At 42.1% G+C, this 72,089-nt stretch overlaps 1 protein-coding gene across 1 annotated transcript; it reads left to right on the top strand.

Moving 5' to 3' along the window:
• Nucleotides 1-37,229: 37,229 nt before the first annotated feature.
• Nucleotides 37,230-65,043, top strand: EGLN3 (egl-9 family hypoxia inducible factor 3). Its single transcript, XM_036384926.2, has 5 exons — nt 37,230-37,837; nt 57,482-57,601; nt 59,449-59,585; nt 60,275-60,348; nt 61,444-65,043. Exons 1-5 carry the CDS (start codon nt 37,481-37,483, stop codon nt 61,479-61,481), a joined length of 726 nt encoding a protein of 241 aa, XP_036240819.1. The 5' UTR covers nt 37,230-37,480; the 3' UTR covers nt 61,482-65,043.
• Nucleotides 65,044-72,089: the final 7,046 nt, after the last annotated feature.

Genomic DNA, 72,089 nt, shown 5'->3' with positions numbered 1-72,089 from the left:
TTTTTTTCCCCTTGCCCTTCTTTTTCTTGTCAGGCCAGGTTCGTTAATTTCCATTAACATTTCCTTCAACTGATTTCCCCCCTTTTTTTAACTGAAGATACACCACAGTTTTCTCACATGACTATTTCCTTTTCCAGGCTCTGGGCTCCCTTTCTTCCGTACTGAAAGTCTATTTTGTTCTCCTCTTTCTCTCTCTCTCTCTTCCCCTTGCTCTCTCATTTACTACTTTTTCATCTTTTGATTAACATTCTAGCACTTACCTTTCATGACCTTGCTCTAACCTCCCTCCAGTGCTCTTCTCCCTGATTCCTCCATTCTTTCTTTCATCTCTGTTTTCTTCAGAGCAGCATGTTCTTTTTCTCTTACCTTTGCATCTAGGAAAAAAATGTTACAGGCAGATGCCAATTGGCTTAGTGGCTACTCACTCTTTCCCACTTGCCTTAAGGTTCCACACCATGACAGACACAGGGAGCTGGGCACTCTACCAGGAGAATCAGAGATGGGAGTAGCTCATCCCATGTGGGGATCTCCTAGTTAAACAGCAAAGAAATTTTACCCTTGCTTCAATACATTGTTTTGGTCAAGAACTTAGCTTTTCATAAACTATTTACTGTGAAGTAAACTGAATTCTGTGTCCAGCATTACTCAGCCAGAACGGGAATGCAGAATCTTGTAATAAACTTCCTTCCTCAGAAACTGCCTCAAAAGGGCTTTTAGTAAGAGCAGTATGGTAAATTTTGGAAGTTTAGTTCTAAGTGAATGAACTTGTTCCTGAGAGACAGGGAGAGGAGGAAAATACTTATTTTCTCACGTCTCATGAAGGCACTGAAGGGAGGTAAATATCTCATGATAACCACACCCCTTGTCATACTCTATTAGTCACATCACACGCTTCCTGAGCACAACACTTCTCTATATTGCCCTGACATTTAGCACGTCTCACCAGCACAGTGACTCGTTGTCATCCTCGGGGCGAGCACCCGTTAAATGCAGTTCAGGGAGCCTTTACAGGAGTCTCTCATTGCCTACAATGTACTCTATGCTAGGCTTCATAGAGGCTGTATTTGCTCCTGCCAGAGAGAAAGTGCAGTTGGATGTGATTAGTATGTTTTGATCTTAAAGTTGTGCTATATGAGTAAAAAAGGAGCTGGAAACCTTTCTGCCTTTTACTACAAACCTTGAGGATTGCATGCTGTGGTTCTGCCAGGTGGCACTTGGAGCGAGTCTGCAGGGTAGCATGAAGGTGGCCTTGTCCTAACTGCTGCTCCTCACGTGCTGTGGGCCCATAGGACAGTGGTCCTGCCAGACTGCAGGAAAAGAACTTCCCAAGCTGTGCATTTGGGGATTCTAGGGCAATAGGGTTGCTGTTGGCTGGAGGATAATTCCAGTTATGGGCATCCTTGTCTGCAAAAGATGATGGCAGCCTATACAACTTTGCAGTAACTTTGTTAACCAGGAGCTACTTCAGCTCATTCACCCTGTCTCTTCTCCTTCAAAGCCGTTGTAGGTAGGGGAAGCAAAGAGAATTAGACACTGAAATCCCTTTGGTTTGTTCTGTGAGTTAGCGGGATTCAGTAACCACGATGCCCAGCTGCTTCTTTGTCCTTGAGATTTGTATGTCTGGTATGACAGCACTATATCGTGATCTTGTTGCATCAGGATAAAAAAAAATATGACAGAAAGTAGTTTCAGTATGAGAGCCTGGCCTGGAACATCAAATAAGCGAGTTTTTGTTAATTTTTATGTAATGCCATGTTATGGATGAAGATGCACAGAGAAACTGGGCTAGGTTAGGTGCTCAGGGCACTATGACTTTAGTCCTTCCTTCATATAAATGTGGCTAAAGTACTGAAATCTTCCTCAAAAATTTCTCTTACTCTTTGATGGGCTTGAGTTAAAAATAGTAAGTTAGAAAGGGCAATTGCTGCCTATGAGAAACACAACCAAATGCAGTTATGGTTCAAGACCTGAACAAAAACATTATGTCCATGCATAAGCCAAATACCTTTTCCTGCAATATAGGATGCTTCCTTTTGTGTGTCAGGCTCTGACCACTGAGTCACTTCCTGTGGGTTTGCATTGTGCAGATTAGCAGGTGCAATCCTAAGCACGTATAGAAACTTCCTTTCTTACTCTCTCTCAAGGGTTGTCCTTGGCTTCCTCTGAAGTTCAAACTTCTCTATTTCCTTACCCACACTACATTTCTCTTCACCTCTGTCTCTGCCCTGCCTGTCCTTGCTATCTGCCCAGGCTTTCTTCCTGGCAGCTTTCTTCCATTTCTTTCTTTGGCCAGTAGTCATAGAGAAAATAGCCAAGCTAGTCTGTGGACTAGTAAAGCTAACTCTTCACAAGGAAGTGTTTATTCTGTGTTTTTAGAAATACAATCTGCCTGCAAAATCTGGAATTCCTCTGGAACTGCATTTGGTGCATAGGTATTTGCAAAGGAAAGAATATGAGTGGGAGAATTTTTCTTGAAGATGATACAGTCACTGAACTAGAATGGTTCAGGATTCCTACTTTTCCCAAATCTTGTGCTACAGCTATGGACTTCATGTCTTTGTACCAGAGTAACTATTTCAGCTGAAACATGGAGGTTTTAATCAAAACAACTATGCAAGTAAAAGTGGCTGTGATTTTACATGTCTTGCCCCACTTTTGTTTTGTTCTGCTGCCTGCATGGGAGTAGCTATGTTGGGGTGTTGTTTTGACTATACTAGAATCGGTTTTTAATTTAACATTTGTGTGTACATGACCTCTCTGTCTCATGTCTACTTACCTTATGAATCAGTAAGGATGTCCCTTGTGAGGACACATGTTATTTTAAGGGCTGAATGTCTAATAATCTGCCAGAAAACTATGAGAACATGGTGATGCATTTGTTGAATGAGAGCATGACAAATAGAAGGCAGGAACCTATTTTGAAGAATGATGCTGGGATTTTACTAATATTCTAGAACTACGGTGTTTAAAAGTACAATAGCAGAACAAATGGTCTTGGACTTTGCCAATATAATGAGCATAGGGTAGAAGCTGAAAACAGTTGTGCCTGTGTTCTTCACATTTTCTAGAGCTTGCCTCTGGCTAGGGTTGGGTGAGGGATGAGAAAGAAGGAAGGACCTAGACTCAGAAGTGTGCCGAATGTTTGTTTGTTTTTTTCAGAGGAAAAGGAGAAGTGATTGAGATGATGGTGCTTCACACCCCAGAGGGAGTTTCGCTTCACAGATAAGCACCCTGAGTCATGAGCTGAATACGTGCCAGAAGGTTTCAATGGTAGAAGTAAATCCTATCAAAGTTTGCTGTTGTGGTTGGACTGCTGACTCAAAGCACTCACTACGTGAGCTACCCGGGAGAGATGGGGCTGGCACTAAGTCACGCAGTGGCTCACGTGGAAATTGGGAGGCAGAAATTGTTCTGCACATGAACGAGAAACAATCTGGGTATGTGAAAATGTAAGCTGTTTGTTTCAATGAAGAAGGTGGGTTTGGCTTTACTCCATGTAGTTATTTGAAGGCTATTGAGAAATGCAAATCATGATTTATTTTTACTGTGCTATGTGATGAGACTCATACTTCAGAGGCAGAGAGACAAGTTTCTGGAATCTGTCCAGAAATTAGCCAAAACGATAAAATAAAAGAATCACACAACTTATTCACTTTGTTTAATATGATTATGAAAACTTGGGGAAAAAAAACAAAAGGTAATCGTGATTCACAAAGGGCAAAAGAAGGTAATTGTCCCAGGGGCTTGCTGCAGAAGGGACCAATTTTGGTCTAGTGGCCTAAGAACATTGGCTATCTGGGGGCTCTAGCCTTTTTCATTAATTCAATTTGTCTCTTTAGGGGTTTTCTGTTTCTCCTGCTTTGTGTTAACTTATTTAGGTAAAACATGCTCAATGTACATATGTTTTACTCTTAGCTGCCAGACACCTCACATAGTCTTTTGTATTCTGTCTGTGAAAAGGGTTGGCACAATTTTTGAGAGACAGCATGGAAGGATTTTACAGATTACTTTAAGCTATATCCTGGTCCTGGAAATGCTTTTAAATTATCCTAAACCATTTATTCTTATGAATAAGAGTTGTTACAAAGAGTTATACTTAGCTAATAAGTTAAAATATTTCCTTACTTAGTAGAAGATGCTGACAATCCTATTTATAGGATCATTCTGCTGTTTAATTATATTTTTCTTCCTTTTTACTCCACAGAACCTGAACAGTTGAGAATAAACTTGAGACAAACTGGTTTGAAGACAGAATTTATAAAATCTCACAAAATCTGTGTCTGTTGTATGATCTATTCTACTCATTAAAGTGGGTCAGCTTTAAATAGAAATATTTTAACCTTACTGCTCTCTCACAATGCCTTCCATATTGACACACCTGCCTTTTTGCAATTTCAAAGACTTTAAGCACTAATGCTAATGACACTCCTTCTTGGAATGTGTTAGACAGAAATATTCTTGACTGAGTGTGGCAGGAAATTGAAATGGTGTGATGCCAGAAACTGAAGAAGACTCGTGTTTGAACAGCACTGGGAAATGGAGGGACTTTGCTTGCAAAAGTTCCCTTTGGGATTTTCTCTCCTACTTTCTCTCAGCAAGGGCAGATGCAGGTCTAAGTTTCAGCCCAACACTGACTGTGAGAACAAATCACTTTTTTCAGAGTACAAACACAACAGGAGCTATCAGACCACCCCTGAACCGGTCTAGGATCCTTCACAGCACAGGTACAAGGTTGGCTGCCTCTGGGACCTTGCCATTACTTGCTTATCTGTGGATATGCCCATGTTTTCCAAGAAGAATAAAGAAATATTCCATACTTAATATTGGCATCAAACAGCTGGTAAAAGTCTGTAGGTGTGCCAAAAATAAGCACTGCAGCTTTATATGAAGCTGCACTTGTGATCCTGTTTTCCTAAAGTCTTTTCTAGAAAAAACTTCCCTAGTGGAGGAGTGGAGTGGCAAAAGAGAGCTTGAAGAAGTTGCCCATGCAAGAATTATGATCAGTATTGCTGGCCTTCTTCCAAAACTGTGAGTTCTTAATGTGAATTCGAAAGTGCCACTAATAATCAAGTCAAGGGAGAGAAGGTGGAGGCTCAAACAGCTTATTGGTATGTGACCCTTAATCATGTCCTGGGCACCTAGATTCTCATTAGGGCTGAGCTAGGAATGCTTAATAGCAAGATCATTTACTCTTGACTATTCCCCACGACCTCCTTTATTCTCTGAGAAAGGCAGTAATGAGCAGCTCAGACGCTGTGTGGGGCAGCAGGACCACTCAGTCCAGGCTGTAGGTACATTCAGTTCACCAGTGAGCTGGCAGCTGGCTGGCACACCCCCCCAAATATGCTGGATTTCTTTATCAAATCAGCAATAAGTGTTCGTGTTTGTTCTGGTCTGTGTGCAGGAGCTCACGTATGCCTGCATACCTCATAACTGCCTGAGCAATTACATCCCGTACTTCCCTTTTCTGTGTTGCTCTATTAAGAGTTACAACATTACATAGCTATACAGAGATTAAGCCTATCAAAATACATACCAATATACTGCATTTCCTTTCCCACTTATGCTGGATTGCCAAAGCAATAATTTCTTCCCTATTCTTTTTTCTTTGCTCTTCTTCTTTTTTATTCAACTTTATAGCATCTTCGTCTATGCCTTTTCCCTGCCTGCTTGCGTTCTGGCACTTGACTTTGAACTCTTCTCTGTCTTATTGTAGTTAATGGTGGAGAGTTAAAAAGTCTTTTAATAAAACAGAAACAGAAGAAAGGGGTGGACAGAGGTAAGAGTAAGTACTACCTGATAAGCCTCATAGGTGTGTTGGGGTTAATACTGAAATGGCCAAAAGTCAGTCCTCATGGTTACTGTCATGGGGCCTTAGCAAACTAGGCTAGAAATATTGCTTTTACTGGTTCTAATGACATCCTGTTTTTAAACACAGGCTAGAATTTGTTTAGCTCTATCTCATCCTTGCATTACTGCTGCATGTTTATTGTGCTCCTCTTAAAATCAGTTGACTTCTCATTTCTGTTCTTGTCCACCTTTGTTCTTGCACCAAAAGAGGTCTTCTTTCAGTAGTTTTCCTTGTTAACCATATGACTTCTCAAATTTACTCTGTGGGAATTTTCTGTAACCCTATAATTATCTCTATTTATGTAATGGAAGTTTTTTGCATGTCCTATTTAGCTTTTGCTAACTGCTCTTTGTGCTTGCCTCTCCCTGCTAACAATGGACTTTGGATTTATTTTTTTTTTCTGTATGATTAGAACGTTTTTAACTCTTGCATAGTTGGACTGAACTAGTTAACAAGTACTGAATGTGGTATTTTAAACAACAATTCTTTGCAAGGCGCCTCTACAAGAGTACAATTTGAGAGCATTAGCTAAGACTGACCTTGAAATTATAGGCAAGACTGAAATCTCAGGCTAATTTTAAATGATGTGAAATGATACTGTGCAAAACTTTTTTTCTCCTTTATATCCATGCCAAGTGGAGAATTTGTTGAATCTTTGCCCAAATCATACCAAACTTATTTGCAATAAAAGCAGCTGTTGTTACTGCAGCACTGGGTGCAGCTTCAGTATTTCTGAGATGACTGTACAGTGGTGCATATTTTACCCTACCAACTGATCTGAGGTGTTTTCAACACCAAACAGGTGAGCTGGGAGGGGGAAGATTAAAAGGGGTGTTATATTCTTGCTGAAGTGCAGTGCTGGAGTGTGTAGAAACCAAAGAGGTGAAATACTCTAGAAAGATGAGCATTTAGGCAGGGTCATAATAATAAAAGTAATCAGATCTACATGGCCCTAAACATGATTAAATATGCTGCGTAACATGTTCTGGGTTATTGTGATTAATTAACATTCAAAGGATCTGACAGAAATACAGCTGATGTGAACAAGCAGGCAGTTGACATGGGGGACACTCAGTGTGGTATTTTCTCCTTTCAGATTTGACCACTAAGAATAATTAATCTAGGTGTGAAAAACCCAGATTGTGCATTCATACCTAGCTCCAGCCAACAGGGAACTTCCAGCGTGGGAACTGAATTTAGGGATTTAGGCTGTACTAGTCACCAGGAGATGTGGCCACACTAGCTCTTATTGCTTTCTCTTTTGGACTGTCTGCCCTGTCTACCCTACCCTAAAGATTTCTGTTACCTTGAGGGAGAGTTTTCACTTTGGATAGCCAGGTCTTGGGGAGATTTCACAGGTAGGAACGGCAGGGATAGGACTCAGCGTAGTGCTCTGTCAGTGACACTCAAAAACACATTAAATCAGTGCAGTTGACTGGAGCAAGTCTTATCAAAGGAGTGTTTAATGAGCACAGTATTTTATCAACATGTTAGGAGGAATGTTTGTAAAAAAGATATATTTCTCTAAAGTATAGAAAGTTTTCGAAGCTCATTCTGAAGCTGCATGGAAAACATTTTGGAAGGTTTTCTGCATTCTTGAGCCACTTTCAGTACCTTTTTGAGAAAACATATTTTCAAACTCAGTTCTACTGCTTTCTGTAGACCAGACTACAAATTGAACATGCTTGTTTTTAAGATCTTCAAATTAGAATGGTGCATGAAAACCAGTCACAGGCAGTGAACATTCCTCCTCCAAGTTGAGTGTTTCTAATCAAAATGAAATGACACCAGCAAAGAGAAGAAATTAATCGAGCTCTCTTTTCATACAGATTGGGATTCTTCCTCTTGTATTTTTATTATATTTTTTTTCCCTTACAAGTACCTGATAGGTACAAGAGGAAGTTAACTTTTTTCCCCCTGCACAACTATGATAGAAGACACTTTAAAGTTGGTTTTGTTTGTAATGACGACAAATATTTTTCCTACATTAAAAAGGCAATCCATGCTGATTCTGAAATATAAGTCATCTTCTACTTCCAGTGAAGCATTAGGTAATTCAAATATGTGTAGAGGTATTGGGTTAGCTGAAAAAATAGGTTTCCTATGGCAACCTGCTGAATAGTTCTTAATTATATCAATAGTCAAAGATTCCTTAAAAAATCCCCAAAAACCCAAAAAGAAACAACCCAAAACTTTAACATTTGCAAATGAATGATCAGAGTTCTGAAGTTTGATTAAGATTGAATTGCCTTGAGTTGCAGCAGAACATTAGAGAATATGCTGTGTATTATATTTTAAAAAATGCATTCATGATTTTCCTGCTATGTTGCTTTCATTTGAAATAAGAGCATAATCCTGTGTCCCTACTTCTCATTTGGGCTAACATCCTTCTTTTTGCTTGCAAATAGAAAGCCTTCAGATATATTCTGTTGAATACAATGCTGTGAGACTGCAAATGTGATTAGGTTCAGTAATGGTATTGCTGCTACTTATTACTGTGACAACAGAGCTACAGTGCTCTCTGAATGGTAGTAAATATCCTTATTTTGAGTTTTTAGAATCTTAACACCCTTGGGCTCTTTACTATATCAGTATAGAGTATCAGGAGTCCAAGTGAATGCTTTTTCTATCTGAATCTTTTCCCAGTTGTGTGTCATGGTAATAAGATGTCATTGTGCAATGATATGGAGCCTTTCATCCCAGTAAGTTGTGAACAAAATCTTCAAGGTATAAAGTCTGCCACTGAGGTTCAGTGTGTGTGGACAGGAAGGTTCAGGAGCCTCCCTAACTCTAGAGCTAAACAGTACCATGGTCACTTACTCAGACTCTGTTTCAGGATGGAAGGAGCTGCTCATGCTGCTTCTTGAAAAAGACAATTATCAGTGACTAATGATCCTCCTTTTGATTTATGAAACATGTAAGATCTAAAGATTGACCTTCATATACATGGAAGTCACTAAGAAAGGGCAAAATCTTATACTCTTAGCTTTTTTTTATGGTATGCATATAGTTCAACATCTCTCTGGCACAAGGTGGAGTTTTAAAATTTAGTAGCATATCTTACTGAGAAGATGTGAATTTCTTAAGTTTTTCCTACCTTTATGTGCTATTGCAGTCACATCTTTTGAGTATGGAAATAATTTACCTCAAAATAGGGAACAGGTTACTCCTGACTGTCTCTGGTGTCTGCTCACTAATGCAACAGCACTCTACTAATGCAACAAGCTTCATTTACAGACAAGAAACCATATATTTGATTTTTGAAACCGGAGAAAATACTTTTAGTTCAACTGGTGAGCCCATTTATGCCAAAGTATTGGTTAACCTCAGTGAACAGTATTTAATCCAGGGGTGTATTTTTTTTTTGTGTTAAGCCATTAAGACTTATTTCTGTTTCTTATCATACTGCTTCTCTTGTTTTAACATGGAGGGTACCAATTTACTTTTTCTAAGTATGAAATGTAAGACAATATTACACCTGAGATCTTTAAAAAGAAGAGCACTTCACCGTCTTCTGTTCAGCCAAAGCAGGATCCAACAACAAACCAGTTCAGCCAAACCAGTCCAACAACACTGGTACATTGCTGTAGTTTTGTTTGGAATTCAAAGTAAACAGAAACACCTCACATCAATTTCATAAAGCCACGGGCAGTCTTTTTACATTAAAGTCTTTTTGCATTAAAGACTCCAAAGTTTAGCATTTGTAAACTTGATAACAAACATGGCAAAATTAACTACACGTAATGTAAAATGTTCTCTAAACCCACATTCCTCTCTATTTAACTGTATACGGTGGCAAATAAAGACATATGAAGACTCCTGAATTCAGAGATGTTTTACCAAAATGCTGGTTAGTACAGTGTCCCTCCAGATGTGAAGTGCATTAAGAGGAGCAGATTACAGAAGGACAGGTGTTAAATGCAAATTTTCACCTGCTTGATGTGGTTTCCCACTGCTCCACTTACAGCATTCTAGAATATAAAATGTTTGATCAAGGCCTTGCTCAAATGTGATTTCCGCTGAAGTCAGGATTTTTTGCTTGAACAAGGACTACAGGATTTAGTACACAGGATTTTATAGAAATTATTTATTTTAGTGGGAAGTTTAGTAGTAAGTGCAATAGGAGAAAAAGGGGAAATAACTTGGGATAAGGGATTTGTAAGAAAGTTCCTGTGTTTGCATAAAAAATCTCATGCTTTTTAATGTTTTGGGTTGTTCTTTTTTTTTTTTTTCTCTGTTGTAACACCTGTGTTGTAAAAATCAAAAACAATGTTGCATTTTAAAGCTAGCTCCTTTAAATTTTTTCTTCTTCCTCTATTACTCGCATTTCTTTTCCGGTTTTTATTATCTTGCCCCAGTGGGGATATTCTTTTAACTTTGTTATATTATAATAGGTAGTGTGTGTACATGAAAAACCCACTGACCTTTTTCTGACTTGTGAGTCACAGGATTAATAGCTGTGCATATGACCTTTTGAAAATAGGAAAAAAATTCCCTTAACCTGGTTTGCAGGTGAACAAAAGGTAAAATTCCTATTCTGTATTTTCTCCACATTTATTGCAATAGATTGCTTCTTTTTTATAACTGTCTCAGATTTTCAAGTTGTATATTTTGATTACTAATCTATAGAGTTATCCAGATAATAATATAGGTAACACTATAGTTATATATTCTGTGTTTGTTTTAAAAAGCAGATATTTTGTGCATTTTCCAGTATGTAGTTTCCATAATTGAAAATATTTTGAATTAGTTGGTTAAGGTCAGTCTCTAAGCTCATTGTTATCTTCACTAATATGAATAGTTTCAGAGAAATACCATAGGAAATCCAGAGCCAGTCATTCCAGTGGTCATGCTGCTGGAAGCATAACAGCATGAGGGAGAGAATCTTGCAATTATGGAGGAACAAGCTGGTTATGGCTTTCCTCTGTAATTCACCCAGCAAATGCTAAGAGCAGCATTAGGGCTTGGGATTTGCCTCATGCAGTGACCTTTAGGGTAAAGAAGATTAGTGAAAATTTTCAGAAATCCCAGTTTTAGAGGTTACGATTACCAGTGGCTTTCTCTGAACTTCATGGGAACCAAAAACTTCATCCTAAAGAAGTCACCAGTTCAGATACCCCAAATGGAGACATCCAAAAGTGGAAGTCACTTGGGTAAGTTCTGGCCTTAACCTTTGTGTCTCTAAAACCATTCCATGTAACAAGTAGAGGTTCTGAGAAGTGAGAGGGACAGGGAGATATCATGGGAGAAAGATATCTGGCAGTGGCATTTGCTGCAGAGAAAAAAAGGGACACAAATAGCAAGGAGCAGTTTGGGCTCAATAGAAGGGGAGCAGAGCAGTAAAAACATCACTTTGAAATGGAGCAAAGTCCAGTCTGTCTCAACATAAATTTTCCAGGTGCATTATGCAGCCTACAGAGAGCACTCTGATGGTAAAGCACCCTATGCACTGTCTGGAGTGTAAAGTAATATTTGATTTGCACGTTATTTTATTTTACTTCATTTTTGACCCTCCTTACATAGTTTTCATTAGTGTAGGGCTTTCATTATTTACTTAAAACCAGACTTCTTGTGAGTCAGACTTGCTGAGAGCATGGGAGTATGTATACTGAGGAAGTGTATCCCTTAGCAACAGAATGCAAGTTAGGGTTCCTCAAAACTTCTCTATTCATGTTTCTCTCATTGTTAATAGGTCTTTTACAGAGAAATTGGCTCACTCTTCATTTGGAGTGCTTTAGACCCAAAGGTTAGTCAGTTTAATGAGACAATTTTGGGAGTTTCATTTGCTGCCAGAAAGTGAAAAACGTGTACAGGGTTGCATCAATTGTTCCAGAGGTATAGACCTCCTCAGGAAAAAGGTAAGGGGAGAGAATTATGTCACTGTTTTTGTAGGTATGAGCTAATCTACTTAACAAACATCTAAACTGGAGACATGGTACATTTTAACTTAGTTTGTCTTCATGTTGTTTGCCTTAGTCAGGATTTAGGTGTTAAGGAGCAGGTTGCCCTATCAGATGTATCAGTTAACTGATTTTACCCAGAAAAGATTTTAACCCTACAGGAGTTGCACTTACAGGAGCTGCATTTACTATCTGTTCCAGTGCCTGTTTTACTTCCAGCACACAGTGAGACACAGGTGGCAGTGAGAAGCAGGCATGCCATGGGCTCTCAGCTCTGACATCCTGACATCCCGTGTGCCTCTCCTTGGGTGACCCATTGCACCTGGCTCTCTGTGGTTGTCACTGCCACCATTCCACCCTTCCTGAAGCTGATGGATCCTGGCAGCAGAGAACAAGAGACTGAGTTTCCACTGGTGCCCATCTCCCAGAAGGTGGCCCAAGGCAAGTCAGAGCATTCCCACACAAGGCAGCAGTTGTTAGCTCCCAGAACACACACCTCAAGCTGCCTGGCCTTTCATGTTGTGTATTTCTATACTGCTGATGGCTGATGAACCCCAGACCACTGCCCCCTATCTGTATTTACTGCATCTATAACCCAGACTCTTAGGGACATGTTAAAGAAAAATCCCCAGGCAACTAGAAGGTAAGGGTTGACTTCATTGTCCTCTGTGTATAACAAATCATGTAGCAAAATCACTAAAGGCTAAACTGGCCAAGTAATACCGATAAGAATGAGAAAATTTGGAGAGGAAAATATTTCTCATAAATTGAAATAAATATTTTGTGTGCCTTTTATGTTGGTGGCATAGTTCACTATTTAATTATTTTTGTTCTAAATAAACCCATTAAATTTGAAATTATAAAAAGCAATCCTAGTAAGCTAAAGAAAAACTAGACTTTAGCTAAGTATATTGCTTAGTTAAATGAAGTGTGTTGCATATTCTGACTTCAGATCTTTCTTTAAGTGTTTTTTCTGTGTTATTGACTCAGTGAATACTTCATTTGTTTTCTGGCAGTTTTCCTGAAAGGAAAGCCAAGGAACATCATCTGAATAAATAATTGTAGTTTATTTTGGCAACGTATTGTAGCACCTCAAGTGGTCGGGTATTTTATTTTTTAACTGAAGCACCCTATCATCTTGGAGCCTCACTAGGAGCTTTCTGCCACTTTACTATTTACTTGTTTCACTCTGTTACCTGATCATTTTTTGTAAATAATACAGAGGACTTTTAGCTAAATATTGCTGTTTCTAGTTTCAGCTATCTGTCTTAAAAGCCAGAAACATAGCACCAGAATCACAGAATGGTTTGGCTTGGAAGGGGCCTCGGAGATCATCTGGTCCCAACACCCTGGATTAGGAATACTAATGTCTTTGTGGTACCCCAAGGAATGTGGCTAAAATACTTACAGGCATTCTCTTTCTGGCAAAACCATAAGTAATTTCTTTGAAAGAAAAACTTTAAAAAATAATAGGAAAAGGAATGAACCTATAATCCTGTGTATTCAGGTAGTTTTCTATAAAAGAATCCTCCAAAAAATATCAGATTTGAATAAGTCTTGAGCCAAAATACTGATTTGTAAACTTATTTCACCTAAACTTGGGAAAAAATATTTCCAGCAAAAATGAAGAATCTTTTCTCAAAAAAATAAAAAAGAAAAAACAAAAAGAAAAAACACATTTCCATTGCAATTTTTTTTTTAACTGAGAAGTTTTCATTTTAAAAAGTAAGTATACTTTTTGGCTTATACTTGTGTCACTGTCATAATTACCTTTACAAATAGGTAAAGGTAATTATGATGGACAATGAAATAAGCAAGCAATTGCATCTGAACAAACAAATGTAGGCTGAAAATCTGCTGTGCTGCTGCTTAATGAAGATACTCTTGAAGATGGTTGATCTCAGTTTCAGTTCTGGCTTCTGACATCTGTGGATTTTACTGTGACTATTGCTATGTGGAATGCATCAGCCATCTCTGGGATTGTGTACATGCAGAGGGAATAGGTCACACAGCGTCTCTTGGCACCACCAGGCCCAAGAATGGGATCCCTGAAGGAGTGCCCTGTATTCTTCCTGTAATCTTGATACAATCTTGCTATAAATTGAGAATTGTGTTAAGGCTTCTAGTAAAATCAGTTTTTTAAAGGGAGAGTCTGCCAAAGCACCACTTTACTGTAAATGCCCTTCCTTTGCTTCTGTTTCTGTGGATAGCCTTGGCAGAAAACTCACAGTATAAAAGAATTTGAGGATACCTTGGGCCATATTTATTTTCCCTTTCCCATATCCATTTTTTTTTCTTTTCAAACATGAAACTGAAACCAAATACTTTCAGAGATTCATTAAGGAAATCAAACTATAATTACTGGTGAGTTCCACCCTGATGTAGCATGAGATGTGGCTGCCCACTTAAAGCAATACAAATCTGTTTGGTTTTGCCAAGCAGAGAGTTCCTAGTTAATAAACCAGCCATCTTCTGAAACAAGAGGACTAAAATTATCTGTAATGATCTATGCTGAGCTCAGTGGATGGGAAGACCATGCCTCATCTTGGCAGACAAAGGAGTTGACCTCCAGGTCTTTGGCCCTTTGCAGGCTGTTTTGCTTAGGTATGCCTGTGCTGACCATGCTCCTGCAGATGATTAATTTGGTTTGTGTTTACTTCATCCTTACTTAAGTGGAAGTGATGAGAGGCAGCTCTTCTGAGTTGATGTAATGCTATTCAGAGATTTAGGAGGTGATATTTCACTGCTGAGGATGCTTGAACCTCCAGTCCCCACCTCTGCCAAGACATGGCTGCAAATTGGATGCAGATACCTGCAGGCAAGATTTGGGTCGGGAAGCACTGGGTAGGTTGGTCTGACCTAGCTGATGTGAGTCTATAAGTTCTGGTTCCAGATCAAGTAGAAATCTCCTGTTTTGCACAGCCAAAACCCTAAGGCTTTGCATCTGAAGTATATGTCACAGTCCTTGCTGGGTTTGTTGCTGGTAGTGGGTGAGGTTGATTCTGGTTTTGGTATTTTATTTAATTTGGTTTTGCTTTTAAGAAAAGCCTAGGGTGTACCTGGATGTACAGGACTCTGTGAGAATTAAGGATATTTATTTTGGAGGCTGGGCTTGTGTTGCATTTTTGATTTTTTTCTAATCCCTGAGTTGGGAAACTGAATCTTATTTTTCCTGGAATACAGGGGGAGGGTGGCAACAAGAATCAATGTGTTAAGCCATTAGCCACCAACTGCTAGAGTACAAATATTGACAAGTGCAAAGGTTTGGTGGTCTTGCTTTTCTGCATGAATATCAGCAATCTGTCACACAAAGCCTGCCTGTACTTCCAGGAGGCCTGTGCCTGCGTAACACGATTACTGCAGCGTAATAGGGAGGGAAATGTTGGACGGGGGCAGTGCAGCTTCCACTGAACCTTCGTTACCCAACACCTGCTTAGACAGAGGTTTGCCTTGCAACACAAATATCATACATAAACTTTGCTGTTCTAAAACCAGCAATTGCTTTCCTGAATCATACTTCCTCATAAAGACAATCTTGTAAGCTCATATCTGATAATTTGATTATGGATCTCTGGTGTCTCCTTTAAAAGATCACATGCTCTGAGGGATGTCCCCCAGGAAGAATGCTGTAACTGTGTTGTTCACATGCTAGGAATAGAGTAACTGTGGGAACTGAGCAACTTTCAAAACTGAAGCACCTTGCAGTGAGATCTGTGAAATGGATGGTCAGTGGGCTCTGAGCAGGGATCTGTGAGCAGAGAAGTAGATGGTAGACTTTAAAATCTTGTCTGAGAAAAGAAAAAAAAAATGAAAACTTTCCACTGTTGTTCAGTCTGGCTGAGCTCCATGAGCTTGCAACACTGAGTCATTATAGAAGTTGAGTCACTGGATGCCACAGGCAGTTTCAAAGCTAGAAGCCCCTGGTGTTGGAGATGTCTGCAATCTGTGAGACAGGTACAGCCAAGGAAAGAAGTGTAATCTTGGTCCATCATACTGCAGATCCTCAGCCAAATTGCATACCCATAGTCCCTGGTGCTGTCATTCCAAAGCTGAGCATCCTCTGCAGATATTGTGCTGTCACCTCTTCCCTCTGAAATTCATAAATCACTTTCTGTATAAATCTAACTTTCTACCAGACTCTGTAACATTAGGAACCATTGCTATAGTCCCCCTTCCAAGGAACAGTACTGCTGAGCCTGGCATATATCTGTCTGCAAGTAAATAACTGCAGAACAAGAAAGAACAACATTATTAAGTCTTCCACTTGCAGCAGTTAAAAGCACAGTTCTTTTCCATATTTCCATGCAAGTTCCATTCCCTTTTCATTTTCACATGACTATCATCCAAAATTATGATTCTTAGAAATAATCTGGATAAGGTTAATTACTCTGCCCTGATTAATGAAGAATTTCATTTGTTCTTGTGCATTTTATATGTTATATTCTTGTTAGCAGAAGAATTCAATAAGGAAAGCATCTATTCTTCAGTAGACCTCCTGTGCTTTGCTGGCTTTTGATCTGTAAACTTGATTCACAACATTTAATTTCTTTTTCCCAAAAATGTCTTCTTCAATCAGCTGTGGAATGTCATGTGTTACCTGTCAGCTCTCAAAATGACACTTGTGTCTGAGTAGTTTGCAAATGAAAGAAAGCAGGAAACTGAGTCTCACTCATTTTGCTTACCTGTTGCATCATTGTCAGTTTTGCCCTTTTTTCCTTCATTTTCTGCTGGGCAGTTGGTTTCTTGGGAAATTTTGTGGCTTTTAAAAGACATGATATCATGTCTTGCTATTTATAACTGCTTAGGCTTGTGTAAGCAGAGGACTTATGTGAGGACATGGAGAGTGATGAAACTATTTGTAGATCATGGGTGGTTATAGGGACAGTGGAAATGCCCTTCTCTCCACTGCGATGAGTAGATTTCCAGACCTGCAGAGGACATGGAGCACTGTGAAAGGAGACTGTAAGAGCAAGGAGTGAAAAGAGCTGTATATGCAATGCACAGTATGGATCACATCATCTATTCAGATTAAAGCAGCTACCAACAGATCAGATCCTGAAGCTGAGGTAAACAGCCACCAGCAGCTACTGAGTGGACATGGGTCAGACAGTAACCGCTAGGGAGAGCTCAGGTCTCTTTAGCTGAGGTTTAGCTCTTTGGCTCTGCCCTGCAGCACGGAGAGGCAATGGGTGACCTCCTGAGGTCCTTCCCTGCCCTTGTTTCTGTGATTCCAAAGGTTAAGTGTAAATAGTTCATGCTGAACTCAAAAAGCCATCAGGAGAAAGATAATGCCTGTGACAAGACCATTCATAGCTCACATACTTGTTTTTGTTATCATAACTGCAGCGAAGACAAAATAGAGTCAATGATGCAGAGCTTTGTGTGAAAGTTTCACAATTATTTCCTGTATTAGTGAGATGATGGAATAAACACAGAAATGGATGCACTTACATGAAAGAGATGAAATAGAAAGATACTCAAGTGAAAAACTGCCCTCTTATTAGTTTAGCTACTTTCCATACCGATATCAAAATGACCTGTAAAAGCAGCACTACTAATCCCTTCACTGCTTGGGCTCTGAAGTTCCACAGAGGAAGTTTGTCATGGGGCGGTTATTGCCTGTTTTATTGCATCATTGTGGAAAACAGCCCTCACACTGGACTAAAATGTGAGCAGAAGTGCTGCTTGCTGTGATGCCCATTCAAGTAATGGTGTGTGACAGAACAAGCAATTCTTGTCATTTGCTGACCTTTATGAGTCACTTAATAAATGTTAAGACAACTGGCACCCAGTGCTATGCCCCATAGCATATCTTCCCAAAAGTGGACCACACAGAACATATATCTGCAAAATAAGGTGTCTTATGAATATAAGACACACCTCTAATGCTGAACAGGGCTTGACTGGACTGGTACCTGCATGGAAAATCCATTAAAACCTCTGTATATAGGAATATTTGTCTGCTCTGAACGAGACTCCAAGGTGTAGTGGTTGAACAGTATCTATCCTAGTGCATGAATACTCTTTACTCAAAATGAAAGCAAGTTGATACAATTTCTTCTCTCAGGGCCAGATTCGAGCAGGGATTTAGGGGTGGCCTGAATTATCCCAAGGTCTGTGTGTGAAGTGTAAGGAGCTTTACTTGCTAGGCAGAGACATCTTTCATCTTACATGTAGGACCAAAAAGGTTTGGACTCTTGTAATCTTAGCCTTTTGTTTTACAAGTAGTTGCCCTGGCTAAATTCCAATTAGCAGTAAAGGTGGACTTAACGAAGAGGGAAAGGGGACTTGGAAGACATGAAGGATATCCTGTTCTGAAGACTGTAGATGTCTTGAATTTAATTGTCAGCTTAGCATAGCTGCCCTTTGTCACCTTGGCATGTCAGAGTTTCTGTTTTCTTTCCCTGGATTTTAAAGAAAAGAGAAGGATTGGTGACTGTGGGTGAGGAATAAGTTTAGTTTTCACAGAGCAATCCTCTAAAGGCATCTTCAAGATTGCCAGCTTTTCAGAGGGTCTGTTGTGTGAAAGATGCTAGTGCAGAGATGATAGTGGAAGTGGAAAGAAAACAAATGACTAATGACTAACAAATGCCTTGTCTAGCCACAGCGTGGTGAGACAAATATATGGACTGTAGTAAGGATAGAGAGAAAAAGTCTGCAGGGGAGAGACTATAGAAGTTGACAGGTGACTACGTGAGGTCCTAAATGATAGTCAAGTTCATATCATGAGTTCAGTGAGCATGCTGGATCTGTCTCTTCCTCTGCCTTTCATAGCTCTGGAACTAATTTTACATATTAAATGAAGTACTTTGTCGACCCAGTGTGTCTGGCACTGAATTTGTAAATCCATGCTTTCCATTTCAGTCAGGCGTGACTGGGTGAACAACCTCTATAACTAAAAGAAATGACATGAATAATTCTTCCTTGAAATAAGGTCAATGTTATCCTCATGTGACTTGAGCTGCATGGAAGGAACAAAGACCTACATCAACCGGGTGCTATTAGCAGCTCTGGGTGCAGATGTATTTTGTCATAAGTCTCAGCTAATAATTAAAGAGTCATTATGATTATCTAATTTTTTTCAAGAAAACAATATTCTTCATAGAAATGTCTTCCAGCATCAATTTCACCTTGGGGTGAGAGAAATTTTGTCATTACAAAGCAACTTTCATGTTATGCCCTAGTGCACATTTACTAAAAAGTTGCTAGTATTCATATTCTGCTTGGTCTTTGTCATCATAAGCCTAATCTTTTATTGTCAGATTAAAATGCAGTTTATGTTTTTTTTTGTTGGTTTCTGTTTCTTTCTGTAATTCTGACTTACTATTTCAGTATATAACATAACTGATTTACTATTGTCAGCTACCTTTTCTATACATACAATATTTTCAATGTAAAAAAAAGTGGTAATAGTGAATGCAGCCTGCTGCTGTTTTCAGATAGCATCAGAAGGGAATGTTTTGGGTTTTTTAAATATACAATCTCAATCTAGTTTAATTTACGTGGAAAGCTTATTTTGTCGTCACCACAAAAAGAAATGAACGATTCTGTAGATGATTTTTTCTACAGAACGATGAAAGAGCACTGGTGGCCATAAAATAGTAAAATGCAGTACATCTTGCTAGTAGAAAATTACAGTATCTTTAACAAAATGAACCTGCAAAGATCTTTCCTTGATTGTTGAAAGTATCCTGCCTTAAACAGTAGGCAATCTCTTTGGAAATGCTTAAGTTACCAGTTTCACTGCCATTTTATACTTCTGCTTACTGTCAATAGGAGTTCACAGTCTGCACTATGTCTACCTAAATCTGCTTAGAGAAAGGAATGGTAAGTCAGGTGTATGACATTGGAAAACCTACATTATTTTCTTCTGCTTTTCCTTTCTTACCTCTAAATGTCTCAGCACAAATTAAATAGCATAGATAGGAAAACTTGTCTTTCTCATATACACTAATTTATCAGTTCTATGTATAATATTAAATCCATGCTACACAATTTTATAAACATGCCACCAGCTTCATAAACACAGGGCTTTGAAAATTGCTTGTGGAAAACTTAGGATCTACTACTGAATCACATTCAAAAGTTATTATAGGTAAATATAAGGCATCATGAGGTCTTGCATGAAAGATCAGAAAAGAGCATTCTATATTATTGGTTTGTGAACCTTCTCAGGTTACCCAAGAGAAGCTATCTAAAACAGCAGCTGGTCTGGAAAAGGTGTAGAGTAGCTGGTACTGCTGTGTTATGGGAACCACTTTCTACAACTCCCAGATTATCTTCACATCATCGTATTTGAGATTACAGAGAATGGGTAAAAGAAAGCAGATGGAGATGTGGGTTTATATCTTTTGCTCATGTCACAATGTTTGTTGTTAAACTGTTCTCATTATTGGAATCTGGCACAGGTCATAGAAGAATGTATTTGGGTAATCTTTTTAAAATTTATTATTGATTTACCTGTCTTTTGCCCTGGTTATGTAATTAAAGATAAAAACAATTATTTTTTAATTCTGTTTCCCGGCGGTGGGCTGCTATTTCTAGTGACAGTAATAAATTTATTTTTATTTTAAGTCTAGCAGATTGCACAACTCTGGTTTTACTTCACAGTCTTTATAGATATAGCTACAGCCATTAACCGCAGATTTCTGCCCTTGTATTCTAAAGGCACAGATTCCTGGCCAAACTCAGCAGTCATAGAACCAAAGAATCATACAATTAGTTTGGTTAGAAGAGACCTTTAAGATCACTTCAGTAGTGTTAGAATATGACTAAAAGTCAATTCCTTATCCTTTGAAAATAGGTCAGGAGATAAAAAGGGTAGAACAAGCGACACATTAACATGGGTTGAAAAGAAAACTCTAGATATAAAAATTTATAAAATTGAAGTGGGATACATTTGATTTTCAGGAACTACAGTGAACCAGATCCTTTGAACATTTTAATTTATATAAGACAGTTTCTATAAGCTGACTCCTTTGAAGATGTTGGAATTAAATTCATATATCAGCTCTGATTTTCTGAAGAATTCAGTCAATGTATTTTCTTTAAAGCCAGTGATTTTTTTACCCCTTCTCATTCTGGTGACAGAGGATATTTTAATGACTGGAGAATTAGAAATAAAAAACTGACTGTATTTTTCTTTCCTAACGAAACTTCTGATCTCCTAAATAAACTGTTCTGCATTTTCCAGGGTCCTCCCTCCACAGTCCAATGCCAGGCAGTAAAAATGGAACTTGCATACCCTAAGTCTATTTAGACTGGTTTTCCAGAAAAGCAACTTAGTCTGATCTCTGAATTTAACCTCACATCTAAACAATGCAGCATACTGTAACTATTGGCTCTTTAGCCCTAAACTTAATGAGCAGAAATTTCCTAGATTATTTTTGCATTCCAGGACTGCTATCACACAAGATTCATGGGGACATGAGGAAGATTCAAGATGCTAAAAAACTATATATATATATATGTAGGTAAAAATTATATTATTCCTCAAACTATCTGGTGAGCTAGCATTTTCTTCTAACATCACTAATTAGGTCTTGAAAAAATTCTGTGGTGTCACAGATGTTATTGCAGAGGAAACCACGCTGGCAAGCAAGAAGGAAATAATAACAGTGCTTTTGTTAATTTTACAGAATAGAAGGCTTAACCCTTTTAGTGTTAGAACAGGGCAGGATATGGTGTTTTATATTAAATATTTTCATTCATTTGAAGATGTTAGTGCTTTTACCCTGGAAAGAGTTTTGGTACAGACTAACTGGACAATTCACATAGGCTTCCTTTGATTATGTTCCCAGGTATAAATGGCACCATATAAAAAGATGAATTTTTGATTAGCAGGAGGACAACATGTCAGAGGTTCATTGGACTAATCTGGCTTCAGTCTTGTTGAAGATTGCAATGCAAGTTGTTTTCCATTACCATCTGTATGGCAGATTACCTTTGTCAAGTGGGCAGTTTGCCTATCTCTCTCTTTGAGTGACCACATTCTCACCTCCCTCAGGAGGGGACATTGCTGATAACAGCTATTGAATGTCACTGCATGACTGATAAGAACTATAACATCCCATTGTGAGATGCTCTGCCCAGAGGGAGGAGCCAAGCATTGCTACCCAGATATAATCCAGAAGATTTTGAGACACTGTCTCGGCTTTCTCCATAGGATTCCCCAGAGAAACAGCAGCTGTCTCTTCTTCCACGGGATCTTCAGAGGAAGAACACATCCTTCTCTACAGATCCCCCTCGCTCCAGCAGAACCACACCTGGCTACTTCAGGAGGACTGCAGCCCCATTTCCAATTGGACTGCTACCAACACCCTGACCCACAGGGTGTCAGGTTGGGTTCTGACTCTGTCAGTGTTGTTCTGGTGTACTGCATTGTTTATTTTATTCTTTTTTTTTCTTTTCCCTATTAAAGAACTGTTATTTCCTGCTCCCATATTTTTGCCTGAGAGCCCCTTAATTTAAAATTTATAGCAATTCGGAGGGATGGGGAGGGTTTACATTCTCCATTTCAGGGAAGGCTCCTGCCTTCCTTAGCAGACTCCTGTCTTTCCAAACCAAGACAAGTCTCTACTGATAAAACTCAGAGGAAAGTCTAGCTCCAAAGACCACAGAGAAAAAAACACATTTGATACAAGTGAAAAATGGTAATAGAATGTCATTTTCAAAAAATATATGCAAGCAGTTCTGGTGGCTGCCCAGTCAGTCTTGCCTGGGCTCCCCACCCACAGCCACAAAGGGACCCTGCACCCTGCAGCCAGTCCTCTGGGAGCAGGGTTGGGCTTGAGGCCCTGTCAGTGCACCAGCTCTCCTCATAATAGTGGGAGCTGAGGTTCCAACACTGACTTTTGCTTTGTTTAGCCTCTTAATTTATGTGACTGTCTCATTCCTGAGCACATCATGACCTGCATGGACGAGGACTGAATAGTTAAGTACTTTCCTATTGTAAGGTCAGCATATAGGCTGCTGTGATGGGAAGGACTCCAGGGGTGTTTATGCCCAAGGGTGGAGAACATGAGAGCCTGAGAGGAATAAAGCATAGCTGCTTGTGAGTGCTGTTTTCAAGGCAGATGAACAATTTGGTGAATCTGGTTATTATATTGGCCAGCAATGAAACAAAAAACCCTGGGCACATCATGTCCTTCAAGCTGAGGATTTTCAGCAAGAAAATGTACAGGGAGACTAGAGTTCCCACAAGCACTTATTCTAAGTTCCTAATTGGTTGTGGGTGCTATTTTTAGACATCCTCACCCACCTGCCAGGGAGATAACCAGGAGCTAGTTACCCCCATGTTAGCAGGTTACTGGGAGTGCCTCAGTACCCTCAGCCTGGGGTGGAGAAGAGCATTTTGCAATTCAGGAAGCATTTGGCAAAGCTATTTGTAAGGACTTCTCCCTCGCTAATCACCCAGTTGATATTTATGATACTAATCAAGATAATAGCTGTCCCTGCTTGTCTCTTCTTTTCCAGTCTGATGAAATGCTGTGCTCTCTTCCTGCTAAAGAAGACAAGTGGCAGGTGATCACAGAGGGTGTGGAGCTGTTCTGCAAGAAGTCAACAGGCAAATGGATATGGCTTAAGTTCAACCAGAAAATACACAAGACTCCCCTGTTGAGTTTTTGGTACATAAAATTTGTGAAGTTCACCTTTAGCATGTGGGTGGACTGCCATTTTGGGTGATGATGGGGAATGTAGCACTAATTTGAGAGTAGGTGATCATGATATAAAAGTGATTGTAAGGCTGCACCCTGGTGCTTATCTCTACTCTCTCTATTGTTCATTTCCTATCTATTGTTATGGTTATCACTTACAATAAAAGGGCATTGATTTACAAAACACTTGAACTTTATTAACAAGGCATTGTTGTAAGATGATGAAGTCAATTGAGAGTTGCACAGCAGAAAGAGGAGGTGGCTTGATGTAGTGTGATGTCTGCATTTGCTGGTTGCAATGATTTGCAAGTCCGGCTCTTAAAGGTCTGGGCTTACATTTCCTGCCATTGCCAGCATACTCCTTACTGTAGTTTGCAGTAGTTCTGTCTTGTGTTTCCTTGTCCAGATTGCATCCAGCTGCATGTCTTTTTGGAATTTTTTTGCCATTCCAGCTGGGTGGCCATACTAGATTGGAGAAGAAATCCAGTTACATATGACTCCTTGTGAAGCTCTAGATAGCATAGGATTTACAATTTCTGTTGGTGTTTTGTTGGCCTCTGGACATAAGATTACAAAATATATGCTCGCCACTTTTTTTTTTTCCCCTTTTTTATAGTTCCAACCTTGACCAGAAATTTTTCAGAGGGGTAATAAGAGATTGCAGAAATTTGCTTCTTGAGGTTATGGGTTAACAGGAAAAACAAAGAACAGATAATTGTTCCTGGTTATTTTCCCACTTAAAAACATATATTTAAACCTTTATTAGAGCCTTGAAGCAAATACTCCATTTAAGGTCTTAGGTTTGAGGTTTTTTCCTTTACTGTGCAAGATCAGCATATTGTAAAACTCCCGGGAATACAGATCTAAAGGGACAGGGAAGGGTAAGCAGAAGAAGTATTTAGTGATGGATATTAAACTATTCCAGATGGAATCCTTGAGGGAATATCTTTCAATAGAAATCCCGAAGTGGCAAGACACAAGCTGGGAAAATATTACACCAATATATTTTACAGCCTTCTGAAGAGCTGTTGGAATAATACGAGGAATGTTTTCCTTTCTTGCCACATTCAGTTTCCTCCTGTGTGCTGGCAAAACGTTAAGCATCTTGTGAAATACTGCCTTAAAATACATGAGTGCTAACAGGTTTCCATAGTTATAAACTGCAGGACCGAGTGTGGCTGCCTCCAGTGAGCTGTTAGAGGCTTCTGTAGCTCCCTCCCCTCTCCCTCTTCAGTAGTGGTTCATCACCCTGCATCTGCCTGGGGGATCAGAGCAGACCCCCAGTGGCTGAGAAGCTCCTTAGAGCACTGTGACATTATCCTGTAGATGATGCCACTACTTCCCACGCCATGAATAAAGACTATCTTTGCAGTACTTCTATCATCTGTTAAGACAGACAGAGCATGGCCTGAAACACGCATGGTACAATCCACTACTCAAGTTTGTGAACAAAAAAGAGAGTAGGTTATGCACACACAAGACAAATTTACTTTCCTGTGACCGAGTTTGTAGCAGAAAACATTCTTGTTCTACTTAAAAACCATGTATGTTGTCTTGGAAATAATGTAATTGAATTTCTATAGGCAATCTTAGATGTCTTCTCCCTTATTTGCTTATATGTGTCCATCACATTTCACACCACATGTAACATAATCAATAAGTGTGGTTTGCATGCATCTATCATATAATTTATTCCTCTAATTTTCTATATTATGGCATTATAGAAAATTAGTTTTGTCATAAAAATACTATATAATACACTTCATAGGATTTAAATATTTTTCATTATTGGATTGAATCACATGCTTTAAAAAGATCAACAAATTACTGTTTGCTATATCACTGAGTTGAAAATGCTGCCTCCCCAAGCACTGCCTTTTGCTCTTGCATGCAGCTTTTGGCAATAATTAGCTGCCTTTGGGTGTTATGTGAGGTAGAGACCACTCATTGGAAATTACCAAACTGTTATAAATGAGGATTTTAGTGAATTTAAGGAAACTTATGATCTATTTTCAGGAAAATCTTTGGGGTTTTGGAGGTTTTGTTTGTTTGTTTGTTTTGGATAGTGGACAATCAGAAAAAAAAATCTTGCCAGAGAGGAAATGGAAGATAATTTGAAAGCATGTGAATGAGCTGGAAGAAAGAGGATACCCACATTTTCACTCATACATGTTTTCATCAGCTAGGAAGGTAGGGTCAGAGAGGCTTACTGAAAATTTTCTGTGCAGTAAATATTACTTTGAATTCAAGGTTATTTGTCAGGAATTTGACAGAGAGCACGAGTACCAAATATTTAGCTGAGTTTGTTTCTTGTGGAGTAATATAAGTTCAGGCATGAGAGTGAGATTCTGGGCTCTGTCTCTGTGTTAGGGTTGGACATGGACCAATGCTGGGCTTTCAATTTATTGTACTTTGCCTTTCTGTCCAAGACAATCCATGACTTCCTCTCTGCACCTTATTGACCATGTAGTTCATGTTCACTGACAGGGAATAGAAGTGGAAATGTAGCATCTCATAACACAAAAAAAATCTTTTAATATCACTTTGTCTTTGAATTATGGATATCAGCACTGAGAACATTTACCAGACACTTGACTGTGGGATGTGACCTGCCCCAAGATGACTTCATCAGTGTAAGTCACCATTTCCACTGCTCTGATGTGACCCACTGGGAGGGGTTTGCACTAGAAAAGAGTGTGCCAAAGTGTCAGCAGGATGTGCCAGCACCAGATAGATATGGATGGGATGCACATACATTTCTATTAGAGGAAAGCAAATTCTCATGGCATAATTTCCATGCTCAGATGAACAATTCTGTTGTGATTGCATTACTTTCTCAGCCATGACCCTCCAAAACAAACTTATTTTCCCTGACCTTTAAGGCCTTTTGAAAATCACTGTGGTGCCCAGAGCATAAAATAGTATACAGTTTAGCTATTATACATCTAAATATACATGCATGCTGAGACCCAGATCTTATCTATGTTCTTTACTTCTTAGTGCATAGTTCATTTGCACTAAAATGTGTTGCTGATACTAGACAGGCTAACAGGATGATCCAGTTTTCTCTATAAAATCAACCTATCCTTATCATTGATGCTGTATCTACTCCTGGTCACATATTTAATAATGCACATACACTCAGAAAGCTTGTTGATGAAACAGCAGCTTACTTTAAAGACTACCTTTAAAATGTTGATTTATCTTTTCTGTATTTCATGGGAAAGACAGAAGTTTATAACAAAAATGTCAAGAAAAGAGATGAACATGAATCAATCTACTCTAGGATCAATACACTACAGCCTATTGATCTGGCCTCTATAAAAGCAATAAATCTGCTACAAGAAATCTCTTTTTGCCCCCAAGACTTGACTGAGGTCACATGCAAGATTTTAGTGGACTTTTCATCAGGCAGTTTTCTCTTACTTATAAATGCAGAGTAGCTTCTGGGATATAACATGACCTTAAGAATCCTCTCCTGGGACTGCAGGATAGACTCATGCCTAGATCAAGCCTAAGCAAGGAGTGTAATCAACCTCTAGAATCACAATGCAGTGTGGCACAGATCTCTTCAGGTGACTCCTCACCCCAAGCCAGAGGGCATCATCAGTAATTCCTAGTTAAGTAAGGGTGCAGTCATGTGCCAAAAACCTTTCTTTTCAAAACATAAACATCTCTTTCTTCCTAGAGAAGGGAGAAAAAGACCAATTTTAAAGATGGGATTTTTTTTTTTTTCGGATCACACTATCTGATCATTCAGAGCACAGCAGTGCAAAGAAGAGCCCAGATGAATTTTCCATTCACAACCACACAATGAGAAGAAAAGTTTAGTCATGGGTAGTCTCTATTTATATTTCTCCCATACATCCAGAAAAAATGGATATTTTCCTCAGAAAATTGCAGAAGAATGAATTAGGTAGAGGCTCATTTAGCACAGACATAAAGTTTTGAAGATGTGCCTGGCTGCTGCAGTCGCTGGATAAGGCAGCTACCTGTATCTGCTCAAATTATCTTAATGTAAATCTCCACTGAAGATACTAGCTGCTCCTCTCTGGTTTGAGCACCCACATTCCCAAAGGTGGTGTTGCTCTGTGATGTCCAGGCTTGATGTCCTTGAAGCTGCTTTTGAACCCCCAGCAGATTTTTGGCAGTAAATAGCTACTTACCCTCTGACGTGGAAATCCCCAGAAAGGCAATGAAGGAACTGCAAAGTGAGATTGAGCTGTTTATTAAGTAAGAATGACATTTTGTACTGAGTCTAATTACTGCAGTGTCTGTTCAGAAAAGGCAGCTCCAAAGATCCCTCATGAAAAAAAATGTTGGTGACAAAAATGTTCCTCTTCAAAAGAGAGATTATAGTTGCAATATCCAGGGGTTCTATTTGAACATACTAGCATCCTGACATGCTAACATTTCACAGTCAAACAGACAGTGAAAAAAATATTAACATCAACTTCTTCTCTGTGGAAGAATTATGAAAAGCATGAATTAAAGTCAATCAATCCATTCTGGCATTAAAATAGGAGTAACTGGATCCTTGCTTTGAGTTGTAGGAACATTGGCTTGTCTACAAAATCAATGCTTTAAATATATATAAATTAAATAATTGGTCAACTCTTTTGGTTATGGTATTTTTCACTCCTTTTGCTTTAAATAGGCAAGAAAGTCATTACACAAGGCCTTTCTCCATTAAATCCCCTGATCTATCACTTAAGTCACCATCTTGTGCCTGTAACACAAATTCTATTTAAGTTTTCCCATAGGACAGAAAAATAATTTCAACACCTATGAAAAGAGATATGGACAGTATTTTTCCACAATACTTGTAATTCCTTTAAGAGTCTTCTTTTTTTAATGCACTACATGAAGGCCTAAATTTTCTTTTCTGCATTGCCTTTAGAAAGTTTTGCTGGGGAAAGACATTACTAGCTAGTAACAGCAAAGTATGTTTGAAAAGGCAGGTTTTAATTACAAGTATTGTTCTTTTTTGCTGAGTTGCAAGTAATTTGTGAAAAGTGATGTTATTTGGCCAGCAAAGAGACCTCGTGTCAGAGATGGAAAAGCCTTGTGCACACTGCTCTAAACACCAGGACAAGGACTTTCAGGTGTAAGAGGACTAGCACAGCATTTGGCTGACATGAGCTGAAAGCTGTGCAAGTGGGATCGATAACTACTGGGACTTCTGCCTTTACCTCTTGATTTATGAAAATCACCCGATAGCATTGATTTCTGTGGCTATTATGTGGCTGGGTAGCTTGCTATCAGTGCTTGCTATCAGAAAGAAATTGCAATAAGAAAAAAAATTGTTTATCAGAGAACCAAATGTGTGAACAAGCAGGAGCCAGCCACATGATCCTCAGAAATCCACGACTGTCCAGATTTTGGTTAAATTTTATTTACAAAAAAAGAAAGTGATATTTTAAATAGATCAAACCCTATGCCCTGCCATGAGGGTGTTTAGAACTGGGTAAAGGACAAACTAAATGCACTTTTGTTATAAGGCTGGCACTACAACTATTTATATGTATAAATTATCAATTTTAAAACTTTACATGAACATGTATTTTACATTTTATGCAGCCAGAGTAAAACCTAGGCACTACTGTTCAGAATAACATCTGGCAAATGTCCTACAAAATAGATGAGTTTTATTAGAAAAATTAATTTAAGAGAGGAAAACAAATCTTTTGTGTAAGTTTTATTAGCAAGCTATTCAGAAGAGAATTTAGGGAACTGTATTTTCATGGTTCTGCATTAGGAGGAAAAATTGCTTTAATTAGGTATGGTAAGTGATCAATTTTGCAACCTATGAATAGGAGGACAGTTCTAGTAATTACATATAGGTTAAGATGTCCAAGTGCTTAAACATCTGTTCCTAATTATTAAACTTACAATATAGACAAAACTTACATCTGTATTAATTTTGTATAACAGAAACACAAATCAAGAATATTTTATTGTGATCTTTATATAAAAATGCAAATTCTATTTTTAATGAAATGATTATGCCTTGTATTTTATGGGATTTATTATCTTCCTGATGCAAAAAAGTCTATATTTTAGTATAAAGGCCCTATACTTGTAGGATAGGAATAAAAGGCAGAAACACATTGCTTTAATTATCTTAAGTAGTCTAGAAACATTTTAACTTCTCACTCAGGAACTTTAAAAAGAAATCTTGGTTTCTGTTTATTTGTTTAACTTATATCATATCTTAATCTAAAGCCAAAATGGAGGACCATAATTCTTGACAGCTAAGGCATGAGATTTAAAATGTATGCTCACTAAGTTGCTTAAAAATTTTCTACTCATAGGTAAGTGGAAAATAAATAAAAAGTCAAGGAGATGAAATAAGATAAAGCAAAATCACACTCCCCCATGTTGAAGACTATTTTTGTATTCATATGGATCTGAAACAGGTGAGAAAAACCAGAATTCTGATTTTATTCCCTTTATAAGGATTTTTGTTGTCTCTGATTCAGCAACTTAAAAAAATAAAATAAAAACCCAAACCACACACACACATGCACACAAAACACATCCAAAGAGAAAAGTCAACAACAACCCAACCCAGACAGCTCTACTATCTCACTGGCATTTCAGTAACTGCTGTAAGTCAACTGTAATTTTTCTTGCCAGCTAGGGTTTTCTCAGAAATTAAATTTGCCTGTACTACAATTGCACAGCGGCGACTTTAATTATAAAACCCAGGTAATAAATGACTGCTCATTCATTAACTAATAGAACAGGAAAAGTGGCAAGTCTGATCCCTAACAATGTCTATCTTCAAATATACTCTTGTTCTGATTTTTGTTTACATCACATACTTATTCCTTGTTTTCCTTGGAAGCTATGGGAAAACTAGAAATGTGAAAACTCAACAACTGCAAAGCAGCAGGGAAGACACTTTAAACACTTTATTTCTGACATTCTTCTTCATCTATATTAATAATCAGTTAATGTCTTTGAGAAAGAAAAGACATAGAAAAGATTTTGAGATCTGGTTTTATCAGTAGAAGTCTCTTTAATATTGAGAACTTTGATATCTTGTCTGTCAAAATTTATGTTTCTGGCTGTTACAGTTCTCTGGCTTGAAATCCCTGGCAATGCAGTTAACATGTCTATGGCTCCAGTCTTCTGATCAGAGGATTGTGGATTACTGTTTTCCTGGACATATCCTCTATTTTATTACAATGCACTATTTGGGGCAGACTTATTTCTCTGTCATCAGGATTTACTGTTTAATTCCAGAAACACTGAGATACACTTGGGAGAACACTTGGGAGAAAGGTATGTGGTTTATGGGGAGGAATATCTACTTAAAAAGAAAGTAACTTTTAAATTAATCATAATGCTATCTATGGTAATTTTCTATTTAAATTCAAACCTAAATACTTGCATTGGATACAGCTCTTAACTGATCAATCCACATCAAAAAGGGAAAACAAACCTCTCTAAAACACAAAAATATACATATGGATATCTGCACTCAGATTCCTATAAAAATGTTAGCAATTTCAAATTCATTGAAATGTTGTTTTACAAAAATATTATACTCTCAAAATTTACTGTTTTCCCTTCTTTGTGCTATTTATTTACCAAATTGAACTTCTGTTTACATAAATGAAAATCTCAATAGTTGCCTCTTTTACCCTCATAGCCATACTTAATTCCAAGTTCTTGATGGTATGATACTTGATAGCCATAAAATTAACTGCCTAGTGCAATATTGTCAGACTGTGCATGAAGTGCATTTACCAAACAACTTTGTTCTCCTTGCACTCTGCTCACTTGCTAACGCCCTGCAGGACAGTTTGGAACACCCCAGAGCTCCTCAAGCAGCTGACAACATGCCACAAACATCCATTGCTCTACCAGAGATGCACCACAGGCCAGTAAAAGCTGCAAGTTTAAGGTCTGGCATTCCTCAGGAGCTGCTGGAACAAGATAGGAGCAGTTAATCTTATCAGGAAGCTGGAAATCTCACTTCCTAAAGAGCCATTTTTACACCCAAACTGCTTTAGGAAAACCTTGATAAAACACCTGATTGTGGCTGACAGGTAGCTGAGCTCCCTTAGCCATAACAACACTTACAGCGCTGTTTTTTCTCAAGACAAGGATTTGGAAGATACTGGTACATCAGATACTCAGCCCACTTCAAACAAGGCAATCTTTAGCAGATGTTTAGACTAGTCAAAGCCTACCTGGAAGTTTATTACACATTAACTAACTCAAACCTGGTTCAGGCTGGATGGCTGGAAAGGAAGGGAAGATACCAGTGACAGCTGAGCTCTCATAGAATGCCATGGGTTGAAGAAACCTTCAATATCATCTAGTTCCAAACACCTTGTCCTGGGCAGGGACGTCACCCACTAGAGCAGATTGCTCAGAGCCCCATCCAACCTGGCCTTGAACACTTCCAGGGATGGGGCAGCCACAGCTTCTCTGAGCAACCTGTTCCAGAGCCTCAGCAATGTCACAGTGAAGAATTTCCTCCTTACATCCAGTCTAAATCTCTTCTCTTTTAGTTTAAGTCATTTACCCTTGTTCTATGACTATCTGCCCATACAAAAAGTTCCTCTCCCTCTCTTTTAAAAACCCTTGTAAGTACTGGAAAGTCACAATGAGGTCTCCCCAGAGCCTTCTCTTCTCCCAGGTCTCTCAGCCTGTCTTCATAAGAGAGGTGCTCCAGCCCCCCATCATCTTTGTGCCCCTCCTCTGGGCCTGCTCTAAGAGGTCCATATACCTCTTGTGCTGAAGGCTCCAGATCTGGACCTGGCACTCCTTGTGGGATCTCACGAGGGCAGAGCTGAGGGGCAAAGTCACCACCTCAGCCAGACAGCTGGTGTTCCTTCTTGTTTATCAAATTGTTCACTTCTGCCCAAAGAGGTCAGTCCCAATGGTTGCCATCCTTTCAGGGCATCTCACTGGACCTAAGACAACTCCCCAAATGACTCTTTATTTTTTTGCTCAGAATTGCTTTTCTGCCACCTTAGCAAAGGAGATCACCCATCGAGGAGTCCAAAGTGTGCCAAAGCAAGTGCAAAGAGAGGTGTGGGGGGAAAAGGTGCTGAATGAGTTGTTAGGTCAGCTCAAGCCATGACAGGTACCTTTGCCCTCACTCCTGCTTTCAGTGTGACCTAATATTAAGGGTGCTGACAAAGGAGCTCTGTCAAGTCCTGTGGCTGCAGTTGGAGGACACATCACACCAAAACACTGCTGCTCTGCCATGATACCTGCACAGCAGGCAAAGGAAAGGTACAGCTGCTGATGCCTCAGCTATTTCTGTGTAAAAATAAGCCCCCAGTGAAGGTGGATGTAAGGCTCTGGACTTAGCACTTTTGAAGAGGCTGAGGCAGAAATACATTCTCTTCTGCCAGCACTGCAGAGGAGAGGTTGAAACCTGCAGCAGAGGGATGGGAAGGGCAGGTGGGGTTAGTGACCTCTCAAGAAGCCATGGCAAGGTGTGCTAGCACTGGTGTGTCATTCCTGTACAAACACTACCTGCCTCTTGGCCAGAGGGGTTGTATAACCATACCAACATTGTCAGAAAAGTACATTCTGTAGGCAGAACTTCAGTTATTTTGACACTAGATCATGAGACATCAGCTCTACAAATCATGCTATGAGGTATTAAGAGTACTGTTTTACAGTTTCTCATCGATACAAAGAATACTCTTCCCTTCTACCCTTTCTCTTGCTGGGGCCTTTGCAATTCAGTCCTTGGCACTGAAGAAGTCTGGCTTTCCAGCAGGAAAAATCTGAAAACAAGACTCAAAATGCTTAAAACTCCCTGCTCTAAAAAAGTGTGAAGCAGTTCATCTGTAAATTCTCTTCTCAGAAAAATAGCATTAGTGTATAACTAATATCCAGGCTTGACTGACACCAATTATTCTAATCCTCTAAAACAAATCTCCTTAAAATCATTCTGCCAGCTTGCTAATGTCCTTTTTTAGTCTACTGAACTCTAATGTGTGCCATACTGGCAGTGAAAGCAACAGATATGCAGGATTCAGAAGTTTTCAAAATTAGATGAAATAGAAAATAAGAAGGCACAGAATTAATTTTAGAAGTGAAAAAAATTCTCTATTGTAAGGATAAACAGAGCTTTATATGGCAGAGGGATTGCTCATCTATAATTGAATGATGAAGGATTTTTAATTAAATTGTGGTGACACCTTTCATGCCTGAGATGCAGAGCACTGTAAACAAACCTTATGCGTGTCCAAAAGTGCAGGTGATGTGAATTGCCTGATTTCACACCCTCACGCCTTTGTTTGTGCCCTGTGCAACACTGACATTGTACATGGTCTGTGATAGCTTTGTTTGGAGAGCAGTGGAGTGGTCACAAGAAGTGCTATGGAAGGTTCAATGCCTGGTCCTGTTCCAGCTCTTTTGTTCTTCTGGGTGGTTCTCATCCACTGCAGTATACACTGAGAACTGCTTTGCCTTTTTATTGGTGAGTTCATGCCTTAGCTTGGGAATTACTGCAATTGCAGCCCAGCATCTCTCAACTCAGCTTTGGTACCCCTAAGGGGAATGAGAGAGCTCTTGAAGAGTGTCTGTGGGCTAGGCAGGAATTTGTCCTTTCTTGGTGATGAACAAGGTGATGTGTGATAGAGGCTGTGATTGCTCAGGTCACAAACTATAATGATGGAATGAAAACTGTTTCTGGGTGCAGTCTGCATGCATGGAGAGGTTCTAACCTAAGCAATCACAACCTCTATCACACACCTTCATTATTATCATCATCAAGGAACAAAGAGATGAAGTAAAATGGCACTGGTAAATAAAACTAAATAGAATCACTACTCTTTGTTCCTCCTGATGTTTTATCCTCACATGGAACAGTAATGCATCTGACTGCTATTGCAAATGGCAGTATGAAAAGCACATCATGCTTCAAGGGCCAAAACACTTTGTCCACCAGAAAACCTGATTTGCCAACAAAGAGCAGCACATGCCCTCCTGAGGAAGACATGACATCAATGGTGGAGGAATAAAAGTATTTCCAGCTCTGAACATCACTCTGCAGCTGGGGCTGTGGACTCAGTTTTCTAAGACAAATCTCTAACTCTCTAAGGTGACTTTTTCTGATGGAGACCTGGAATCTGTCTAACTCATAATTTCAAACTTTCAAAAGGAGAGAAATAAAGCTGTAAAGACTAACTTCAGCTACTGCCAGAAGGCATCCCTCTTAGCCCTTGACTTGTCCAAGTGCATCATTACACTTGATAGAAAGGCTGGAAGTTCAGTGTTTACAAATACTGATTCTGGTACAGGACTGTATATCTGCACTTGTGTGTGAACAAGAAAAGGGGAAAAATCAAAGGGTTTTGGCACATAATGGCTTTTATATAACAAAAATGTGTACAATAATGTACATCAACAATATTTCCTATGTATCCAAATTTCATAATGTTGAGATTTTGCAGCTGAACTAATCTTGCATCCCTTGCTTAGTATGACAACTGCTCTTACCCTATCATACATGACTGATTTCTCAGATAAGCATTAAGGGATTAATAAGATTCAGAATTGTATCTTATTAATTATAACCCCACTTTAATGTGAAGTGTGTACCTAAATCAAATAAGGTCCTTTGACAGTCCATATCTCACCACATACGAATTTATCTGATGTAATGTTGCTCGGCTCTCGACAGAGCTGTCAGGGACTAACTTTAGAGGATTAGACCTGTGCTTAGTGCTATGCACTGAGGGTAGACACCACTGGATTCAAGGAGAACAAACGTGGAATACGTGACCCGCTCCTGCATCTGCCGGGGCCTGGAGTTTGCAGCTCGAGCAGCACGGACTGCTTGTAATCCCGTCAGGATTCGCGACGTGAAGGGGAAGAAAAGAACCAGCACAAATTTTGCCTTTTTTGGGGGTGAAATGTGCCGGGTTCCAGCCGGAGCCGTCAGTCCCGCGCCGTGCCGTGCCGTGCCGTGCCGTGCCGTGCCGTGCCGATTGCTGAGCGGGCTCGGGGGGATCGTCCCGCACGGGCAGGCACACAAAGGGACCGCGTCCCGCACGGCAGGCACACACACACAGGGACCGCGGCCCGCACGGGCAGGCACACACAGGGACCGCGTCCCGCACGGGCAGGCACACACACACACACACACGGACCGCGTCCCGCACGGCCAGGCACACACACACACACACACACGGACCGCGTCCCGCACGGGCAGGCACACACACACAGGGACCGCGGCCCGCACGGGCAGGCACACACACGGACCGCATCCCGCACGGCCAGGCACACACAGGGACCGCATCCCGCACGGGCAGGCACACACACACACAGGGACCGCGTCCCGCACGGGCAGGCACACACACACACACACAGGGACCGCGTCCCGCACGGGCAGGCACACACACACACACACGGACCGCGTCCCGCACGGGCAGGCGCACACACACACACAGGGACCGCGTCCCGCACGGGCAGGCGCACACACAGGGACCGCGTCCCGCACGGCAGGCACACACACACAGGGACCGCGTCCCGCACGGGCAGGCGCACACAGGGACCGCGTCCCGCACGGCCAGGCACACACACACACAGGGACCGCGTCCCGCACGGGCAGGCGCACACACGGACCGCGTCCTGGGGGCTCCGGCCGGGGCTCGGCCCGCGCTGCCCCCGTGGGGTGCGGGTGTGTCGGTGTGTCGGTGTGTCAGTGTGTCTGTGTGCGCGGACTCACCGGGGCCAGCGCAGGTGGCCGCCGAGCAGGGGGATGGCTCGGCACACGGACAGCGGCTGCGGGGCTCTGTGGCATCGGTAACTTCACAGACACGGACTCAGGCACAGCCGCCCTGTCCCGCCCGGCTTGCCCGCGGGCAGCGCCTCTCCGCAACGTGACTTTGCTTCGGTTTTGGTTTCTGTGGAGGCTTCTCTTGTTTGTTTAGCAAAACCCGGGCGTGTTGCGTGTGTGAGCGGAGCAGAGCGGCTGTCTGCTGTTCGCTTTTCGGGAGGCATTTTACTTGAAAGCATGCTGCCCCGTCGGAACAGACCCAACAGCGACCGTGGGACCGTACTTCGTGGCCAGCCGGTGCAGGGACAATGTTACCGGCAAGGGGAACGCGCGGGAAGGGCGAGTTTTGGTTTGGGACGAATTTTGTCACGGTTTGACCGCAGCTGTCCCGTGGTGGCACGAAGCCGCCGACGGTCCGGGAGGTGTTTCCTGCTACCAGAGACAAGCAACCTGGCGGGCCCTTTGGGATAAATAATTCAGAGAAGTGCTCTTTTGCTATGTAAACCTTTTGTAAAAGGTGCATTTCTCGCTCAGAAGAACTGCATCTGCCGCTTAATGCAACAGTTCCGTCTGGTGCTGAAAGTGCCGCTGCGGTAGGCGGAGGTAAGAGGCGGCCGGAGAGCCCCGGCGGGGCATTGGCAAACTTCACTTGGGCTGTTCCAAGAGTTCCGGAGCGGCGGAGCAGGACGAAGCAGGGCGAGGCGAGGCGAGGCGAGGCGCGAGGGTCGCAGCCGACATGCCGGGGGAGCATTCCTCAATGGCGCTGCCCTCGCCCACTCCGGGGCACCGCGGGCCACGCCCCCCGCGCACGTGTGGGAGCCCTCGCCGCGCGTTCCCCGCGGGCCGGCCCCGCCCCGCCCCACGCGATTGGCTGTCCGGGCCGCCGTGGGCGGGGAGGGGGCGGGGCGATCGCGCAGCGGCGGGCGGCCCCTCCCACGTGCGGCGGCGCGAGCACACATCCCGCACGTAGCCGGCGCGTTAATCAGCGCGGGGCCATCTGCCGCCCTCCTGCCGCGGGCGGGGGCTGCCCGCGCCCTTCCCGCCCGCCCCGGGCCGCTCCCGCACACTGCCGGGTGCCGGCGGCGGCAGCAGCAGCAGCGCGGGGCTTCGGCAGCACCGCCGCTCCCGCAGCGTCGGGCCGCGGTGCGTAGCCGAGCCCTCAGCGGCGAAAGTTTTGCCTCGCCTCGCCTGGCGTCGCGCCGCGGCGGAGCCCCTGCCCGGCTCGGCCTGGAGCGGGCGGCGGCCCTGCGGGCATCGCCTCCCAGCGCGGGCGCCGGCGGAGCAGCGGCGCGCCCGTCCCCGCCGCGCCATGCCGCTGGGGCACATCATGAGGCTGGACCTGGAGAGAATCGCCCTGGAGTACGTCGTGCCCTGTTTGCACGACATCGGCTTCTGCTACCTGGACAACTTCTTGGGGGAGGTGGTGGGGGACTGCGTGCTGGAGCGGGTGAAGCGGATGCACCGCGACGGGGAACTGGCCGACGGGCAGCTGGCCGGCCCCAGCCGCGGCGTCGCCAAGCGGCACCTCCGCGGCGACCAGATCAAGTGGATCGGAGGCACGGAGGAGGGCTGCGAGGCCATCAACTTTCTCCTCACGCTGATAGACCGGCTGGTGATGTACTGCGGGAGCCGGCTCGGCAAGTACTACGTGAAAGAGCGATCCAAGGTAAGGGTCCGCGGGGCCCCGACGTGCTGTCCGCCCGCGGCACCGGCTCCCAGCCGGCCCGACCCTCCTCGCAGCTGCCGCTGGGACCTGACCGAAACTTTCCGCGGGCGCTCGCCCGCGCTGTCGGGGGTGCCTGCGGGTGCCCGTGGCTCGGGCAGTCCCGCGGGGCTGTCCCCGGGTGGCGGAGGCGCCGTGCCTGCCTGCGGGACTCCCGTGACGGCAGCCGCTCTCCAGCCCTCGCCGCCGGGTGCGGGGTCCCGCTGGAAGCGGGGCCGCCCCCTGCGGGTCCCTCGCCCCGCCGGTGCCAGCAGCGCTCCGGGCCGGCTCCTCGCCGCTCCCTTGCTGCGTTTTCGCCGGGCTTTTCGGCTGCCGGACCCCGTCCGGTCCCTTGCCTTTCCACCTGACACCGGCCGTCACTTCTGCAGGCGGCTCTTCGCTCCTGGCGGTGGGCTGGAGCCGGCTGCACCCCGCTTCTGGTTGTGCTCACCCCAGGTGCGGACAGGATGGACCTGTGCGGGGCGTACCCCACCGTACCCCGTCTAACCTTGACCACGTTTCGCGGGGGAGCAAGCTCTCCATTCTCTCCCTGCGAACGAACGTACCCGGTTCTGATCCGATTGTTTGGATGTTTTCGCACATGTATTATTATCCTGAATAGTTTCGCGGTTCCAACTTTTGTCGCCGTTCTACAGCTGAAGAGATTATCGTTACTGAATTGAGTATGCACAGAATACGGGATGTTTAGTGGTTTGAGCACAGCAAACTTTTGTTTTAAAGAGATAAGTTGTTTTTTCCTAGGCTTTCTCAGAAATGGAGGCGTAACTTGTATTATTCTTTCTCAATGAAGTTTATTTGCACTGGCAATGACATTAGTGTGGGATAACTTGTATTTTCTTTCCTTACCTGTTTTGCTACGGCAAAGTGAACTAGCTTGGAACTAAGTTTACTTTGTTGTCCGGAATGCTTATTTCTTTATTTCTGACTTGATGTAGTACATTTTCAGAGTACAGACTTGACATAGTACATTTTCACTGCTTTTAGAGTATGCCAGAAACAAAACAATGAATCTTTTAAAAAATGACAATAGGGAGAAATTAGGCATTTCTCTAGATCCTAACTTGCACTGGACTAAGGGCATGTGTGAGTGGTACTGTGATTCTCCCCTGAAAAATGAAAAAAAAAGTACAGCGATGTTCACCAGTTGCTTGGGAACACACTGAAACCTGTGCATACACCCCCACACATTTACACACAGTAGTGGGAATAATAAAGGTTCCTTACTCTTTGCTCCACTGTATTACTGATCGTCAATTCAGTTAAAGCTTGGGTAGGTATGTTTTAAAATGTGGGTAGGTTGGATTGTACTTATTCCTGTTGAGACCCTTGTATTAGGAGGCATAAATAACCTGCCTTGGCACACCTTAAAGGTCATCCCCATCCTTTCTCTGGGTGATTTCTGTTTACCTGTTTACTACTGAAAGTGCATTTCTGGCTAAGGGGGTGTGTGTAGGGGTGGATATTGTCTGTGTGTGGAGGGGGGGGTTTGCTTAAAAGTTGGATTGGAGTGAAAAGGAGGCTGTCCAGCCTTTTTACAAGGTATTTGTAAAACAAATCAGCTGGATGAATGAAGGATGTTGGTGCAGGCTGGGAAGAAGCATGTTTTCAGCAGTGACTTTGGGTTGTAGAGATGATTTTAAAACAGTTTTGGTGTTTTTGAAGGCATTCTTGTACAAATAGTAAAAAATAGAACAGAACTTGTTTTATAAATAGGCAGCAAGCTATTTACAATGAAGAAAAAGTTCTGGCTCTTGTGCTTTAATGTGAAAGTTGTCAGACTCCAAACAGCACATGGAAGTGCTGCACAACAGTCTGGGACTGAAAGGGACTCAATATCTCAATATTGTTTACAAAACCAAATGCAGAGAAATTTTCATCAGATGTTAATGGTAACCAATCCTCTTGTTATAATAAGAAGTACCATGGGTATGTGAGGCTCTGGAATAGCAGCTGCTGTCTGTAACTGAGATGTGGGATGCCTTCAGCAGGAAGATTATTCCTGTGACTAACAACTGATTACTACAGTGCGTGCAGGTTCCCACGTCGGTTTAAGACATTTCCCTTCCACCATAAAATCTTATTCTGCTTTTCATCTGAAGTCTTATGAATGCATACACAAAAATCTCAAATTTAAATCCAGTATTTTTATCTGACAGATTATGCATGTAAATGAATGCCCACAAAACTTTCACAGCTTAACATTTGTGGGGTTGTGGGGTGTTCATGGGCAGCTGGACCAGAACATCTTTGTGGGACATGTGCTGTTGTAATTTATTGTTTTGGTATATAGATATTACTCAAAACTAAGAGTTCAGAACAATTGGTTTAAAATGTAAGCATTTAGGTACATGTTAACTCAATGTTTGTCATGAAAATGTACTTATGTTGTACGAGCCCATCATTATTTAAAGGTTTATTCTTTTAATAAGTAGTATGACTTTAGTCTTCAGCCTAAGTGTTGGAAGAAGGCGAGAGATTTTCCTGGTAAATGAACTTAGGTCAGATTATGTCAGTTCAGTGTGAAGTGCTTCATATTTTTGTAGCTACACAAACATAAGTCCTGAACAACTTTTGTCCAATAATTGAAATTTTCCTTTCAGCTAAATGAGAGAAACAAGTCAGTTGGGATTGTGCTGTTGCCAAATTAATTTCAAGAGAGTTAAGATTGCATCAAAGAAAATGAACAGAAGTAAAATTTTCAAGGGTGCTGGATATTCATTGGAGCTTACTGCTGACATTTGAGGGCTGATCATGAAATGTAACCTGCCATCTTTGCAGACCAGTGATACAAATATATCTTTGGTGTAAGTTGTATTTTAAAATACTGGCTGGTTAAATGATCAAAGCATGGTTAAAGGTTGATGGACGCAATGCACTGCTTGTTGGCTTTTGTATTCTCATCCACTAGTTTCCATTTTCTAGTAAGATAATGGAATGGTTCCCCTTTTCTAGTAGGTAAATGACTAAGGACATGACTGAGGCATAATTGACCCAAGTTCACTCTTCTCCTCAGAGTGAGAAGATTGATGTCCTTGTGCAGAGGGATGTTCTGGCCTGAGGACAGAAGTCACTCTGTTTTTGAGGACCTGTCACTACTCTGCTTTACTTGGTGGAGAAAAGCTGGTGGGTGTTTCAGGTCAGAAGCAAAGCTGCAGCTTGCTCTGTGAGGCCAGTCACCCAGAGTGCCTTCTGGATCAGGTGATGCTCCAGGGACTGCAGGTGAAAGGATGATGTACTGCAGCTTCTGACTCCCCAGGTCCCAAAGTTCCTTCTTGGGGTTAACTAGCATTTGCAGGGGGTGCCCTGTAGGAAAACACTGTACTATAAATTTCTCCTTCAAGACTTGAGAAATGTTTTGGTCCTGGGTGGAGTGTCTTTGGAGGTTTTTTTGCTGTTTTTTTAGGAGACTCATTGGAGCCTGGGGGAATTTGGAAGTCCCTGATGTGAGTAGGCAGGGGTAAGACTATGGCAGGAACCAGGCTGGCTGGCTGATGGGTAGAAGTGTTAAAGCTGTGTTTGCAGTGGGGTGTCTGCATAATTCATCTGCTGCTGATGCCCTTTTCTCATTTTGCCTCTGCTGGAGAAGGGCAGCTGTCCCTGTGGCTGGGCAGGGTCCCAGAGCAATGCCAGCAGTGCCTGCTGCCCTGGGTACCCCAGCTGAGTCAGCTCTTGACGTGCTGCCAGCACTGCCTGGGTCCCCATGCTGAGGGGTGGAAGGTACTTTGAACTGGTGTGGCTGCGCTCTCAGTGGACTCTGCACCTCCTGCTCTGAGTCACAGATACCCTCTTGGGTACCACCAGGGGCTGAAATCCATGTCAGGGCTGCCACTGGGGACTTTGAGCCCATCTTGCACCTGCTGGACACCAGTGAGTCCTGCTGGTTTGAAAATAAAGCAAGAATTTATAATCTTAAGAGCTGCTCTGTGCTGAAGGAAGCCTGTGACTGACGTTTTCAGCTCAGAACAGAACTGCTCACGTTGTGTCAAGTGTATGGCCTAAAATTAAAAAATAAAAAAGTGTTTTGAATGTAAGATTAGTTAATTTAGAAGTCCCTATGGGATGTGAACCTTCTCAAAAACTTGCTTCCTCTGCTTGTTGCCATAACACAACCCTGGTGGACCCTCTCTAATGGTCACAGGAGAGGTAGGTCTTTTGGTAGCAGTTCATAGCTAGTGAGTGTTTGCTGGAAACCAGAGTGGGTTCTTCTGCCTATCAAATGATGGGGTAGTCCTAGATAGGTTTTGAAATATGGTCTGCCTAGCAGATTGTTACCAAGATTTCTGTTCCTGAAGATTGAAGAAATGGATGAGATGTTACAGCAGTAGTTTTATAAAGTCCCTTATAACTCAGGTAAGGTATTTTTGCATTTATATATGAAGAAAGAAAAGTGCTGTTCTATACCATTTAAATTCTATCCTTTGCAATTAAAACACAGTGAAATGCTGAATTTTCTGACTTGAGGTACTGATTTGAAGAGTGAGATAACAGAAAACTCTAGCTATAGTAGAGTGGTACTGCCCCTTGAGATATACTGGCTTATTGTACTTACAAGGTATTTTTGATACTTGGGTAGCAATGTGCCTTACAATTAGTTTACAGTGGGAGGTCTGATGAATACCACCATCCAGAAGATATATGCATAATTTCTTTCTTCTAATCAAATGCACATGTTCTGCCATAATGCACAAGTTCAAATCTGTTCTTCTGGCCAGCTGTCGGCAGAGTCCAGAGCCCCTGGAACTGTAAATACAACAGACAAGTCATTTTATGATATGAAACTGAAGAATTCAGCATTGGCACAGATCCTAGTGTGGTTGCTTTGGCTCACTGTCAAAGCTGATGTTTATATCTGTGTTTGTCAAGCAAGATTAGTTAGCCTGGTTAATTATACACAGGAATGTATAATTTTTACTTGACAATCAGATGAGTATAAACTTGGGCATATTAACACTTGTTTTTGTTCTTCATCAAATTATTTTCAATGACTTTTGAAACTTTCAAAAGAACTACTTCTCTGAAAGAGGTACTTGGAGAATCTTTTTGATAAATTCTTCTTTCAGCAGGGACAGGGTACTGGAGAAATGGATCAATATTTCACAGAAAGTGATGGACATGTCTGCAAGTGGGTTCAGAAACATGGGAAGCCTCTAGGGAATGGTGTTTCAGTTAATACTCAGGTGTTGGAGTTGCAAGCAGCTTGAATTCAGTAGCTATTTTGTATCCTCACTCTTAAAAACCTGACTGTAGTGCACTGGCAAACTTATTTCATGGTAGGCAGTGGCAAAAACCTGCTGCCTTCAGTGTGTGTTACACCAGGGCCTTTGGCTGCCAAGTGGCTTCTCTTGGTCCTCCTTTCCCCCTCTTGCCAGGGAAGTCTGTATCCACCCAGTGACCTTCATCACACTGTGCCAGGAGCTTGTCCATGTGCTCCACAGCCGTAGTCCCAGAGAAAGGCAGAAGGTGGTTAATCCTATAAATGAGGGGAAATGTCAGTGCTCTCAGGCAATGTAAAGATATGAATGCTCTGTTTATCCTGAGTTTGTGCATGTGATTCTGGCATCAGGGCAATTTTTTTTTTTTATTGTCTGTAGTTTTACAGTCCAGCAGTTCTTAGTGAGTTTTGATAGACTCTGGTATTACACAATGGTGACAAAGCAGTGAAGTTTTTCCACAATCTGTCATACATTGGTCATGCATTTTCTGCAGTAACTTATTTGTTGCTGTGCCTGCTCTGGTAGCAGTTCTTGCTGCTACCATGTCAACTCTTAGTGCCAGGGACTTGCAGAGGTTGCCTTACTGGTGTGCTGGCCAGAGCTTGATCACTTGCAAGCCCTAAACAAGTAGGTGCCACTCAGTGTGCTTTTCTGTGAGGACCCATTGCTCACTGAATGCTGGTGTGACTGTAATACAGGGGCATTAAGGCCTCTGTGTATGGGAGTGTTTGTCCTTTGTACCCACGGGGATGTGTGTGTGGCATCACAAGGTGCGGTATCCTTGGGAAAGCCACTGGGGAAGTGACAAGATTCAGAGTTCAGTGCCCTGTCCTGCTGAGCTTGCATTTTGGGAGGGAGGAGAGCTGGCCATGGAATCACAGAATCAATTAGTTTGGAAAGGACCTCTGAGATCATTGAGTCCACACTGTGACTGAACACCACCATGTCAACTAGACCATGGCACTAAGTGCCACATCCAGTCACCTCCAGGTACAGTGACTCCACCACCTCCCTGGGGAGCCCATGCCAATATCTAATCACCCTTTCTGCAAGGAATTTCTTCCTAATGATCCTTGTTATTAATATTTGTGTGCCTTTTCCCAAGGTAATTGTTAATGAATAATTCAGTCCATTTCATACAGTTCATTGCTAATAGCAGTATATGTTAAAATGGACATTGATTCTTATAACACTGATGCAGTACAGGAAGTATGCAGTAAAAGTGGCCTGTTACTTTGCATTAAAGATTCCAGCTGTGTTAATCCCAATGCCCTTATTTGATTTCACAGTAAACTCTTCTTTCTCTGACTTTGAAATTTATCTGGATGGTGGCTCAATGTAATTCAGACTTTACTGCATGTTGCTTCCTGGGAAATCTGCTTGATTTATTACATGGAAGTATCCTCTTCCATATTGCAGAGATTTTTTTTAAATTCTTTTTCCTGAGGTGGTGGTGGAACAGTACTGCAAGTCCTTCCCATTTGTGTGTGGAAGGGATGAGAGAGGGAGGAGATAAATTTTTGATGTTTCCTGAATAAACGCAATACGCTTGGAAAAATCAATACTTTTATCAAATATTTCAAGATGACTCTTACTAAGACAAGGTACTTTCTTCTCTTTTGTTTCTTTGAGGTATTCACGTTTTTTCTGCTCCTCTTGCAATTGGATTGAGTTTTCCCATTGTGTAGCAGGCCAGGGGCAAGTGGTCCCTTGGCACCAGCAGCCCCATAGCACTCACCCATCTTGCAGTGGATGGCTTGAGAGAATGAGGAGGTTAGGAAGGAAAGCCTAGGAGGAAGTGTTACTGGTTTTACCTCTGTGAAGCAGGGTGTGTGCATACCAGCTTAAAGCACCGGGTTGGATTTGCCATGACTGTAATCCTTCTGTCACAAAGCTGAAGACTGAAACAACATTGTTAGAAAGCTGCCAACAACACATCTCCCTAAGCTTCTGTGCAAAGGCTTTATTGGTAAGGTTTATTAGTAGAGGAGCTCTTGGGAAGAGTTGTTTTGGAAACTGCTTCTGGTACCTGTGCCTATGGCTGATGGCTGCTATGGTGGGCTCCAGGGTGAATAACTGATGCAGTGGTACAGAACTTGTCGGGGCTTGACAGAAGATTTTGACTGATGCATAACACTACGTAACAATTTGGTTTAGACCTGTTACTGCTTTGAAAAGATGTTACTGAGTTGGTCAGAAAAGCAAGAAGATCTCTCAGTTCAGTCAGTGAGGTGAAGTAAGATCATGAAGGAGGCTCATGCCAAGTAAATCATCTATCTCCTACTGTTTAAACTGTTCACAGGCACGTCATCCCATCAGCACACCACTCATGATCATTCCTGTGAATGATTTGGGGAGAGCTGTAAGCTCTGTTTCCCCTCCATCACTCACACATGTGCATCTAATATCTCGCAGTGACAGAAAGGAGCCCTTCCCCCTACAGTCATTTTTCTCTTGACATTGTGCTTTGATAAGATTAGTAGGTGAATAAACTTAGTGCCAACATGCAAAGCACTTAGTAGAAAGCAGTTGATTAAACAACCTACTTGTTGCTCTGATTTTTCACAAATAAAGTAATCAAAGAGATTTTTGCTGACCATAGTGGTTCCATGGAGGCTTACTAAATGTTCATGTTTCGCTACCCAGATAAAAATGAATAGTCTAAATGGCAGGAGTACAGCATAGCACTCTATCTGCACTGACTGGAAACAGCACAGTTTGTCCAAAGCTTTGCAGTTGGAAATGGCAGAGTAGCCATGTCTTTTGCCAAACATCAGGAAATTGCATCTTGCTTTGAAGCAAAAAAAGATACCCATTTTGAATCTTGTGTCTATCTAGTTCATGTGAATCCTTTTGTCAAAATAGTCTGTTTTCTGTACTTTCTTTCTGAACCTGAAAATCCAAACAAGATACATGTCTGCATTTTTCCTGTCTGTAAGTCATAATATAATTAATCATTGCTTATATGTTCTTGCACTGTATTTTTTTATACAAAGTGATAAGAAAAATGTTTTTAAAATTTTGGCTCCAGTTCAGCAATTCACTTAACTACTTTTTCTTAAAGGCAGTTTCAGATCAATGGGACTTCAAGCACATATTCTGGTGCTTGGCTTACACTATGCTAGAATATGTTTAGAAAACTATAGGAAAAGTTGTGTATCTTGTGCCATCCCTGGTGTTTAAATTTTTTTCTTACATTTGAAATGCGGGTTATCTTTTATGTGGTCTCCTGGGAGGCAGCAAGGGGCCTCATGTGATGAAATACATAGTAGTTATGATTTTTATCTGACCTTTGCAACTGACTGTCATATGGCAAACTTGTCTTAATACCATTAACAGTAGCACTTATTCCAGTAATGCATGCAAAGAGATAGGCAGTGTGTGGTGAGGAATGCCATGTGGAATGGGAAAAGCCTGGGGTATAAGAGCAGTGGGCTTTGTGCTGGTGGAGATTGGCATGGAGCTTCCTGACTGCCTTGGAACTCCAGGGAGTGAAGAAAGCTTCTTGCATAGCCCCACACTGGAAAAGGAGAAGCTTCACCATAAATGCCATAACATGTTCTGCTGTTAACACATAACAGCCATACAAGTAGATGTGCACAAACAGGAGAGAGTCCCCCAGAATGTATTGATAACTCTGTTCTTGACAATATTCACTAATGTTTCCACCCAAGTAAGTTAACTCACCCTCTGTCATCTGCTGTATGGAGCATGTGCATGGTGTCTCTGAAGCAGCCCAACAGGAAGGGTCACTGCCTGGTTCACTGTTTTACAGACTTTCTCCTCATGAAGGAGCAGTGAGAGGATTTGTGAGCTCTGGTCCTCATTGCCAAATTTGGTGTAATTCAACATTTCATGATGATCAAACACTGAAATCTCAAAGTTGTGTATTTTACCAAGATATTTGAGTGCATAACTTGATGTTTAACTGGTGATGTAAAGGCTCAGTGCAGTCTCACATTTGCACTGATAATTTCTTGGCAAAAGTAAAAATGTAGTTGATGTGATTTTTTTGTTTGTTTTTTTACACTTGGATGTCTGCAACTGAAACAATTTTTTTTCTTTGCTGGTACTTGGTTAAAAGCATGTTTCACTATTTACCATCTGTAGAAGCTACTGCTGCTAGTTATAAGCTGTATTAGTACAATGTTTTGGCTGCAGTTAGAAAGGGATCTAGCTGTGCCAGTGCTGACCAGAGCTACAGGCAGACATAGTACCTACTTGACCCTCACACTGAAAAGGGCATATGTAACCCTATAGCTCTGTCTTCCCCTCAAGTATCTGTCCTGCCTCCCCCCTCTGTGCTTCCCACCACAGAGATGCATTTGTAGCCCATATCTCTAGCAAAGCCAGCTGCAGGGCCCCCACCAGGTGGTTTCTTACTCCTGCTCTTACCACAGCCTGTCATGCCTATGCAGCCTCTATCTCTCATCTCCATCCCAGGGCAGACAGGGATGAGGGCTGCCTCCTCTGGCTGCCCAAGCAGCTGACACCCTGGGACAGCAGCCTCTGTCCAGCCTCCAGCTTGGCTCAGCCTTGGCTTCCCGTGGGGTGGCTCTGAGTACGTACTGCTCTTGTCACACTGGCTGCCAGAAGAAAGATTATGGAGAGGAAGAGGAAGAAGGAGGGAAGTGAGCCAGAAAGAACACTCCAGGCTTTCTGCATCCTCAGGAAACATCCTGAAGTCACACCAGAGAGTCTGCCTCCCTTGCTCAACAGTTGCAGTGCTTCCTGCAAACACTGCCTTAGATGCCATAGGACATTCTTGCTCTAAGACTCAGTCCTGAACTGGGCCTTGAGTAATCTCCTAAGGCCCACTGCTTCAGTGAGTTGTGGTGGTGGGAATGACTGGGTAAGGTTCCAGAGAGGGCTGCAGCAAAGCAGAGCAGCAGGTGTGAGCAGGCTGAAACCCTCCAGGCACGGATGTGTCCCTGTGCAGGGCCACTGCACCAGCAGGAGAGTTGAAGCCTGTGTCAGTGGCCACAACACAGCTGGCCTTTAGGTTGGTCTCTGTCAGGTGGTGGCAGCATAAATCCACGGGAGACACTTGACCAGTGGACAGAGGGAAGTGGGAATTCAGCAGCTTGTGTTCAAATCCAAAATCTAATGTTGTCCATGTTGTTAAGGAGCAGACTTCCTTGTTCAGGAGATGAGAGCTTTTGTGAATATCTTTGAGACATGCAGATGTAAGGCTGGCAGTCAGTTTGTGGTGTGTGATGTCTGTTCTGTGTGTGCTTACTTTGCTCAGAGTTGCCGAGTGTCTGTCTACACATACCTTACTGGTGTAAGTACCAGCTGTGTATGTGATGGAGAGGGAAGGCACTAAAACACTTCAGAAGATTTATTTGGTTTTTTTACCAATAGGTTTTATTGCCTAGCTTTAGAACAGGTGCACAGTTTTACTATTACAAATTTCCCTTGAATCTGAATATCTTGTTTCCCTTCCTGCATGGAAGGATGGTGTGTCACTGAATACACATTTATCCACTTTAACTGAGAGATTACACTGCTGTAAAGTGCACGTGTAGACAGAGCAGTACAACTTTATGTGCAGGCAAAGCCTTAGAGGTAAAGACTACACATTATTGAACCATAGTAGAAATTATTTCTGATGGTAATTTGTTATAGATAATTTTAATGGGTTTTACACTTAATTATTCACTCAAAATCTTATGCAGGATACTGTTATCTAGGCAAGTCCTTTGTAAAGGTATGGGTGAGCAAAAGATGTGGGGGTAGTGAGTGAGATGGCTTCCTTCCAAAATTAACATAGGAGATAACTGGTCTCATCAATTAGCATTAATTTGGTTTTACTGCTGTGATAACAAGCACTTAAGAACGTTGATCTCTCTGTTTATGCAGCACAGTGATGTCTTAGCAGCATGAGGAGCCCAGATGGCTCTGACAGGGAGGACCCTTGAGGCATATTTGGGGTACCTGCCAAGTGTGGTGGTGCTTCTCTGAACCCTGCATTCCTCTCTGGCAGTGAAGGGTGTTTTTCACTGAGCCAGAGGGGCAAAGGAAAACATCTCCCCCAGTGTGGTGCTGCCTCTGCTGTGGTGGGATCATGTGGGGTCACAAGAGGCATCCTGAGTGGTGGCCTCAAGGAGGGACTGTTCTTGGCAGCTGGGGCCTGCTGTCCCCTTGGCACACCAAGGTGGTGGCTCATCACCTCAGCCTGCCAGCATGTCCAGGGCTGCCCCGATGAGCTCACGGGAAGTGTTTGAAGTGCTGCATACCAAATGTGAGCTGATAAAAGTCTTGTGGCCTCTGCCGCTCACTTGCCCTGGGCCCACAGGCTAAAAATAAATGGGTAATAAAAAGAAAAGGATGTTGGCAGTTCAGGCAGCTCCAACAGCAGCAAAAGTTTGGCTATGTTGTGGCTGTCTTTCCTGACCTTTATTAGTACAACCACAAGAGCATCAAAATATGCAGTTATTTAAATCTTGCAAACAACAAAAAAAAAGTAGTGTAATCCTCTGGGTGACTAGTAGCAGAACTGAAAAGGTCTGACTTGCTGATGAAGAATGAAAGGCTGGAATATTTCAGGAACTGTGAGATTATCTTTCTACCCCACAGACGAGGAATGTTCCTCAGAGGATGTGTGTGCTGGTTACTGGGCTTTTATTCCCTGCTGAGAAACTGAACATACAGGGACAGTCCTTACAGATTTCCTTAATGAGCTTGCACTTATTTATGAATTTGCCTTTCTGCGGGGGTGGTGCTTGTCACCATGTCCCCCAGGGCTCATTACAGGGGATGCTTTCTCCACCTGCATCAATTGCTTGGGATGCTTTCTCATTAGTGCAGCTTGGCCAGGTTTGGCTCTTTGGGGAGAGGAGAGGACTGAAAGAGTTTTCTGGGTGATGAAAGAGGGCTTCAGCAAAAGGCAAAAATAATCCTAAATGTAATTAGACAGCATTTTTTTTTGAAGTGTGGGAGATAAGCCTCTGTGCCCGTGTTTGCAGCGCAGGAGGGAGGGACAGCCCAGTAAGAACGAGAGCCGAGCAGTGCCTGAGTGTCGCTGCCTGTGTGGGTTTTTCCCCGTTCCCCCGCAGCCCGTGTCTGAAGCGCTCTCTGGAGCGGAGTTTCCTCGCTGGCCATGGCCTCACGCTCCGCACGTAGCACTGTCGCTAAGCCATCACCCCGCTGGCCCCCAGCCAGCGCTCCCCGGCGCAGGCGGGCGGTCTCTCTCAACTCAGCAGCCTTTATTGATACATCCACGCACTGCGCATGTTTACAGCTGCTAATTGGAGACTTAATCTGAATATCCTTGACTGAACGAATTCACTGGCAATAGCCTTTCAAGTTTCGGGTCCTGCCGTGCTGGTGTGCCCGCTCTCCACAGCGCTGATCGCCTCTGGAGCGGCGCTGCTGCTGTGTGCGTGCGAGGCACAACGAGCCCGTGACAGCACAGGCCAAAGCGTGGTTTCAGGTCAGAGGAGGATGTAAAATAAAAATCTTGTCTGACTCTGTGTTTGCAGAAGACGAGAGAAGCACTTGAAGTAGTGGAGAAAAGTGTTAATTGACATGCACATAGACTTATGTAGATTTATTAAGCATACAAGAAAGGAGGCTAATTGTTTTAATTACTACAACAGGCAAAGATGCTCGTTGCAAGGACAGTTGTGCTCCTATGGCAGTTTCAGATTTGTTTCCTTCACTTTCAGTGTTCTGATTTCTCCTTGCTGTGACCAGAGGCTGAATACAGAGAATTTGGGTGGTGGTCTGAAAGCCTGAAAGCAGTGTTAGTTTCCTTGGCTTTTTAAAAAATGTGAGCCACGTAGACAGTATACAGCGGGGGATGAATGCCGGGAACTCTCTTGCCCTTGGAAACCTGGAGAACTGTTTCCATGGTCAGATCCTTTCAGATCCTGTCCCTTGACTTTAGGATCCTGTAGGATCCCAGGAGGTATCCAGCAGTGGGCACAGCTCAGCAGAGCTCGCTGCTGTATCCAGAGGCTGGTTCCCCAATGCTCCCTGCTCTCTTGACAGTTGCAGATGGCTGCTGCCCACATGAGGCACGGCTGTTTCCTGCCTTCCCGTTTCACAGTGGCACTGCTCTGGCAGCCAGCTTGAACTTCAAGAGCATCCAGATTTATTTCTAAGTGAGTGTTCTGTTAAGGAAAAAAAAAAAAAAAAAGCAGTCACAGGCTGAAACAGTCCTTCATATTAATAGGCTATGAAAAACTAAATTTTTTTGCCAATCATAAGGAAAGTTTCTTAAGCACCATCACAGATTCATTTAACGGGGAGCTCATTTTTAAAGCAGCATTAATCTGTGATCTGTTTTCCTTACAGACACATTCCATAAGATTTGAGAGCTTATTAGAGGCTCCTTGAGCTACAACTAGATAACATGCCAATCATCAACAGCTGTGTGGCATGGAGGTAATCCATGAACAGAGCTTTCCTGGGTAGTTCTTTTTTTTCTACCCTTAGTTCTTAAAAGAAATTTAACAAGTGGGGACAGTTTTCCATCATACAGTAATCAGAATATTATCAGGTAATAAAAGACTTCTGGTTGGTAAGCAAAAATAAACCAGTGTTTTAGCATCTTCTTCCTGCAGATGAGAGAATAGTCTTTCCCACAATTCCCACCCTCAGGTTGCTTCTCAAAAAATTCTTTAAAAAAGTCCTTTTATGTACCTGTAAGCAACAAGCAAACTGTGGTGCATTCAAAAGACTAGAAAAATAAGAAGGAGAGATGAGGTTTCAGCTCCTGGAAGATCTGAATCTAATGATCAGGCTTGCATGTAAGCAAGAAGCAAGTGCCAGACCACCTGGTGAAAGTGCTATCCATGGAAACAGGATTTTTTTACACAGTTACAAGTAATAGTTTGATTGAAGACTGATAACCAAGTTATGATGAGGAAATGAGGGACCAGTTTCTTATGCAATATGAGAAAAATGCTACTGAAACCCATTTCATGTGTTGCTTGACTGAAATTAGCAGACTTTTACTCCCTCTTGGAACTGGTGATTCCCTTTCCAACAGGCACTAAGCTAATGTTTCTGATTTGTTGGTGTTTCAACATAATTTTTTCTCCTCTGTTCATTCCCATCTCTATAGAGTATTAAGTTAGATCAATGTTTCCAGTTCATGCTTCAGTATAGTAGTTGAATATTTTAACTTTCATAAATTCAAACAAACTAATATTTAATAATGTTCATGAATATTTTATACTTAACCATTATAAGCTATGCAGCACAAAACACTTAGGTGCAATTGGGTGCAATAAGAAATTACTTAATACCCCGTAGTGTTTATATGTCAGTCAAGCCTCAACTGAGAATGTCCTGCCTTTGATCATGAAATGTCAGACTACTCATGTTCTTTAAATGTAGAGCATGCTGGGTGCTTTTCCCTTTCTGGATGTAAAGACTCTGCACATCTATGAACTAGAATCAGGTTGAGCACAATATACATTCAAAACTAAGACAATCAAGTGAATCCTGGTAGTCCTAATACCCTAGAGGACTGGCCAAAAGTGATTTTTGCTTGCCCTCAGGTTCAGACCTGAGAACCACATATTGGGCTGAAAATTGGGACCTTCTGACCTGGTGTCTCCACTGCTTCCTATTCAGCACTGTTCATTTCCACCTACAAACATCTTCTATCCAAGACATTTTCTGAAATGTTCTGTTCCACATATCAGGCTGCTCTAGCATTGCTTATTTTGTAAATCATGTCTCACAGCATGATCCTGGCCATCAGCTAAGAGAATTTGTTTTTCTGCTTGCTAGAAGCACTGGGAGGCAGGGAAAAACCCTCTCAATGGAACAGTTGTTTTTTATCTGACTTCAAACTTTACTAGTGTCTTGCAGTTTGACTTGCAGATTTCTCTGGCGGACTTGAATGTAATACTTAGACTGAATCATAGATAACTTATTTTTGCAAGCTTCTGTGCAGTGTGGAATTTACTGACGATTCCTGGGTCCTTCCTAAAGCTGGTAATTGCTGCTTGTTTAACTTGTGGTCGATTTGCACCCTCTTGGGAAAGCTAACATCCCTGAAAATGACAGGGCGGAAGCTTTAGTCCTGATGATTCGCTTTTCATTTTCCAAGCTTTGTAGGTTTAATTTATGACTGTTGACTAGACTACGAGAGCATTGGTCCTCATGTGGTGGTGTGTAAGTGTGACTCCAAAGGCATGCATCTGGGTATCAGTTTTTAACTATTCAGCTGTACTGTAAGACAAGCTCTTCTTTTTTAACTTAAAAAAGGGGAGTGTTGCAGAAATTTTCTGAGTGCTTACACTGGGAAGTTAAGCCAACCAACAGCCATTGTAATAGATTGTATTGGAAAAAAAGAAATATTAGCTATATTCCTGATCATCACTAAGTTTGATTAGTTTAGGTTTGAAGATTGTTAATGAAGAGAGGAGTTGCTTCCAAAAATGGAGTGTGCTCTTCTGGACACAATAGCCAAAAGCGTAGGAAACATTTTTAACTAACACTCCACGTGCACACCTGGTAAATGGTTTGATTATTGTTATTGAGCCTCTGGCTTTTGTAGCTGGACTGTGCACTAATCTGGCAGATACCGGTGTTCACAAATTACCTAAATTAAGTCTGGGTCACGCATCTCATCTCCTGTTTCTTGTTTGCTTTAAATGAATCCAAAAGTACTGCTTACAGCTGGAATCCCTGCTGAGGCCAGCTTGATCTGCTCTGGAGCTGCTCCAGCCATTGCTCTGATAAAGCTTCATATCATTTCAACAGTCTCTAGGAGGACCAGAATGATTTCCCTTCATTGTTTAAGGTTTCATTCAAATATTCGCTGTGCCAGGAAAAAGGATATTTCACTTCTGCTTTTCTTCTTTTGCTACTGCTACTAGAAACTTTTTTCTCTTTGCTTTTCTGAAAGTTAAGCTATAGTGTGGCTCATGCTTTAGGATTCTGTGGGAATTGTTCCACTTAATCTCCAGGGATGGAGTGTTGCAGTTGCAAAAGGTGCACACTGTAAATAAATAAATTATGCATCAATGCTGGAGACAAAGCACATGTTCTAAGAGAACATATTATGTGGGGGAGGCCAGGGGAAACTCTGGCCTTTTGCCTAGATTTCCATAGTAAATAAAGCACCTAAATCCCTTTCAGGGTCTGCAGTTCAGTAGCTTTTTGGTTTTTGTGGCATTAAAAACAGTAGTAATATTGGATTGATTTTTAGGCAGTTCAGTAATCTTGGAGTAATGTCTACTCTCCAAAGAGAGACTTAAGACCACTATAATTTTGTGTTGTACACTGACTTAAGACGAGGTACTGTTGGTCAGTGAGGTTGTATTCCTGTCCTGCATCATCCCCTGGCGTGGTGAGCAGGGCTGTGCTGAGCTGGCCCTGCAGGTGCCTGTGCCCCTGGCAGAGCTGTGCCACACCCAGCTCCAGCACTGCCCTCCTCCCTGCCCCCTCCCCTTAGCCCTCACGGTGGGTTGGGTGTGCAGGGCAAAGTTTTGGTAGCTGAGAGGCCATCAGGGTTTTTTTGTGAGAAGGTACCAGAAGCTTCTGTGTCTGACAGAGCCAATGTCAGCTGGCTACAATGTGGACCCACTGCTGGCCAAGTAGAGAACTTGGGAGTGAAGTTGAGCTTGGGAGGAAGGGAGGGGTAGGGGGAAGGTGTCTTAAGGTTTGGTTTTATTTCTCACTATCTTACTCTGATTTGATTGGCAATAAATTAAATTAGTTTCCCCAGCCTGTGACATTCACTGGTAGGTGATCTCTTCCTATCCTTATGAACCCATGAGCCTTTCATTACACCTTCTTTCCCTGCTCAGTTGAGGAGTGGAGTGATGGAGTGGCTTCAGGGGCACCAGGGTCATGTTTCCCAGTGTATGAAGATCCTGTTTTACAAAAGGTTGCTAATTTTAATTGTTAGACCTGATGCAGCTCACTGCACGTGGGATGGGTGAAGGTGCCCCTGCATGCGGTGCTGTGCTAATAACTGGGATGGGGAATGCACAAACTGGGTTATCCTCACCAGTGAGGGCCCAGCTTCCTCAGACCATTATTACATTGCAGATACAGCTGACTTGTGGTTTCCACCAGACTTATGCCCTTAACATGTTTCGAGCACTATGCTGTAGACTGGCCCTTACTGCCGTTATCAGGCTGATAGTGAAATGTAGTGCAGCTCTGGAGCCATTTGTAACAGCAGAATCACAACAGAACAGATAGGATCTACAGCAAGGCATCTACCTGACTGCTAGGTGTATGGAAGAGGGCTTATTACTTGGAATTAAAAGTGTTTGCTTTTGTTTAGCATAATGTCCTGACCCTGCAGGCCACTAGTCTCTAGGCACCTTTGGCCTGAGGCGTGGAGAGCGGGCCCTGGTGACTTACTGCTGCTTGCAGGTACTGTTCTGGTGCTTGTTGTGGGGAGGAAAGTTAATTCATACATGGCTGACTCCTGTGGATAGGTTTTGTTCTTGGTAGCAGAGGGTTTGAGGGATCCACTGTGCTGTCTTGCAGTAGCTTATGTGCTGGCATTTGTTGGCACAGTAAAATTTCCTTGTTGATTAAACCAGCATGTGCTGTACTGTACCTGGTCATGTCCCATGAGAACAGCATGCCTTTCACATGTGCTTGGAAGAAGAAAACAGGAATTCTGGGGTTCCTAGATAAAAATTTCTCAGTAAAGCCTTATACTGTCAATCTCCAACTATCAATTACATTATAAATTTTGCATATCAGATCATTGGAGCAGGTCATGCAAATGGTGCACAATCATATCCTCATTCTGTGGCATGTAAATACTCTTACATGTGAAGTTTGGGTTTTATTGTCTAAAAGGATGGAAAAGTAGGTGGGTAAAAAATTGATTGGATGGTTGGACTTGGAGGGTCATGGTCCATCAGACCTCCAATACCTGGAGGCTGCTACCAAATGGGGCACCACAGGGATCTGTCATGGGACCTGTTGTGTTAAACACCTTTATTTATCAGTAACCTGAAACAGATGGCAGAGTGCGCTCTTCAGCTGTGCAGAAGACACCAAACTGAGAAGGACCAGTTGATGCCCTTGGGGGCAAGGCTGCCACTAAAAGGAAACCAGATAGGCTGGGGAAACAGGCCAACAGGAGCCTTATGAAATTAAACGTGGGCAAATCTGACTCCTGCCCTGGGAAGGAAGAGCCCCTTGCAGAAGTACAGGCTGGGGGCTGCCAGCAGATCTGCTCCTCAGGGGAACCTGGGAACCCTCAGCTCATCCTGGTGGACAGTGAGCTGAACTTGAGCCTGTGGTTTGCTTCATGCACAACTTGTTTATGGGAGTACAGCACACGGATTGAGGAGTGATAATTGCAGAAACCACATCTGAACACTATCTGCAGTTTTCCAGCTGAACTTATTTCCCATCATTTCCCATCACTCTTGCTGCTAGTTACTGGCAAGCAATCTGGAGATGTCAGGGGAATAGGAACAAGACTTCTATTGCAACAGCTTTAGGGGTGATCAGTATCACTGCCAAGTAGCCCCAATAACGATGAGTGACTGAGACACTGAGTGAAAGATCTAGTACCCTACCAGCAGTCTCACCTGCTCTTGCCTGCATTCTGCTTAGGCTGCTAATTAAGTCAACTAAGTTTAATATGTTTTTACTGTAAAAACCTTTTAAGACCTGTTGATTGCCGTGTGGTTTGGAGTAATTCGTGTCAGGCTTATCTCATCATTCAAGACGAAGTTTAAACCATGAATTAAGTGATTGTATCAGCAAGTCTGAAGATGATCAAAGAGAGAGAGAAATACTCTGAAAGCTATTTGGTTAGTTCTGTGGCTCAGTCCATGAAAGCAAACATGCATTGCCCTGTACAAACACAGCACAAAGGAGTTGCAGCTTTTTGCACACTTTGCTCTATGGAGTTTTACCAACACCTCCTGGGGACCACTCACTTTGAGTTGCATACAGGGGTGTATATGACAATGACTGGAAGATATGAATAGAGGAGAATGGTGGTAGTAAAGCATGACATCCTGGGATTGCTTTCTACTTTCATTATGACTGGAGAATCTGTTTTGCAATGACTGCTTATCTGTAGAAACCCAAGCAAATTCAGCTGAAACTGCCTCAAAGTCACGTAGCTTATAACAAGCTTGTACCATGCATACTAGTGCTCTAGTTTCACTTTTTCCCCTTTTATTTTAGTGTATATATTGTGAATTATAAGGGTATTTATTTTCCAGTTTTGAATTTCACACTGGCTAAGCTGTCCTGTGAAAAACATTTGTGCAAAAATACCTTCAGGTGATGTCTGCTCTAGGTTTTGGATTGATCATCTGAGAAATAGTGAGCCAAACTGGTGGTGGGAGGATGCTTAGCAAATTAAAACTGAAGGTGGACATCTTGTAGAAATAATTATTTTACAATCTGTATATTTCAGGCTATGGTTGCTTGCTATCCTGGAAATGGAACTGGGTACGTTCGTCATGTGGACAATCCAAATGGTGATGGGCGCTGCATTACCTGTATTTATTACCTGAATAAGAACTGGGACTCCAAGGTGAGTAAGCCATGGGGTTGAGGCACAACAGGAAGGAAAAACTACTTGAGAAACAGAGCTTTGGAGCTGTCCGTTGTTTCTGTGAACTCTGATGAACTGAGCTGCTGGTCCATTCTTCATCTCTTCTTTTTTTTTTTTTCTGTCTGTTTTTGGCAATGCTTTGGAAGTAAGAATGTGAACTGTTTCCTTATCATCCTCTCTCTCATTCTACACACATACTGTTTTGTTGTTATAGGATAAAGCTATAAGCACTGGCCTGTATGCTCTTAACACTTTGTTTAGAGGAAACAGCAGAAAAAGAAAATCAATTCACTACAGAATAAGTGGATTGTGGGAGCAGAGTAAAATGACAACCCAAATTTGTGACTTTATCATTCTTGATACTTCAGGCTAACCTGCAGAACATATTCAGGCAGTTCCCTTTTCTTATTTATGAAGCAGTGGGGCTTAGGAAGAGGAGCAAACATGGTTTGATTCCACCAGTGGGTCTCTTGACTGGATAGAACTCTTGTTCCCGCCTATATTACTGTAAGGCAGTTGAGTCACCCCTGAATGTGCCATATACCTTTAAATTAGAAACAAAAGAAGAGTTTGTAAAATTTCAGGATGTCTCTTTGCAAGTCTGTTGTCTGTTGTAATGCACCACAAACTGTTCGTGAGGGTTATCGCTTGAAAATTGTCCAATGTTGTTTGCTTCTCTAACCTCTTTTTAGGCCAATATGCTCTTTAAGAACAGGTAAATACTATGAACCCTAATAAGTGAGTTCAGATACAGAGACAATGTGATTGAAAAATGCAGTGTTGCAGAAAAGCACATCTTGTTACAAAGAGTATGACAGTGAAACATCTCACTGTAATAAAATGAAGGAGGAGATGTGGGAGGAAATGCAAATATCCAGTTTATTTTGTGCATTGCACCCTTATCCAAATAGTGGAGAGGCACCCAAGTGAGCACCAAGAAAAGCTAACTGAAATGCAGGACACTGATGGAGTTTTTTATGTAGATGTGATGGTGATTTTATGTAAGTGTATGCTGGAGGACATGCTATATAAGAGTATAATAGTACTGGGCTTTGGAAACAGCCATGTGGCTTTAAACCTGGCTTAGTAGTTTCTCACTGAGGTCTGCATGTGACATGGAGGTACCACGTCAGGTTGGTGCTGCACTGCACTCGGTGATGCAGCATTAAAGTCTCCAAAGAGCACTCTAACAGCAGCAGGACGAGGCAGGGTTCATCTTCATCTTTTGAAGTTTCTGGAGTGTGTGCAGATCACCAGACCTTTTTCCTGAAAATTGTGGCACGTGGAAAGACAGAAATTGTATGGTAGAGAAACCAGGCTGTGTTATGAGTAGGGAAAATGGTGGCTGGGATCTATAATGCATTTGAGAAGTTTTACAAATCTAACAATAGAACAGACTTCACTCTTCCTGAGGTGTAGAATTTAAATCCTAAGTGATCAGGCATGTCATCTGAAATACTGTGAGCAGTATCTAACAATTGTTGGGCAGAGAGCTTGATCTCAGACTGGTCAGGTAGAGCAGCTCTGTGGTATTCACTGGTTCTAGAAATGTGACTGGAAGCTCAGAAGTTTCCCAGTGTTTGCTGCAGGGCTGGTGTTACCTTTATCTTGGTTCATTTGCAGAAGCTTAAGCTGAAACATTACAAACTGGTAAAACAAAGTGGCCAAGAGACACAGTAAGGTTTTCCAGTGTTGTCACGTAGGTGTCACATTTATCATTAGATGTTTATTCCCCATTTGTTAGGTGTGGAGGAGAGAGAAATAAGTTATTTTTCATGTGATTGTGTGGCTGTTTATATGTGCAAAAAACCAATCTTTTCTTTCAGCTGCATGGTGGAATTCTTCGAATTTTCCCAGAAGGAAAGTCCTATGTAGCAGATGTTGAGCCGATTTTTGACCGATTACTTTTTTTTTGGTCAGATCGAAGGAACCCACATGAAGTCCAGCCTTCTTATGCAACCAGGTAAGTAGCATATTTAATATTGGTTTCTGGCTAGGAAATACCCCAGGGCATCTCTTCTACCAGTATTTTAATCCAAAATTATGGCGATCATGTTTTAGTACATGTGCATAAAAAATAGACAGATGTTGAGTGAATTTCCTGGTTTTGAGTCATTGGGAATTCTCTCATTAAGTAAGGAGGAGCAAGCTCAAATGATACATTTCCTCATGTGTTGGAAAAAAAGGCCCTTAACCATTGACAGGAGAAATCTTCCAAGCTGGGCATAGCTATTTAGCTGGGAGGTGCTGGGTCATTCTTTTGCCCTTGTAACACTATAGGGAGTGTTGGGGCTACCATCTGTCAGCAGCCTGTGAAAAGCTGATGTGACGCAGGGCAGCCCCCAAGCTGCCTACAGGCCTCTCAGAACAGAAAAACATCCAAAGGTCTGGAAGCTACTTTTGCCCTCTGTTACCAGGGGCTGTGCTCTCTTTTATGCCTCCAGCAGAAATTCTCACCTATATTTTTATCTGACTTGTTAAAATATGCACTAAAATGCTGTCTGTGTTTGCCTCTAAAGATGTGTCATTTTCATTCTACTTTTTTAGTCTACTAATCCAGTTTTGTTTTTGCTTTCTTTATGAGCATAAAAGTGCAGTGCTGTATTTTAATATTAAAAGTGGAAAGACATGCAAGGTTTCTTTTTTTTATAGATATGCCATGACCGTGTGGTATTTTGATGCCGAAGAAAGAGCAGAAGCCAAAAAGAAGTTCAGGAACTTAACTGGTATGATTTTTTTATAAATGTTCACTAGAAAGAATTTAATGCATTTTGGTATTTCCAGAATCAAAGATAGACCAGAAGTGGTTCTGTAGCTACAAGCATATGTAATGCATATTTAGAAAGCTTTTTCTCCTGTTATTGCTAGTCAGTTATTTTATGCAGGTGAAGTTGTGATAGGAGATCAGGCCTGGCCCTAGAATCCCTGATGAACAAAATGGGGAGAATGGGAGAGACAGTTTCTGATCTGAGGACCAAATGACTGACATTTTTTTCCTACCCTGGGTGGCTACTCCAATCACAGGGAGTCAGCTCTTCTTTGTTATTTGGGAGGTATATTTTTGCCTCCTCCAAACCCTGTTCAGTACTGTGTTTGGAGTTTCACAGACAGTTTAATAATTATGTTCTCTAAATGTCCTGAATGAATAGGGTCTCCTGTATTCGTGAAGGGCAGAAGCCCACAAAGGGGTGACCCAGCTCTCTGATGGCAGCCACCCTGCACTGCTGCTGTAGCAATGGCATATGAGTCATGGACTTGTCCAGATACGTTCCAACACCCTACCTGGGGCCACGATCTAAGGGTTGCTGTTCAGAGCAGTTTAAGATCTGGTCTTCAGGGGCTGGCCTCCTCAAAAAACAGTGTGGAGAGCACTTGTCTTTTTAAAAATATGTGCAGCTGGGCAAATTTGTAATTAGTCAAATGATTTTCAGAACAGACTGTTGTCATCTCTGTAGCTTGCATGCAAAGCAAATACTGGTTTCACCCGTAGAGAGGATCATGAAAAAGGGACCAAGAGGTGGTTGGGGGAAAAGTATCACTGATCTGGGGTCTCAGAGTTTATTGGGTTACTTAAATATTGCATGTGTCATCTTCAATTTGAACATGAAAAATGTACAAGATCTTTGTGTGACTGTCCTTGTTAACATGCTGTGGTATCATGTAGCAGTTCAGTCCACATAGTGGATTCACGGCATGATTCTGAAATGGAAAGTATTGTCCATTGAAAACAAACCAATTTTTTTCTGTTTCTGAGTTTTCAGATGAATACAGTCAGAACCCCCTGGTTTAAACACTTCTTGTTTTTTTTTTTTTTTATGTAGATGCGAGGAAGAGAGAAGCACCTCTTAATGAAGACTAATCAACTGCTCATGAACTCTTTGTGAGGAAATAAGATCCCAAAGATGACTTCCATTTCCAGCAAATAAGGGCAAAACATTTTTATGCATAAGTATGCACCGGTTGTGTCTAGCACGTGCATCTTATGCTGATGGTACTTAAGGCAGCCTCCTGTCATGCTGCATCTGGTAGAAGAAAGACTTGTTTGCTCTTTGCCTTTTGCTGGAAATAACCAGGGTTTAAAAAAAAAAAAAAAGAGCGTGTGATACTCAAGCCTAGTGGTAGGGGCTCAGCCAATTGGCTTTTGATCACTATTGTAACTAAGATAATGGTCATTGGAACTAGTGGTAAAAAACTGAGTCTTATTTGCACTTTATGGGGGAAAAAAGTTCTAGTTAAATGGGAAGAAGCCTTGCAAGTTTAAAATCAGTTGGCAGACTGCTGACAGGCACAGAGAGATATTTGACATGGGAAATTAAATTGGATGTTTGTAGAGCATTTTATGGTCTGTCCCAAGTGGACCTGTTGATGTATTGTTCATCATTTTGCTGTGCAGAACATTGGTTCAGCTCTTCAGAAACATGACTTCCCAGATGTTTGTCTACACAGTCGTCGCATTTTCTGGATATTGTTTGCTCTTCAGGAGGCACATTCTAGCTCTGTAGCTGTACTGCCCTTTCTGTCCCAGGATCGAGGGGAAAGTAGTTATGCATCTGTTCACAACTTCATAAAACCAATTTTTTTTTCTGTTTTTAGGAGGATGGGTTGTATGTTTTCTATTTTCAGCGTTTGGTAAAGCAGCTGTTTTCTCCCAAAGATCTGGTAAACTTGAAAGGCTTATGGCACACAATGCATTGGCCCTTAAGGCCAGTGATATGTGGAGAAGTGTTTGCTTTGCGACTTCTCCATCTGCTATGTTCTGTGTGACATAGATATGAATCTGAAAGGGAAAGATATGTCTGGCAGTCTGACAAATATATGATAAATAATGGGTAACTTAGACCTGATTTTTATGCTGCATATTTTTAGTGAACACACTTGTTTAATTTTGCATGTATATGTGATTTGGATGAAACTGCAATTCTGTTTCATTTGATCTGTGATGGCAGGTAACTACTGCTGCTGTGCCCAGGCTGTGAGATCAGAGTTATTCAATGGCAAAGCACACATTTTTTCCCTCCATTATTTTTTTTAAACTTAATAGACTCAATGAGTAACTGGTGACCTATTCCCAGTCTGTCTAAACTTCTACAACCAGCACTTACTATGCAGTTCAAAATAGCTCTTAATGAAGCTGGGATCTGGCAGTGGATGTATTTATCACTCACACTAATTGTTCTCAGCCTAATACACTCACTTGCATTCATTTTTATCTCATGCTGTCAGTGTGTATGTCAGACCCTATTAAATGTTCCAAATAGATGCCCTCTTCAGTGTCCCATATTTTCCTGTGCCACCTGCCCCTGCTGGTGAAGGTGGTGTGTCTGAACCTCTGGCCCCTGCACTGCTTCCCCATGCTCTGCTGCATCATTGTGCTGTCATGGGCTGCTCTTGAGCTAGGGAATGCAAAAGTAGTGTGCAATGGCAGCTATTAAATGTGAGTGACAGAAAGGTAACAGCTGCATAGGACAGAAAAGAAGTAACTTTCATGGCATAAAAAATGATAATAGAAAATGGAGTATTTTTTAAAGCAGTTTTGTGTCTTAAAGAAAAGCTGAGCATCCTTCAGCCTGCCCATGAATGCTGAATGTAAATACAGCAGTGCTAAGAAACCCTTTATTCTCTCTGGCTTCTCCCAGAGATCCAGCTATGGTCGTATAGCACTGTGCGCCCTAAGAGAGGAGTATGAGGGAACATGTGTGACTAATATATTTACAATTAGAAAAAGACAAAGAATGTGGTAAATGTTCTTTAATGTTAAGAAAAACATTATTCTACTACAGTTGCTTCTAAGTAACACCAGAGACTTGAAGGAAACTTAGTGATAACTTGAAATTCTCATTCTGATATGTTCATGTGGGAGGTGAAAGAGTTTGGCTCTTCCTTGAGAGAGGTAATCCTTTGAAATGTGTTGGAAAAGACAGCATTACTATTTAGAGAAGGTGATGGAATACACCTATTCAAAGTTAATAATGGCACATAAATTTGAAACTCTTACATGATTTTAAAAGGAGGAGAATCAGAGCAGAGGAAATGCTGCTTTGCCTCTAGAAACTGTAACCTTAAAAATGAACTAGAAAGCATTGTTAGTACACATCTCACTGGAGCCTGGAACAATGGAAAAACAAGATGTTGGAAGGGGAAAAGCTTTGTGTAAGGGCTGAAAAGGGAAGGTACTGCAGTTATCACTGTTGCTACCACCAGGTTTCTGCAGTGGTCAGCAACACGTGTAGTGAATGGAGCATGGAGCAGTATAGTTGCATTTATTGTAAATAAATACATATTTTCTTTTTTGTGAATATCTTCCTCATCTGTATTACATATATAGAAGACAGAGCAATTATTCTGTGGCAGGGTGTGTTGTCTTTATTAACACTTGTAATCAACTGCAAAAAAATTTGAGGGCTTGAGAGCTTGAAATCAATTCCTCAGTCCTCCATTTCAGATCTCTACTCTGTTTTCAGTGGGATGATCTCCTTGAAGAAGCTGTGGTTTAATTGGGGGTGGGGTGTGGGGGGTGTTGGTCATGTGTGATATGCACATGGGGAGGGTATTTCAGAGAGGCCTTTTCCTTGTGTTTTGTCTTCATAGCAAACTGTTTGAATCAAATGGCTAAAGAGCACTTGTCAACCAGTTGTGGAAAGGAATGCTTTCTCTAAGGTATTTAACTTTGAATCCTCCAAAAATTCTCGTTGGTATTTTTTTTAATCTTTAGGTAATGTGCCTTCGTTGTTCATATCTGTGAAGATGTTTCATGCTGCACATGCATGTAATGTCATGCAAGTTTTTGATGGCTCTAAAAAACATGGTTGCCTTTTCAATTGCATGGGAAAAATGTGCAGAGCCACTAAGCTGCAATTTTCAACAAAAGGTTTTTGTTGGGCAGGGAGGAAAAAGGCCAGGAGACAGTGCTGAAAATCAAGAGACTGTTTTTGTTCTTAAACCTGTGAGCACTGGCCTTTTGAGCAAAGTAGCCTCTAATAAATCTTTTTCTCTAGATTACTTCTGGTTCTATGAAGAATGACTTCTACAAAATAGTGTCTAAAAAGCTCCACTCTTTTTTTTCCCTTCTATTTTTAAACAGTTTTAGTCCTGTGTGTTTTTTAAAATGCTGGAATATATTATATGTATTTCTTGTTGCAAAATAGCTGGCTCTAACACCACTTGCATCTAGAAGAAAATGTGTCTATTTGCAGGCAAATGACTAGTTCTACTTTGACCGTGATGTACTCCCAGCAGATATCTGAGAGTGAGTTATGACTACATCTTCTCTTGTCAGGTTGTATGCTGGTCAACAATGCTGGCACTTTGCATTGGATTCATGTAGAAACCCCTAGTAGTATTTTACCACACATCACATTTTGTGTTCCTGTTACTATTGATAAAAATGTCGCAGGAGTCAATAAACACTGGGTCATGTTAAACACTGTCCTGTGCAAATCTCTTCAGTCTTGTGTTTTACTGTGGCCAGGGATGCAAGGGGTGGGTGCAGTGCCATGCAGCTGCATATAAGGTGACACTGAAATCTGTATTCACAACTGTCTTCTGCTGATGGAGAGCCTTTTTTGTTGCCCTGGGCTTGGCACATTCTCTTGGTCACTTCCTGCTATTTTGAAGTTATTTACCTTCCTAGTGATCCTCTTCTTGAAATGCCCATTTGTTTTCACGCTCCTGTTGAACCAGATAACATTCTCACGATTCAATTGTTGTCTGATAAGTTTTATTTTTAACAGTGTTCACATCCTCCCCCTGCTACTTTTCCAGTCTGAATCCCACAGTTTTCTCCTGTGGCTGTGTGGGAGACTTCTCCTCACTCCCACTAACAGTGCAGTTGAATGAAAGCCAGAGCATTTTCACTCGTTTGGTAGAGCTGTGAGCTTTCTGATTCCTTTGCAATCTTGTGAAGAGTGAGAATTTTCCTTTCCTATTTAAAACATACTTTCTATCATGGAGGGCTTGGATTTGAACTGTGGGGTTTTTTTGTTAGAGAGGGAAGAGATGTCTAAATAATTTGCCATTGATTTAAGCGTTTCTTTTACACTGAGGAGTTCTTAGAGCATAGGGAGAAGACCTATGGAAAGCAGAGGGGTTTCTCTTCTGAGCATGCTCCTCAAAGAGTAAAGGTTTCTAGGGACAGCTTGAGAAGAAGCTGGCTGTTGGCCATCCAGCTGCCAAGGACTTTGAACTCTGACTAAACTTTCTCTAAGCAAATATGTTTGCAGTAATTGTTATCTTACAGCTATTTAGGGGTTTCTTTCCTCCCCCACCTACCCAAAGGGATATGGCTAAATATATTTGCACTGACAATTCTCATGACTCTTGAGAATGCATCTGATGTTGGAGGTTGCACTGAAAATTGCAAAGGAGCATGACAGAGGAAGAGAGGTTAGTAAAACTTGATTCCCCTTTCCCACATAATGTTGTCTCCATGGAGTACTTCTACTTCAGAGAGTTGGTTAAAACTCCCATAATCTTCCACAAGGCATAGATAGAGTTTTTTATCTGTCTTGCAGAAAGCAGGGATAATTTCATCTGCATGTGTGCTTATTTTAAACAAAGCTGGAGATGCTAATAAACCACACTGGGTCAATGGCAGTCACCAGCAGTTCTTGCATGGCAGTGAGCAGAGTCAGTGCCAGCATGCTGGGCACCCACAGTCCTGCCACAGAGGAGGAAGTTTGTGATCCCTGATCTTAACAACACCCCGGACCTGATTTGACAGGAGGGGAGTCAAGAGTGTAACTGGCTCTTAAAACCCCTCTGTGTGTGGGGCTGGTGAGAAGCATGGGAAGAAAGACCCTGTAGTCCAAACTAGTAGAGCTCTGAAAAATCACTTGTGGGTACATGGGTTCATAGCTCCCTGGGTAGAGGGAGCAGAGCATCCTCTTCAGGATGAGTTATCCCTTCCCTGGCAGAGGATGTTGAGTTGTTAAAGTGGATGGGAGACAATGGTTACTATCATTGTACCCTCTTGCTGAACCAAACAGTTGATTAACTTTCCTAAAAGGGGCTTTGCATTCTTCTGCAGCACCACCTTCAAAGGTTGTCTGTCAGGGACACGGTGCTGATCCACCTTGTGCCTGGGAAAGCTCTGGTTAGGATGTAGTCTTGGGGGGTTGATGTGGCATGCAGTGCCAGCAGGTTGCTTTATTTTATTAAACATTGTATTTCATGGTAGCTTTGACACCTGTCCCACCTATACAGTGGTTCAGTGGATGACCTGTGTTCATGACTGTGATACATGGTAACACACCACCCCATGATCTAAGCAAGGGAGAAAATGCCTACTGTTAAGAAGTACCAGCTGCTTCTTTTATAAGAAGAAAAAAAATCAAGGAAGGAAAAAAAAAGACATCTGAACAGACATTTAATTGTCAAAGGAAGAGTCTTAACAGACTTAAGCTCGGCTGTCTTCAGAGAGTTTTCAAAAGCATACTGCAAACACTTCTGTTTCAAAGCTTATGCTCCTTTATCTTGAGAAGCTAAACACTGGCTAATTCTTTAATTAGTTCCCCACAAAATGTTTTCCTCTGTAGCCAAGACTTGCTACAGGATAATTATGTCTTTAGTTTGAAAACAAGTGTCAATACAGAAAGTTGTTTTGATTTTTCTTCACCTTCTTTATTTTGCTTTCTACTTAGTTTCTACTCTTCATTCTCACCTGCAATATCCCACATACTCCCAGCCCCCTTGCCATTGTGGCAGTAGGAAAGGCAGAAAAGGTTTGTATGAGCATTGCTCAGTGATAGCAAAAACATCTCTGTATTATCAACCCAGTATTCAGCAGAGATCCAAAACAGCCACTGTGAAGAAAATTAACTACCCCAGCCAAAGCCAGCACTGAGACAAAAATAGGAGGAGAGGAATTGCCCTCTCTACCCTTCTCTGATCCCTGTCTGTCAGTGCATGGATGCAGGATGCCAAAGGTCAGACACCAGGCTTACCCAAGGACAGTCAGACTGGCTTCATTTATCCCAAAGGAGAAGATCCTCACTATTAGGCTACACAGTATGTCCACGTGATGAGGGAGGACTGTGACCTTTCTGTTGAACCCATTTAGTTGTTACATTTCTGAGGGAATTAATATCTTTTCATTGATTCAAGAGGAAATTTGTGTGAACTCAGATATTGTGGCTTCTGTCTTCAAGAAAGATGTGGAAAAAAATGTTCACCTATCAGTCCACTGGAAAAAATAAGTATAATCAGAGACCTACAAACTATAACCTGTGAGGACAAGCTTAAAGATCTGGTAGTGTTCCTTCCAGGGACAAGGGGAGTGAGAAGACAAGTGAAGGAGGAAGTAAAAGCATTATAAGGAAGTAAAAACATTATAAGTAGTTTGCTCTCTATACTTATGATGCATAGCATCCAAATAATGGGATAAAATTGGAGCAAGGAAGTTACGAGTCATTTGTTGGGAAAAGCTTTCTTATGGCTGGGATGCTGAACCACTGGACTATCTGAAGATGTTGTAGAGTTCTCTTACCAAAGATTTGGTTGGAGAAATGTCTGTCAGGAGCGATGTAAGTAGAAGGGGCTTTTTTTGTTGTTTTTGTTTTTTCTCTTGGAACAATGAGTAAGGACCAGCCAGGTTAAGTGACACGTTCCGTGTCATGGCAATGTAAGCATTTTTTTTGGAACTTACATGGTCAAGGCATCCCAAGAAGGGACGAGGTAAAAGGTTGTCCTGTTCCAGTAAAGGTTATAAAGACCACTACCATGCATTGTTGCAGGACTAAACCAGGGCTGCCCTTCCCCAGGGGTGAAGTTCAGCCCAGCCCTGCCATGCTCAGTTGTTCTCCCTGCACTTTTATTTCAGTCATGATGCACTCACAGTTACCACAGGCATGCACTGCACAGCAGGGTGGGCCTGGTGAGCAAGCACCTCAGGAAGATCCTGTTGCCTGGCAGTGCTCTGTGCTGAGCAGCACCTCTCCTCTTCTTGGGCAGCAAAGAACTGAACCCATATTTTCCACAGCCATCAGGCATCGGTATCTCCTTTTGAACGCGCTTGCTGTAAGACAGTTCATGCAGGTTGCACTTATTTGTTGTCCAAACCTAAAGCTGTGCTTTCCTCTCATCCTCTTTTTCCTGTCTCAATTCATTCATTCATCCTGAGTGTGATGTCCCTTTGTATCTAAACTCAAGATATAGTGGGAAGCAACTTCCCCTCCTGTCCAGAACAGCCATGAAGCTGGTTGGGTTCTCTGTTTCCTAGGAAATGTGTTATAGGTCATCAATCATTCACTACTCGTGGAAATAATGTTGGGAGGGAAAAAAAGGGAACGATGAAGAAATATACAGTGGGGTATCAGAAGTTAGCCTTTGGGGGAATATGGCTTTAAAGGCAGGAACCTCCCCTCTCTTCAAGAGTCCATGTTCTGATTAAAAACAGTGTGCATGTGTCTGAGAGTTGGTGTTTGCTACGTCCATTAAACATTTTCTCCCATGTTGCTTTCCAAGTATATTTTAAGTAATTCTCAGTTGAGTCATAATTTCACCCATCTGAAAGGGCTTGAGTTAACTAATATTATCATAAATTTGATGACTTTGAATATCAGTACTTGAGCATAAATATGTTTATTATTAATATTAAATACCATGAGTAGTTCTTGCAAACTTTTCTTTCACTTTTAAAACTGGCAGTTCATCAAAATTTTATATGAGGTTGGAACCTATACTATTGTTGCTGCTATAAACATGTTAATATCATAAGCTAAACATTTTCCCTTCATTGTTAGTATATTTCCTTTTCTTTGCGACTGTGCCCAGGGAACACATGAAAATTGTTGGAATCTCAGCTTCCTTTCATTCCCCTTGTCAGCAAATCATGACCATAAATGTTTTGGAGGACATGGGGGAGTCCCCAGCCTCTGCAGGTGGCACGCCTTCCCCGAGCTGGCTTGGTGTTTTGAAGGGATGGATCCCTCACCATCCCCACTGGCCAGAGCACCCATGCCAGCACCCTGACCAGCATCACCCTGTGCAGCAGCACAAAGGAGTTTTCTCCCCTGCCATTTTAAGACTCAAAGTCTCAATTTGCTCTGTCCACTGCTGATTTTGAGGTTTCTGTGCTATTATATTTATGCTCTGTCTCCTGAGAGTTGAGGAATAGATAAAAGCACCCCAGCTCTGAAAATCACCTGTTTCATCACACTGACCTGTGCTCCTGCAGCAGCAACCACATGGTGGGTTTCTAGAAGGGCTCCTGGGGCAGGCTGAGGCTCCTCAGTGCCTTTGGGACCCAGGCAGGGCTGCAGATGTAGGGTCAGCATGTGGCCTCCCATTCTCAGGAAATACAGACTGGAGAGTCCTGCTCAGGCCTGGAAATGCAGCATCTGCCACAGCATCCTAGGGATTGCACAGCTTGGGCCTTGCTGCCCCAGTAGGAGGCTCACAAAGTGCTTTTCCTGGTGGCCTGAGGTTGGCTCAGTTGGTCAGCGTGGTGCTATTAACACCAAGGTTGTGTTGGGGGTTGGTTGTGTTGTCAATCCTTGTATGGGCCATTCACTAAGGAGTTGGACTCAGTAATGCTTGTGGGTCCCTTCCAACTCAGAATATTCTGTGATCTAAGAAAAGCATGAGCCATGTGGGATGGGGATGGCTCTACAGGACCCTCAGCAGAGTGTGACACTGGGACTGCAGGTTCTCCTCTGCCCGTGTATGCCTTGTTCTTGGTTATTACCTGTGAGTTTGCAATAGAAACTGATTTTAGGCTTTTCTGCATGCTATCAGAAGTTCTTCAGATCGATTTCTTCCTCCCCAGCTTCTCTCAAGCTGAATCCAAGCCTTACTTCTTGCTCTTTTCTCCTCCCTTGAAGGCATATCTCCAAGCACCACCTCTGCCAGATCCTGGCACCATCTGGAAGCACAACACCATACTCTCCAGCTCCAGCAGCTGCTGGTCACCAAAGGAATGCTTAAAAATTAATCCAAACTTGTATTTCTCATTAAGAGTGCTAAATTGTTGGTGCACAGCCCAGAAAGTCTATATGGGTTCAGTAAATAGTGTCCCCATATAGTAGAGGAAATGTATTAGAATTTCTGTATAGAGGCTTTGCCCCAGAGGTCCCGGTTGTCCTTGATGGGCTGCAGCTGTGATGTCCTTAATTGGGCTGTAGCTGTAACCAATGAAGATGACTGGGATAAAAGGGGGTGGGTAAGCCAGTCAGGGAGAGCCTTGGAGGAGCCTTGACCTGAGAGAGAACAGCATGCAGAAGAAGGAGTCCATGCAGTGAAGATCTGCAGCTATGAGAATGCACCAAAGAGGTATGGACTTTAGAAAGCTGATAAGAACAGTATTGGACTCTAGAGAGATAATGGAAGAACAACAATCCCCATTATTTAATAAATGACTTTACATAGAGCTGAATACAGCTACAGAATGATTAGGGAAACTGGGCAGCAATTACCAGGCATGAGGTGGAACCCCCTTTCTGCATGGGTCTCTAGGGAAGAAGGACGAAGCAAACCCATGGGCACCAGCCTCTTTCCTCCTAGGGCAGGGAGATTTAAATCAATCTCAGTTTAAACACAGTGCAGGCACCAAATGGAGAAAGTAGTGGGTATGTCTTGGAGACCTTTGGAGCAGTTGAGAAAACAGCCCAGGACTGGGCATCATCCCAAGGGGACTCAAAGTGTTTCCTTAATATTAGGGCCAAATTATTCCAGACTTAAGTACACAGAAGTCAAGCAAAATATGTTAATTGACATTTCACTTGCTAAACACTCTCCCAGTTTGCAAGTAGTAGCATCCATATGTGCAAAGAGGGTTTTTGGCTCAATCCCTGCCGTGTGTGTGATTTTAGTTGTGCTTTATACTGTTGCTCCTTTCCCAACGTGAAATAAGGAAAGTTTTGCAAGCATGTGTTTTTTTCTTCACCTGTGCCAGGTAGCCCTGGCCCAAGCCAGGATTTTGTAGCAGTGATGGAAATGTTAAAGAGCAGGAAATGTGTAGCTGGTTTCCCAGGATGTGATAAAGCTGGGTGTCACATCCCAGAGCCATATGTATATATTTCACAGATCCTTATATATATTTTAATGTGGCTCTATCAGGATCACCTCCTATGTAGACACGTGCATGGCATCCACTGCATGTTTGTGTTTGAGAGGTCCCTGGCCACGTGGTGCTGCTCAGGAGTGTCTGGCTGTGAGTCAGGAAGATGTTTTGCAGCCATGATGGTGCTGACACAGTTTGGGACCTGTCTGTCCCTCCCCATGCTGGCAGGCTTTGCTGGAGACCTGGCATTGCAGCAGTCTGGTGAGACCATACTGGTTTCAGCATCTGTTGAAGGGCAGAAGGCAGCTGCCAGCCTCCTCCAGGCAGTGCTTCCTTGCCAGGGACTGCACTAGTGCCTTGGTGAGTCTCAGCTTGCTGGGTTGGGGGACTCCAGGCTGACAAGGTATTGCTTCCCAGGACCCTGATATGTTCCTGCACCTGATGCCTTTCCTGCAATGCTCTGCCTGTTTC

This window comes from Molothrus ater, chromosome 6 (genome assembly GCF_012460135.2).
Source record: "Molothrus ater isolate BHLD 08-10-18 breed brown headed cowbird chromosome 6, BPBGC_Mater_1.1, whole genome shotgun sequence".
Classification (NCBI taxonomy): Eukaryota; Metazoa; Chordata; class Aves; order Passeriformes; family Icteridae; genus Molothrus; species Molothrus ater.
Note: the sequence above shows the minus strand (reverse complement) of the source record. Positions and strands in the feature narration are given on the sequence as shown.

Coding starts and splice junctions, on each gene's coding strand:
- EGLN3 (XM_036384926.2), top strand. CDS start 37,481: ATGCCGCTGGGGCACATCATGAGGCTGGACCTGGAGAGAATCGCCCTG. Junction 59,586..60,274: donor CAGCCTTCTTATGCAACCAG/GTAAGTAGCATA, acceptor TTTTTTTTATAG/ATATGCCATGACCGTGTGGT. Junction 60,349..61,443: donor GAAGTTCAGGAACTTAACTG/GTATGATTTTTT, acceptor TTTTTTATGTAG/ATGCGAGGAAGAGAGAAGCA.